The following is a 71,950-nucleotide window of genomic DNA, read 5'->3' as shown; positions in this document are numbered from 1 at the left end:
ACAAAGTTAATACTGTTACCAGAAATGAGCTTAACTTAACTCAAAACATATGTTTGCCTGTACAACGGCATTTTAGAAAACTTTGCTTATATTTCGCCATCCTCAACTTTTCTATGGTTTGTTTGTTTGAAAATAACGTTTGAAATTCAATTACATTTACTGCAATTCTGAGAAGGGCCCCTGCTTCCTTTTTAAAACAACTCACGGAGAAAACAAAATGGGGACTGTCAAGAAAAAAACAAAGCTGCCGCTGGTGCAAGAGACTGTCTCTAGAGGCTGGCTTTCCCCTTCTTCGGTTAAGCAGATTTACCTGTTTAAGAATATTATCTTGTGCATACCTCACTTCCAATTAGTCTTGTACTGAAGGGTCCTCTCAGCAGTCAGTAACAACTGCAGCTGAATCACACGGTAACAAAACAAGAAGACAACCTGGCTGAAGAGTCCCTTCTCCCAGCCCCAAAATAACTGATATTTGTAAAAATATAGACAAAGATCTAACCTCCACCTAGACACAGCGACCTAAGATATCACACTGCTACGACCATACAGTCCTCTTTTAGAGTATTTTTATATGATTGCCCTTCTAGATACAGGGAATCTTCAGTGTAATTAGTTGTTAAAAGGCACAATAAAATATTTTTATTAATAGGTCAGATAGCAAAAAATGGACAACGTGAACCACGTTCCCTGACGCAAAGTCCTCTTTCCTGAGGGCAGAGGATTGCTAGATCTCCAGAGCCTAGAACTGCACCTTCGTCTCCTTTACTGTAGGAACATCACCTACAGAGTACATAAGCCTTTTAACTTTCCCTTCCACACAGAAGCAGCCTTCCCCTCAAGACCTGCTTTAAAGCTTCAGTACTACTTGGGGCACAAATAACAGTAACAGAACAACTACCACCTGAAATTTGAGGTTCTCATACAGTTTTCCAGAAATACAGGTAAATTGCGGCCCGAGAGAGCAGAAAAATCTTTAGCTCGTTGTATGATGGGCAGCCATTTGATCAGTGCAAGCAACTATCCTTAAATGTCCATTTATCTCCCTGCTTGCTTTGCCACTACAAAGTCTTCCACAGTTGCAAAGAGCTCAGGCTCTCCCCAGGCAATTATATCCCATCCTGGTGTACTGGACTAGGCTAATGGCAGGTAGGATAAAAACCTCTCACAAAATGTCCAGCCCTGTCTATTGAGTATTGAGACAGCATCACTTTTAGGGACACCCCAACACGAACATGATACAGGAGTTCTTCGTAAGGCATGGCAGGTAGATGTCAGGAGTTTCCACTATACGAGAAATTCACTTCTAATCAACATGAGAAAGAAAACGAAGAAATGAAATCTTATAAATAAAGTATATTAAAAAAGGAAATAACTAAAACAATAGGCATAAAATGCAAACATTGAGTTCCAGTGTAGACTTTAAAAAATATGTAGGATTAATATAAATTTTTATGAAAATGAAAAGAAATAATGTGTATAAGAAAAAAATTCTGCTGTTGAATTTCATCAACTTTTTCTTCTTCTGAAAAAGTTGAATTTTGCCGTCACAGACGGAAGCAAACAGGCAAATAGTTCAGGTTACATTTGGTTAGGGGGTTTTTGTTCAAAACTCATACCAGAAGAAAGACTGAATGAGAGAAGTTAACTTTCCTTTGCAATTTTATGTTCATAAACTTTTACACGGGTTCACTTGAGAACAGATGAAAGAAGTTGCAAAACACCACAAGACTGACATGAATCAATGTAATTCTGCATCAGCCAGTAGTATGTAAAAGAGAAGTCTGAGGTTTGTGAAACCTCAAGACACTGAAAAAAGTAAGTTTCGTTAAGCATTTCCATTTTTGCTACTTTCTCTATTGCTTGAAATAGTACTTTTTACAATTTAGAACTAATTAAAATACATGACTACAAATAAATAGCGCTAACCAGAGATCTTAATCAAGCAAGAGACAGATGTTTACATGTAATCCTTGCATATTTTTATGAAGGCAGCACTGCTGGGTAAACGTAGATGGCTGTACTTCTCTAACCAAAACCCAGTCTGGAAAAGCTGCCAAATGACAAAACCAAGAACTATATACTGACTTACCAGAGTGGCACTTTACAAGTGTTCAGAAGATTTACCTGAAATCTGATCTTTCACATTTAAAACAATACTGTCTTTGTGAAAAATACACCAATGCAAAATGCTGTCAAAAAAAGAAAAAAATATTTTTAGATTTCATTTCTCATTTTTCTACAAGAGAATTAAGAAAAAATGGCAGTTACCTATGGAAAAAAATATTCTGTCATACTCCCATTTTTAATAGGAGCTTTTCAACATTAAAAATGCTTCATTAGGTCTATGGAGGAATATGCAGTGACACAAGGTCTGTCAGGAAAGATGTTGTCTTTTATGAAAGCAAACTCACAGATCTGGAAAAAGAGTAGCTTTTAAGCACACAAATGTTCTACAAGTCTGAAGTGGATGCAGCAATCCTAAGGCTGCACAGAGCTTGCAAGCAATTGCTATGGGCTTAATGTGAGTACATTCATCAGAAAGCTGTAGTGAAGAGAGATGTATCACAGGGGGAAGTGTTAAGGTCTTAAATCCTGTCATAAAGAGAGGGAACTGACGTCAAATATGGACTTGAATGAATAAAACAGATTGACTGTTAAAGAAACTCAAAATAGATGACTACTCTTTTCTGAAACCACGGTAAGCCTGGGTGACTCCTTGTTTCCTTTAATTTGCATACAGACGAAATTAGGATTTGAGCTAACCAGACCCAACGTGTTTTCCTTTGGGGACAGAGGAGAGGAGAGGAAGGGAAAGAAGAGGGGAAGGTGGAGTGTTTTGGGCGTTGTGTTTTGCTTTGCTTTGCTTTGCTTTGCTTTGCTTTGCTTTGCTTTGTTTTGTTTTGTTTTGTTTTGTTTTTAAAGGGAGAACTGGATTGTTTCCACATCTTTGGGAGCCCACCAGCATTCCCAACAGAACTGCGCAACATGAATCTCAAGTGCTGAAACACGGGAGCATATGCTGTCAACCCCCGGGGCAGAAAAGAGGACAGCTTAGGCAATGTACTTCAGGCCTCCTCTGCTGAGCCTTTCACGGGGGCTAAAGGATTGATCCCAAGTCCTTCCACCTTGTTAGTTATTCCAGGGAGATATTTTTTGCTAACATATTCTCTTGGTTTTACAAACATGAAAAATATAAACTTCTAATAGCCCAATCAATTTGGCTATAATCAGGACCTCCAGGCCTGATTATTATTTTCCTAAATACATGACTTACCCTCATGACTTGCACACATAGCCTTACACACGCAAGCAGCTCAGTTGAAAGGAATGATACATCCCCAGTGGGGAAAAAACAAATTTGCGAGAATCGGTCTGGAAGAGATATCTTGCCAGTTCTGTGAACTTTGTTTGAGAGTTCTTTACAGAGAACTAAATTATTGATTTTATCACTTGGAATAGTTATAAATGTCTATAAAATATCTAGTTTATGATTTGAAACAATTATAGAATAACTATTTTATAAAATATGATCTATAAATAGGTTATAAAGTTATAAAATATGTTGGTCTGGATCTTCTCTTTATACTGACATCTCTGTTTAAGAATTATCAATACCTAATTAGCATTGGGACTACAGACAAAGCCACCACCCAGAACAGTTAAACACAAGCTTTTGCTTTTCAAGTTGACAAGTGCGTATTCTGGCTTCATTTGCAGCAAATGGAATAACAGAATTGAGGTTTTACATACGCATGCCATTTGGAGACTTAGTAGTCACCGATGAGTCCATCCAGACCAGCCACTGGTCAAAGCACTCTGTAAGACTCTGGATGATCCGGGAGTTACCACCACTGTGCGGGTGGTGTCGTGGCACCGGCTGACACCACGTCTCAGACTGGGCATAAAAATGCAGCCTGGCAGTCGAAGGCCACCAAGCATCCGAAGGTAGAATGCATCAGGCATCGCTCTGGCTAAAATTTCGATTTCTTCACTCCCTTCTCTGGCCTACAGTATGTGGGACTGCTTAGTCTGCCAGTGAGGCCACCAAAGTTCAGTAGAGAATTAAGAGCTCTCCACAGATAACTCTGCTTCCTCAAGATTTGCCCAGAAAACTTGAGGAGTGCCAAAGTAATCAAAATGACCATTTATATGCTTAGCTAGGCACGTGCCTGATTTTACTGAGTTTATTTAATTTTCTAAATCACTTTGGGGCATAAGCTGGTATAAATGCAAGAAATTCATATAATGAAACTAGGATTTTATGCCTAGGAAAAATGCCAAGATTCATAACCATTCCCCCAGCTAAATTCTGCTTTGCCTGATTTTCTGAATTAAGTGGTGGTAATTATGTGCCTAATATGCATTCCTAGTTAACATGCTTGTCTCTATAAATTCAGTAATTGGTTATTCAAACAATGCAACAGGCATGTAACACATAATTGGCATGCACAATTACCTCATTTGCATCAGCAGTCACTGTAATTTCATGTCACACTGATTATGCATGAAATCATGAGTGTATTTTGGAAGACATTTGAAACCCAAACGCAAAACAGAGACACAACATAAGTTTCTAAAACAATAATCTTTTCCTCTCCCTTTAAAAATATTTTACTTCCACAGCGCTCTTCTTAATTTTTTTTGCATTTACTTGTGTTTATTTATTTATTTTTATTTTCCTCAGGTCACTGTCCCATAATCAGGTCTGTGGGAGATTGTGAACAACTAGTCCCAGGAGAGGGACAGGGCTCCCGTGTCCGCCTGTATCAGCTACACGGTGCTTATGTTGTTCCATGTATGTTTGATGAGGCCTAACATTTTCAATAAGCAAAAGCTGAAACATTTTTCATCCAGGCACGGCTACCTTCTGAAAAGGAAAGTTTTCTCTACACATAGATAATATTATTGATATATTTATTGACAATTATTGACAACCAATTATTGACCAATTATTGACGACCTTATTGCTGTTCTTTGATTAAAAAAAACATTTGAATATGTCATTGCAATTGTGATTTAATTTTTCATTTAATGAAATTGGAACTTTGGAGAAATTATCATTTTCACTTCTGAAAGCTTTACAGTTGGTGATTTAAATACTTTAATAATTTGAATACATATAGGTTGAAATAATGGTTTTCATATGAATTCTGTTTGCTAATTGAATAAATATATTAAATTAAAAAAAAAAAAAAGACTAACCCCCTTATTGATGTAACGAGTTAAAGGAAGCTGTGCTCCATTTTTCACGGTGGAACGTAATTTATGGGGAAAGCAGAGCATTACGGTAATTTAACAAGGTGAAACACAGGTAACTGTAACCTTGCTGGTGTCTCTAGGATGGGAGAGCTGGAGCTGATTCAGCTTTTTCAATGCCTGTGCCTGGCTATATCACACTTCTCAGCTCAGCTCTGTGTGAACTTAAATGATCAGTTTCAAAATTTAGCCAGTTTTCAACTTTTCAGTTACTCAGGCATTCAAAGCCATTTTATTTCCCTGTATTCCCTGGAGTATCCCTACTTGACATCCATGAAGCTGCTACTCATTAGTCCAACATCTTAACTAGTGACAGCAGAGTATTAACTTAAGGAGATGCTATTTTTTCTGAAGAAGTCCGTTGGGGACTTTATCCCCATGTAGTTTGTCCCTGTTCTCACACTCAAATGGCTGTGTCCTCCTGTGGAAGAGGCCAGTCGAAGCCCTCCCAGAGCTGCTCCTGGCCCCACACTGGATGAGTGCCTGGAAGAGCACTGGGCAGAGGCTGGTGCCAGCGGATGGTGATGCCTCCATGGGACCTCCCTGAGAGGCTGGGACTGGCACAGTCAGTAAGTCAGGACACTTGCCAGCTAGCGGTAACCATCTGGTTAAACCTAAGAAAAAATGTATTTAGATTTAGTCTCAATCTGTGATGCTTAAGGTATGGAGTCAACTGTCTCAAAGCAGCCCTGCACAGGCAGAAACTGCCCCTGCTCTGCAAGTTCTCTCATTTTCTGCGTGCATATAATTTATATGAAGTAAAACAACTCCAACTTGGGAGTGAGCAGGGAAAGCAGGCTAACTGCTACGTTAGTCTTCCAGGATAGTAGAGGATATTGATTATGCAATATTTTGAGGGGTGCACTGAAGTCACTTTTAAAATCTGATTTCATTGGATCCAAAAATATGAACGATGCGTCTGACATTTTACCCAGGGTAAAATAATAATGAGTGTATATAATAATAATAATGTATGAGTCTATATATGTTCATATGTATGTATAGCAACAATTTGTTATGGAATATGAATATGCATGTATTTATGTGTCTATTTCTATAGAACCCATTCATACAGATGTGTTCGTGTGTGTGCACACACACACGCTCAAGAGCATAAAAACACCGGGTGAGCATTAAAGCTCTTTGCTTAGAGTGATATATAATGCCCCTTGCTTGTGACAGAGCTGCAGGGCATGGTGTGGAAGCTGCCCACTACTGGGTAGAAGCTTTGGCATATTTTATTTCCCATAGGCATTAATTTTTGGAGAGCGATTTTTTCTGTCAGCAGCTGACTTCCGTTCTGCCCTGTGCTGAAGGTTCTCAGCACCAAACAGGTGATTGCCCACAAAAATGGAGCTTCCTATTGCCATGCGCTGGAGGTCAGTATGGATTACAATGCTGAAAGCGTAAACTATGGTGTCTTCCAGTTTATCATGATAGCAGGTTCTAGCCATAGGTTTCAAGAAGCTGGCTAAACATCTCAGCGTGATCTCTCCTATCACCTCAAACAGAAAAGCCAGTTAACAATAAAATGTGTATTTACCAACATGGGAGTCACATCTTAATTGTATGATCTTCAGGGCTACGCATGGCTGGAGGAATTAGGTGCAGCTGCACATTCATACTGAAGGATTGTTGTCCCAGCCTAGAGACACCTCCAGGGCTGTAAATTCCTGCATTCCATCCCATTAAATGGTCTTTAATGCTTGATTTTCTCCTGCATTACGTTCCGAAGTGAGTAATAGAGCACTGTGATCTGGGACTGCAAATAAATGGAGGGAAAACACGAAAATTTATCCACTCTGCAGATAAAAAAGATGGAAAGAATTATATCAATAGCATTACAGAGTTACTTTACAAATGTGAATAATATAGAAAGGTAAGACTTAAAAGGAGAAGCAGTGAGAAAACTTCCAAATATAAAGGCATGTTCTTCTTGCTGCTGTAGCTGCTATTGTGGAGCAACTTTGAATTATTTTTAATTAATTTTATCTAGTTTTACTAACCGTATTTATGAGCAAAAACATTTCAACTGAAAAATTCAGGACTGTATATCTGTCCCTTTAGTGCCTGGGAAATTCAAGTTCCTACTCTTTGATCTCAGGTTCAAAAGCCAGAGTTCTTCCTTTAATATGCTTTATACATTTAAAGAATGTTTATTGCTTATCCCAGTTGATTCTCACTTGGCTCCATTTGGGCAGCCAGGTACTCTGACAGTACAATCTGACGCAGAGTCCAGAATATATTATTCTAGTATGCGGTGCAGTCGGTTTTAGGGCTGCTGATCACGTGCATGCTCTGTCTCCTTATGCAGGATTCAGATGAAGCACTGGTCACAATGCTGACCCAAAACCAGAAGAAGCTGCTGATGCAGAAGGTGGCAACACATGGAGTGGTTTCACTGTGCAGGAGGAAAAGACCGGCAGTGCTCTCTGGCTGCTGCTGACACCCTGGCGGTTTCTTTTCTGGTGCACCATGTCAAGAACATCAGGTGGAAAAAACAGAAGAAAGCTTAAATTCTTGCACCCTGTCCTTATTTTCATGCATTTAGGTCATCTGGCACCCATTTTTGCTCATGCTTATTACTGCAGAGAGGCAGGTACCTGTGGAAGAGCAAATCTAAAAAAACAAGAAAGAGGCTGGACAGGAACACAGACGAAAGCCAGACAATATCACTGACTTGTCCTTCATCTCGTGCTGACTGCAAGACACAAATAACTTTATTTTGTGCGTTTGCAATGGAAAAACTTCCTTGTCCCTGACACAATGTAGAAAGATGTGTGTGCAGTTTGTGATGCCTTAAAACATCCCATTTTTCACACACTGGGGGACACAATTTCTTGGGGTAAGTTGTAAAAAGTATTCAATTTATGTGTTTCTTTTGTGAGAATTAGCAAATCTTACTCTTGATATTTCAGTTCGTTTAGATCAAACCTGGCTGGTTGGTGAACCAAATTTTCAGGAGTTCTCATTTATTAAAACCCCTTTGAGACCCATCAGAATCCAAATGTGCTTCCACTTATCTTGCCAAACGCTGGAGGCTTGCCCGGCTATTGCTTGTCATTGGAAGACACAATTTCTCTTGTTCCCTGCAGCGACAGCTCTGACACCCGCCTGCTCCTGTAGAAGAGCCTCTGCTCCTCCTTGGACAGCCTCAAGCAATGCTTCAGAGAGCCGGGCACTTGCTAAGGCGCCTCGTCTTCTCGTTTTAAGAATCACAGCGGGCTTGCGTGAAAAGTCTTTGCTGTTAGTCAGATTGAAATCACCCTTCATTTAATGCAGGTGAAGTTAAAGTGGAAATATACCTATTCTGGTGGGTACATTCGAAATAGCTGATGCTTATAAAAGAATTGGGAGAAGTGAAGAAAACAAACAATATGATCTTCCTAGAGCAAGCACAAAATTTAAAGCCTTCCTTTATGTCTCTTTTCAGATGACGTGCTGTAGGTGCCTTACTGGGCTGCGAGATCAGGTATCTCTGCTCCCTGCTTGCTGCTCATTGCAGATAACAATCCTCAGAGTGAACTCTTTCCTGATAAACACATTAACTTTTACAGCTAATCTACAGCTCTTCTCGAGGTCCTCCGAAGTTTGATTCAATTCCTCTTCCCAAAGCTTATACTCTAGTAAAACCCACTAGTGTTCAAAGTCCTGGAAAACTGAGGACTGTTGCTATCTGGAGCAAACACTACTAGTGCAGCCCAGGTGCTTTTTGCACAAAAGGATCTGTTCGTGTTTCCTCAAATCAGTGAGGGTTACAAATCCACCACCGCGACCGAGGTGTATTTTTCTTTGGGTAGCAACATCAACATATGGAGATTCTGTTCCCTACGTGTTTCCCCTTCACGGTCCCCTGGTCTCGTAGTCTGATTCCTGCACTGCTCTGTAACTGACCTAAGCTCTTGTTGATTTTAATCTTAATTTAAATTAACTCAATACCTGACTTCAAGGCCAAGGGAAATCTGTTCAAAGTATCTTTGATGCTATCAGGTTTTGTGCAAGATTTAAACTCGAGAGCACTAGAATATATTCAAACAATAACTGCAGTCTGGAATATTTTTAGGACAGTGTCAACAACAATGGTGGAATGCGGGAGTTTTCAAGAGTAGCGAGTACAGCTGGTTCAGGAGAGATAGAATCTGTTATGAAAACTAGAATGAACTGTTCAGTACATCACAAGTCCACTGAGTTCAGTTCCAAGTACCGGCTTTGCAGATCTTTCTGTGATTGAATTTAGACATGTTAACATGAAAAATGCTGATTCTCAGTCAAACTCTATGTGGAAGAAGAAATGTAGTGATTTGAGAAAGCAAATAAAAATTCTACAAAAGAAAGTACCAACAGCGATCAGTTCCACTTCTGAATATAAAATCCTATGTTCCTGGAAGTCCTTGCTCAATAGTTTCAGAAGAATGACATAGCATGCTGTAATTTTTGGACAGTTCGTTCTTCTGAAGAGTTAATCTTATCTAAAAAAGGACAATGATGGCTGAAATGAGTGTAGTACCTGCATCTTTCAAAACAAATACCTGAGGCAAGGATTAAAACGCTTTCCAAAGATAAGAATCTGCAGTCATCTCAGTATATCCTGAGATTACTGACAACTCAGTCTATCATTATTTCCCACTGAACAGTTCTTTTATGTTTTTTTTAAATAAGTTTGGTTCTAGATACCACAAAAGTTTGCCGTTAACAGTTGAGCCCAGACAATAACTGTGGAAAGCATTTAGCCCTTTTCAACACACCCTCCACTGGCAAGCTGCTGAAACACCAACAGTATTTCATATCAGCAATGGGTGAAATCCGGTGGGGTCTGTTTTTTTCAAGCTAAGTCAGTGCATGTTGTAACTGGAGTCCAATCTCTTGAAATGAACTGCTAGGTGGAAGGTTATAAAAACAGCTTTTGCTGTTGCTGCGGCTTGCACCATTGCAGCCAAAGAAGATGCATTGGGAAACATCTATCACTTGACTTTTTCTAATGAAAAGACCAAACAACTGTAAACAACAGAACAGGCCTATTTCATTAATCTAATTTGACTCAGAGTGTCAAATTTGTCACTCAGCAGCAGAAAAATCCAACAACTACATTTTATCATAACGCCCGAAAACTACTGCATTCATAAGAAGTTAAAAGTAGAATGGAAAAAAGTAATTCTTAATGTTCTTATCTTAGTTTCAGTATCTTCTGTACAGCTGCATGTGCAGATGCTTCTCCGGAAGAGCGCTTAAACTTCATCCTTATCTCCTGCCCATCAATGTCTGCAGCAGTGGAGGGAGGAGGCGGAGGGAAGCCGGCTGGAAATTCCAGGGTGCTTTTCATGGAGTTTCCCAGCCATTTGGGACTCACTAGTATGCACAGGAGCCTGCAATGCCTTATGAGAACACCAACATGAAATCAGCGCCTGCCTGATGCCCACCTCATGACTGTCTTCTTCACGCCCTAGTGACCATCTGCATATTGCAGGTAAAACCCTCTCGGCTGTCAGTCCACTTGCCCACTTTCCTAGCAGACTCCAGCCTCACACAGTACCCTTGGGGATGATTATCTATTGTCTACAAGCACAGAAGCAAATCAAGACAAAATCTTATTCTTTCCCTCCCGTACCCTTGCTAACATCTTAACTTCCATTAAAGTTAATTTTCGCATGAGCTGGCTAAATGAGAACCAGACACCATTATGGGCTCCATACATGACAGTGATAGTTATGAATTTCTGCAATAAATGGGTCAATGGGTCAGTTTCTTCATGTGTGGGACATCAAAGTTTATTTTCAGAAACAATGCTATTTCTCTCATGATTTCAAAGGCAGACCAGGATCTCAGTAGTGCAGCCCCAGCCTGTGAGTAACTCCCAGGACAGGCTATGAACCAGTCTTGAAATGATTGTTTGAGCCCCAGATCTTCTCTGTTCGTCCTATGCTTTCTTAAGAGGTGTTTCACCACTTTGCATTGCAAGTTTTGTTGGATGTTTTCCAAAATACTTTCAAACTCTGGAAGATGAAATAGTGCCCTGATATATTCCTGGTGCGGTCTCCTGCCTACTGCACGCAGCAGGTGAGGACTCGGGGAGAAATGAGACAGACGGCATGAGATAGCTGTTTCGTGGGAGAAGGAAAGATTACTGGTTTGGTATTGGCTCCATTACTTGGTCCTTCTCTTTAGCAGTGGAAACATTGGTATCTAGTTTGAGGATGCTTATTTTCTGTCAGGTTTTTTTTTCTGTTTGTTTTTTGTTTTTTTTTTTTTTAATGTGGGGAAGGTACAGAGAGAGAAAAATATACTCACCTTAGTAAAACAATTTTTCTTCCGGATTACAACACATTATTTAGGTTTCTTTTCCTCTCCCATGTAATCTGCCATAACTTCCTACCTATTATTGCTGATATATTTTTTAATTACTCAGAACTTTGTCCTGCACACATATGTTGATCACCAGTTCAGGCTGCATTCCTCTCAGCTTCTTTACCTTTTCAGGAAACAGAAATAAAGCCCCTTGCATGCAATGCAAGTTTGTTGCAGGAGCTCTGCCTTTTACCAGGAAAGATCAAGGGAAGCTGTGCTAGGTATTTTGGAAAGGAATGTGCCAGAGGATTGGAATTTTCAAAAATAGGTCAAAATATTCAATTATGTGAGATGGAAGAATCAGACTTTTTCAAAGAGGAGTAGCTGAGAGTCACAGAAGTTATTTTTAGCCTAAAATCTTTCCTAGCATTACAGGACTGTAATGCTGTAATTACACAATTGTATTGTCTTATTAATTATTATTATTAATGAACATTAATGGAATTTTATGGATCTTAATTTTACATAATCTTAAGGATTATGCAGTCAAAAGATCATCCCAAATGCACATGTACATAACTATTCCTCTGTTTTCTATAGATTGTTTTATAGACCATATCATAAAATTTGCTTTACCATTTTTTTATGAGGGAGTGTAGTGATAGGATGAGGGGTAACAGTTTTAAACTGAAAGAGGAGAAATTTAGATTAAATAGTACTCTGAGGGTGGTGAGGCACCGGAACAGGTTGCCCAGAGAAGCTGTGGATGCCCCATCCCTGGAAGTGTTCAAGGCCAGGCTGGATGGGGCTTTGGGCAGCCTGGTCTACTGGGAGGTGTCCCTGCCCATGGCAGGGGGGTTGGAACTAGATGACCTTTAAGGTCCCTTCCAACCCAAATCATTCTGTGATTCTATGACTCAGTTTAGACGTGGGACTAAGGCAATATTTTGACTTGTATTTGAAGGATCACATACATGATGTTAACATAAATAGATGGGAAAAGAGAAAGAGAATAGAACTGTAACTTACTGTCAGGTGTCCATTTGATGCAAAATACTCCAACAATTGAGGATGTCCCAAAAAGAGAAATGGGTTCAGTTGCATTCTTGAATTTATAATTCTATTATTCTCTTCCACAGAAAACAAAAGCATAATACTATGAACAAAAACGTAGTACTTACTGCAAATGTTTTTAAGGATACACATGGCAAGGATGAAACGTAACAAAGGGATATGGTGAAAAATTAAACATGCACTTTTGACTGGAATAATGAGAAGACTTTTTCTAAATGAGATAGGTAATGCCTTCTAATAGGCAAACGTCTGTATACTACCCATTAAAAGTGTTTTCTTCTGCTTATAATGTTTCAGTACTTTATAACTTGAACTGTTCATTCTTAATTTTTATGTAATGTTAGCTGCTTGCTTGTGTATGATTTTTTTTAGAAGGTGGTCAACTTCAACCAAAATACTTATGTTTTATTTTATTTTTTTTACTTTGGAGGTTCAGACTTGACACTGAAATATTTCTTTACAGAGAGGGTGGTCAAACACTGCAACAGGCTTTCTAGAGAGGTGGTCAATGCATCAAGTCTGTCAATGTTTAAGAGGGATTTGGACAATTACCTCAATAATATGCTTTACCTTTTGGTCAGCCCTGACGTGGTCAGTGAATTGGACTAGATGATCACTGTAGGTCCCTTCCAACTGAAATCTTCTCTTCCCTCTCCTCTCCTCTCCTCTCCTCTCCTCTCCTCTCCTCTCCTCTCCTCTCCTCTCCTCTCCTCTCCTCTCCTCTCCTCTCCTCTCCTCTCCTCTCCTCTCCTCTCCTCTCCTCTCCTCTCCTTTTTTTAATGAAGTTTTTTAATTGCTGACATCGAAATATTTCTGCTGATACATTATTTTGCAATGGCCAAGCATGTTTATTCTTTTAGATAGGGACCTGAATTTTACATGGAAGCTGTTAATGTCTGTAACAGACCTTATCAAAGTTAAGAACTTCTGACGTGTAGACAAATGCCCTGCACAGCATGTGACAATTCTTATCAGGACACCCTCTTCTTTATGTCTGTAGCACCCAGATTCATTCAGCATATGCTTTCCATATTCTTCAGCACATCAAGCAGGGTCCTACACATAAAAGACTTCTTCATGATCCAGGTGTGATCCATTCAAGAAGCAGCTTCTTTCTGCGGTCTGGACTCATCTCTCTGTGTTTAAGTTGTATGCAGACAAAAGGATTTGAATAAAGCGTTTAGCTTATACATGACTCTTTATTCTGACTTTGGGATACTTCACCTGGCAGCTCAAATAATGACCTTCTGAAATAAATTTGTGTGAGACAGCTTTGCCTACTGGTGCAGTACATATGGAGTCTGGCTTAATGTTTTGGCACGGGTGGCAAATAAATGTGGCAATAAACCCTTGGCACAGGTTTTGTCACTGGTGGCAGTTGAGTAGCAGGCAGGTATACGACAGGGCTGAATGAGAATGGCACTGGTACAAATGACGGCAGATCAGGCTTTTACATGCTGCTCTCTGCAGTTTTGAGTGCAGTTCACAGTTTTGAATGCTTGCTTATTGTGGCTATTACTAGCTAACAGGCAATGCCTGAGAATGAATGAAAGCTCAAAGTTTCCAGTAAGTTCAGAAAATAAGTATTGTTGGGCAGATTGTAATGATATCATGCAAACAAGTGCAAAGCAGCAGGAAACTTTCAGTCCTCTTTAGTGATAAAACTCTGTAGCGCAATCATGTATGGAATCTGTAATTAAGCTTACTTGCATTTTAAAGCTAGAAAGGTAATGTTCTTGTGCACATATACAAGTTAATCATTGCTTCATCTGGAACAACCTCTGCTTTCTTACTTCAGGGCAAATTCCTGCAAGAGCCTGCCAATTTAAAATAGATTTTAATTTGGCTCTCCACACACATTGCTTGGATGAAACTTTGCAGATCCATCCAGAGAAAGAAATATATGAATGTTTGTTGAGTTTTAGACATCAAATATAGCCAGTCCAGGATTTATGTGATAAAATTGGCCGGTTTTTTGTACATTAAGAAATCAGATCTTTTCATCATAATCTGATATGAAAATCTATGACTAGGTCCCATTTTGTGCAATTTGTTCCTCTTTCTTATCCATAATGATTAAAATTTCAGGTTCCTGAGCATGCCTTTTCTGCTCGTGTCAAATTCTATTTCTTGTGAGCAGATAAGTGATATTTCTCTCTCTTTCCTCTTTCCCCCGCTGTCTACTGTCTCTTATTTCATGCTTACTGGTGTTGGCTGTGTAAGCACCCCTAGACCTACCAAAAATGCGTTATCAGTTGCCAAGCTGTAACTTGCTCACTATAGAGCACACTCCACTGTTTGAAGATACATTATCAGAAATAGTGTTATTTTATGTTTGTTCTAATCTTGCTGCCTCATAACTTCATTTATGAAGTCAGGAAGTCCCATGTTGTGAGAAAAGGCAAAGAGTCACTCCTAAGTTACTGTCTCGTCATTCATGAACTTCTGGACCTTTATCAATTCTCCACTCGCTCTTCTTTTCTACAAGTTGCAAAGCACCATTCTCTCAATTTTTTCTTCTTACAAATATTGCTCCCTGTCTCTGTTTGGCTTTGCAGCCCTTCTCTCTCCTTTCTAACCCTAGCACATCCTTAGAAGATGGGAGATAGGGAGGTATCAGAACTCCAATACTTCAGATGTGTAAATGCAAAGTGGTGTGACATTTCCTGTGTTTTCACAGAACATCACAGAACAGTTGACGTTGGAAGGCAGCTCTCAAAACCATTTAGTCCAACCCCCCTGCTCACGCCTGCCCAGGACTGCGTATTGTTGGGTTTTGAATGTCTCCACAGATGGAGACTCCATAACCTCCATAGGCAACCTATGCCAGTGCCACCCTCACGGTAAAAGTGCTTTCCTGTGTTCAGACTGAGTTTCATTTTTTTAAATTTCTGACCATTGCCTCTTGTCCTGTCACTGGGCATCACTGAGAAGTGTCTGGCTCCATCATCTCCCTTCAGCTATTTATACACACAGATGAGATCCTCCTAAGCCCTGTCCAGGCTGTCAGCCTCTCCTTGTATGAAAGATGCTCTGGTCTCTTAATTATTTTTATGGCCCTTCACTGGACTCATTCCATAATTTTCTTGTACTAGGGAGACCAGCACTGGACCCAGCGCTCCAGATGTGTCTCACCAGATCTGAGTAGAGAGGAAGACTCACCTCCCTTGACTTGCTGTCAATACTTTGCCTAATGCAGCACAGGAGGCTGTTGACCTTCTTTGCTGCTACAGTGCATTGCAGGCTCATGTTCATTTTGTTGTACATTGGGACACCAAGGTCCTTTTCTGCAGAGCTGCTTTCCAGCTGGTCAGCCCTCAGCATGTACTGGAGCCCAGTGTTATTCCTCACCCATTACAGGACTTTGCATTTCCTCTTGCTGTGTTTCATGAGGTTCTTCTCTGCCCGACTCTCCAGCCTGTTGAGGTCTCTCTGAATAGCTGCCCAACCGTTTGGTGTATCAGCCACTCGTCCTAGTGTTTTAACATCTACGAATTTGCTGAGAGTGCACTTCATCCCAGTGTCCAGGTCATTAATGAAGATGTTAATCTGTATTGGCCATAGTATTGACCCCTGAGGTACATCAGTAGTTGCTGGCCTCCAACTGGACTTTGTTCCATGAATCGCAACACTCTGGGACTCGTAGTTCAGCCAGTTTTCAGTCCACCTAAACTCCTATCTAACCTGCACTTTGTCAACTTGTCTATGAGGATACTGTGGGAGACAATGTCAAAGGCCTTACTAAAGTCAAAGTAAACAGTATCACGGAATCACGGAATCACATAATCACAGAATGGTAGGGTTGGAAGCGACCTCTGGACATCATCTAGTCCAACCCCCCTGAGCAGGGTCACCTAGAGCAGGTTGCACAGGAAACAAGTTAAAAAAAAAACCAAAAAAAACACGGCAGTATCCACTGCTTTCCCCCCATCCACCAAGACAGTGTCCTTGTAGAATGCTATCAGGTTGGCTGACCACGATTTCATGTATTTGGAAATGGTTTCCAGGTTTAGTTGCTCCATCACTTTCCCAGGAACTGAGGTGAGGCTGATCAGCCTGTAGTTCCCCAATGCTCCTTTCCCTTTTTGAAGATAGGAGTGATGATTGTTTTCTTCGACTTCTCAAGAATCTCTCCCTTCGGCCAGCTCGGTCAGCACTCATGCACGGATGTATCCTGTGAGGCTCAATGCGTTTACATACCTCCAGTTTGTTAAAGTGCTCATTAACATGGTCCTTCTCTGCTAAGGGTAAGTTTTCTTTGCTCCAGACTTTCCTTCTGGTCTCAGGGGCCTGGGGTTTCTGAAGGCTGGTCTTGCGAGTAAGGACTGGAGAAAAGAAGGCATTGAGTACCTCAGCATTTTCTGTGTCATTTGTCACCAAGTACCCTGCCTCATTCTGCAGCAGGCCCATGTTTCCCTTAGTCTTCCTTTTACTGTTTATGCAATTGTAGATCCTTTCTTGTTTCTCTTCAGATCCCTTAATAGACTCAACTCCAGGTTGGCCTTCACTTTTCTAACCCTGTCCCTGCAAGATCGAAAAGCAGCTTCATGCTGCTAGGTCATCTGCTCCTGCTTCCACCTCTTGCATGCTTCCTTTTCATGTTTGATTTCAGATAGGAGCTCCTTGCTCACCCATGCAGACCTCCTGACATCTTTTCTTGTTTTTTCCCTCCATTGCTTTCCTGCCATTCGTAAAGAAGGCTGGGACAGGTCAAGCCATGGTGATACGAGGAAAGACCAAGTGACACTTTTTGAAGTGATTGCACAAGAGCATGAATTTTACGAATGTCAGGGACCCTTGAGGATTAATCCTCTAAGTTTTGTCTGTGGATAGCAGTCCAAAAAGTACGGTAGATATCTTTACACTTTGCAGCATATTACAAAAGGGAATCAGGTTGTCCTGTCAGAACAATGGGCTGCACTGACTCAAGTTGACTAAGCCGATTTGTCATGGAATGATGGGACTCACTATTTTCTATAAATGGGTCATCGTTCCCTTTATCCCACCCACTCAAAGCACACTGAAATCACTTCCCGTTAATGCAAAAAATTACAAGGGATCATCGCCGCAGAAATGAGACAATCTCTGCTATTTTGCAGGGCTTTTTGTGGAGTCCGTTACCAAGACCATCAGTAAGTGAATAACATTAAATGGAAGTTATTCGTGGGCTGTTGTTTGTTGAGGTTCCAGATAAAGGAAGAAATAAACTAAGAAAATTTGCTTTGCTGAACTGTGTAGTGATCAAAGACTCATTTTACACCGCTGATGAAATAATAGGAAGGGAAATAAAAAGAGAGGAAGGAAGCTGATGAAAGTCAGTAAGGCTGCTGAAGGTTGCAGCTGGCAAGTGAAGCCACCTCTGAGGGCTGCTGTCATGGGTGGAGGAGGTGGCAGAGGGCCAAGGGCTGTTTGTGTGGTTTGATCCAAAGTGCAAAATGAAGTCAGAAGGGCTTCTTTTGATTTATTTGCTTCACGTGCATTGCCCTCATTCTCTGGGTATCCTGTTAACAATTGTCTCTACTGGCAGTCAAAATCACATGCCCCAGCTGCTAATTTTCAACTCACCCTTACTCTTTGCTTTCCCTGTTCCTGAGTGAATTTGCAATATTAGGATGGATCTTGTTTTCTTAGGCCAAACATGCCAACGCTGCACTGCGAGTGAACCCTGAAAAGGGGGCACACTGTGACAATGCTCTGTCCTTGTCCTCATGGGATCAATGACCCAGAGGATCTGGACAAGTTAATCAATCACACTCAGGCAGGCAGGTAGGAAAAGACCTGTGGCTCACAGGTGGCTTTTCAGTTCATGGACTGGGATCTTCCATATTTGAAAAAATCAAATCAAGTAACCAGAAGGCAGCAGGCAGAGCCTGAGCCAGGTGGTTAGGCTAGTGTGTGCCTCCACTGGGGGGAGGTGGGAAGTGCCCAAGCCCTAAATCCCTCAAATGCCAAATCTGATGTTTCTCTCAGCAGCAGCAAAAATAGCTTGACAGGATATCAGGTTTGTGCAAGCAGTTTGTTTGTCTCAGTTGCTGTTTTTTATTCCCCAGGACTTCAGCCCTAGGTTTGGTTTCAAAAGTAGTGAAAAGAGTAATTTTTTTTGTCTTCAAAAGGCCCTCAGTATCGTAAAAGGAAGTAGAGGCTGGTGGGAGGGACAATTACTTGAGGTACCAAAATACCTGGTAGGAGGAAACGGTCAGTGAAAATGCGCTGCTGTCACTTGAGAATTAGACCTTGGTTTTGATGTAGTGTCACAAAATCAGAATAATTATAAGCCAGAAGGTATTTTAGATAGCTTTTCTTTGCATGTTGTCTCCCCACATCCCTTTCCCCCAAAGAATGAACTACCTTAGGAGGTCTGTAGTCCAGTGTGTTTTACGTGTATGATAAGCAGACAGGGACAAATTCATTTCCATCACACTCTAGTGAAAACAAGACATATGTTCTGGAAGAGAAATGTGTTTTTAACTCAAATGGGGACATGTGGGAGTTTCCCTGTCCTGGGGAACAAGAGAATTTTGGCTCTCTGCCTTCATTTGTTTGTCACATTGGCTTCTGCAATGCTGACTGTGGAAACCGTGAGCGATTTCAGCTTTCCATTAACTATCACTTACGACCTATTTTAGTATTTCAGTTCTGTGCTTCTTGTTATTTTAATTCCAGGAATTAATGCCTCCCTGGAGGAACTTGATCAAAGCAGGGACTAGACGGTTAACAGAGTAGGGTTGTGATTAATGGAGCAGGATCAATTTGGGAGGGCTGTAACCAGTGGTGTCCCCCAGGGGTCAATACTTGGACCAGTATTGTTTAACATATTCATCAACGACCTGGACGAGGGGACAGAGTGTATCCTCAGCAAGTTCGCTGATGATACCAAACTGGGTGGGGTGGCTGACGCCCCAGAGGGCCGTGCTGCCATCCAGTGTGACCTAGACAGGCTGGAGAGCTGGGCAGAGAAGAACCTAATGAGGTTCAACAAGGACAAGTGTAGGGTCCTGCACCTGGGAAGGAAGAATGTCAGGCACCAGTATATGTTAGGGGTGGACCTGCTGGGAAGCAGCTCTGAAGAAAAGGATCTGAGGGTCCTGGTAGACAGTAAATTATCCATGAGCCAGCAGTGTGCCCTTGTCGCCAAGAAGGCCAATGGCATCCTGGGCTGCATAGGGAAGACTGTGGCCAGTAGGTCGAGGGAGGTCATTCTCCCCCTCTACTCTGCACTGGTGAGGCCACAACTGGAGTACTGTGTCCAGTTTTGGGCTCCCCAGTTCAAGAGGGACAGGGAACTACTGGAGAGAGTCCAGCATAGGGCAACAAAGATGATTGTGGGACTGGAGCACCTCCCTTATGAGGAAAGGCTGAGAGAGCTGGGACTCTCTAGCCTGGAGAAGAAAAGGCTGAGGGGAGACCTTATTAACATTTACAAGTATCTAAAAGGTGGGTTTAAGGAGGATGGAGCCAGACACTTTTCAGTGGTTCCCAGTAACAGGACGAGGGGTAATGGGCACAAGCTGGAACATAGAAAGTTCTGATCAAATATGAGAAAAAACTTCTTTATGGTGAGGGTGACAGAGCACTGGAACAGGCTGCCCAGGGAGGTTGTGGAGTGCCCTTCTCTGGAGACTTTCAAGACCCGTCTGGATGCAGTCCTGAGTGATGTGCTCTGGGCAATCCTGCTTTAGCAGGGGAGTTGGACTAGATGATCTCTAGAGGTCCCTTCCAACTCTGAAAAGTTCCGTGATTCCGTGATTCCATGAGTACTGTATGTGTGTCGGGCTGTGGGGCTGGCGTTTCCAAGAGTAACTGGGATTTGAATAGGTCTTCCTGGGACATACGATGAATAAGCCAGTGAAAGCAGACAACTCAAGAAAAGTGATCAAAATTGGTACCACATCACCTGGCTGGAGACTTTGACGATGTGACAAAGCTGATAAGGGTCTCATCTGACCAACTGTACTATCGAGGAATGAAAATAAGCCTTAAACAGAAATCACAGAGGAGCTGCTGGATGTATTCCTAACTCCACAATCCAACTCCCTATCTAGTACCGCATGCAGCAAGCAAACTTCCACTCTCCGTGCTTGAGAAACTTGAGGCAAGAAGGCATCTAGGGGACAGGGTCTCCAGAAGGCCGTATGGTGTGTGTGCCCAGGCCACTGCATGCAGTGTGACTGATTCCTTCATCTTCCCAAGCATGTCCTTGCATGAGAAGAAAGTTCCTGTACTTTTTCTGATGCAAGCAGAGAAAAAGCTTGAGACCAGCTAGGAAACACAGATAGGAATTGGGGCCTACTGTTTATATTTTTACCTGTTGATTTCATGGAGTAGTTTATTTTGTGTGATGCTAAATGAGGGGAAAGACTGGATTTGAAGTACGTTGATGTACTTGCCTGTTTCACATGTCCCTAGAAAAGTAAAGAGTAAACCTTTATCAGGACATAAAGGGAGCAGCCAGCAAGCCCAGGGAAGAGAGCTCTTTGCCACTCTGGGCTGTCTTCCTGAGCTCTTGCTGGAGAAGGGCGGCAGGCTGGGGCGACACTGACTTTTCAGTTCGGATAAGGACTGTCCTTGTGAGGTGAGTCTCACAATCATCATCATGTTTTTGTTCACGCAGTGGAGCACTGGGTTCCCTAGGCTCCCCAGAAGCTGGGCTCCAGGAGGGCATCTAGCAGACTCTGACAGCTAGCAGGCATTCAGCCCATGGGCCTGGACTGGTGCTAGTCTAGGGAATGCTCCCCCTGTCCCCATGCACACTGTGTGGCTGTTGGGTCCTCAGCACTAACTGCTTCATCCCACTGCTTCACGGCTCCTGTTTGCTGCACTACTATGTGGACGTAGCTGAAGCCCAATTTACTGCAGATCTATAGATAATATATTTCTTTGGACATGACAATTATGATTATTACAAGATTCCAAGTTCTCTTATTTCTAAAATATGTTTAATGTCAGGCAAAACACTATTCTATTTCCCACCTCCTATGTATAATTTTAGGTATATTGATATGTAAGGTATAGGTACAGCATGTGTGTATATATATATATATACACAAAAGAAATGATAGGTATATGGATATATTTGGAAGCAATAGCAGCATAGATGTGTCCAGGTAATACAGCAGAAAATTCATCCTTGTGCTACCTTTTGGGTAATAGCCTCTCTACCCATGGTGGCTCAGCGCTCTCTGTCACAAAAGGGTCCACAACTTTTGCTTCTGAAGCGGCTCAAGCCAGCTGAGGTGCATCAGGCATGTGGAGCGGCCATATAAACACCTGCTAGCAGTAACAGCTCCTGGTTTGCGAGTGGGGTGCCAGGCAGACCTCAGGTCACTGGGCACTTTGAGATCGGTGCCTTCATCCATGATATGCACAGCTTCCTGGTCCTCGTTTTGGATCAGGGCTATGGTCACCTCTGATACAGATGTGAAAAGATAAGGCAAAGCGCTGACAAAAGAGAGACTCATAATCTGAGAAATTAACTACTATTTTTTTTAACATTGTATGGAGAAGGTGTGCATTCTGGAGTCCTGCACTTCTGATTTGTTTATAGCTAGAGATATGTCAATTTTTTATTTCCTGTAGTCATTTCCTCCAGTTCCCATCAGCCTCCGGTATAAAGTGATCAAACAGTAAAATCCAGAGATTACGATTACTCATCTCTTCACAGTCTGTTGTATCATTCCAACCATGAGACTCATCTTTCAAGCATGTTCAATGATCTTCACACTGGGCAACCTGGTGGCTTCTCAGTCACAATCTCCTGGTAAGTTCAAATCCACAAATATTTATTTAAGAAATTGACACATTAATTAGTAATATTTCTGTGCATACTTTATCTCATGTGTTACAATATTCAGCACATTTTTGGTGAAAAGAATCAAACAAACAGAAATTGATATCCAGCAGAGATGAAAGGGGATTTAAAAAAAATAAAATTTTGGGGGAGATAATAACGGAGTTCTAAGACAGTTTTCTAATTAAAAATCAAGGTAGAACTTGGTAAGCTTGTGTCCACTGTTAAAAAGAGAAATACTTCAAGCAGGACTACTTACTAAGGCATAGGTTCTACCAGAGTGTGCTGCATCTGAAAAAGACTAGCCTTCATATTGAACAAAGATCGATAGAACAGATTCCAGATAAGACCAGCACTTAGTACTCTGGAAGAATGAACACGATGGGAAAATATCCAGCAATATCTTGTGCGTGAGAAAGCATCAAGGTAAAAATACTATTAAAGAGCAAAATTAATAAAGCCATTAAACACTGGTTATTTGGCTACTAAATACAAGAACATCTCTGTTTCATATTTTTGTCTGCAGTGACATTTCTTACAGCTTGCCAAAGATAATTGGATTATTACAGAAATCAAACACAAAGCCCAACGCATACACAACTAATCTAATCTTCACTTGTTAATTTATCACAAGTTCCCTGTTGTTAATTTTATGAGGGGAAAGAAATGCTTTAAAGTTATGCCCTCATCTTATCAACCTATAAATCAGCTCTCTGTTCTGTCACGTGTATGGCAAGTACCGTTTTCAGGCAATGTAGCACCAGCTGATTCTCCAGCGCTAATTGCTCCTGTGAGTCATTTGCCCTCCTGTTAGGGAACATGACTCTTCCCTGTCCTGAGATTGCAACCACCTATAGCCATGCCATACTGATGGGATGACTTTGTAGAACAAAAGTTGAAAATTACAGTTGTTGTGCTTCTTTGATGCGCAGAGTGGTGATGCCTAGCAATGGTTGGTGATCTTCTGAAAAAAAAACCCAAACACACAGTTTAACGGGTTATAAGAATTATGCTATAAGGATTATGGTTTGCCTCAAAATATCTATAAAAAATTCTCTTGCTGTCCTATTCCCTTTCTTGAAAGGAAGTCTATTCAGTGTCTGTTCTGTGTGTTCAATTCAGCAGTCTTGTGCTCAAGGAGTTGCACTTTCGCCTACATTTGCTCCTATTAATGAAATGAAACTATTCTCATAGATGAGTACTATTAAGGGTAACTAAAGAGTGTGGGCTCACATCTGGGTCTTGCTCTCCAGTAGTTTCTATATTATTTTCTATAGTATTTTCTATTGCAGTGTGCTGCAATATGTGGAAGTTCAACATGTGGTTACTTATCAGGTTTCACCAGTGTAAGGAAATCAAAAGTGGTTTTTCTTCTTTGTTATGCTTCAATGAGGTTGCAGCTGTTCCAGTACATGCATGTTCCATTCTGTTATCTTTGCAGTTTGTCATTCTGCTTCTCCTTTTTCTTTTTATTTTTTTCTTTATCTGTTCCATGACATTCAGACTTTTTACAATGTTCCCCTTCAATAGTATTTTTTCTCAGTAATAAACTTTGAAAACTGTTTTGGAGGTGGAACGTACTTGCTCATATTCTTGCTCATGGTTGTGTCTGCATAATTTATCATGCAAGGAAATTTCTCTTTTTTTCCCCCTGTAAAAGTAATTTCTCCACACAGCATAGTGGTATTTTCCACGCTTCTCTGACCTGAGAAGAGCTAGGTGCCCAGCAATGCCTGTGAGGTTAAAGTCTCGTGGGGAGCCCTACCAGTGCCCCTCTGGTTTTACCAAAGATGTAGGCTTGGATAATTCGCTCTGAAGTTCATGCTCCAGAGCACCAGTATGTGTCCTACAGCACTGCAACATACTGTACACCTAGCTAGACTAGCAGACCATCCTCAGGCAGAAAGTTGCCGCCATCCCTCTTTAGCCTGGGGACTGCCTCTTCATAATATTTTTGACCTTGTCATCTACCCATTATCATAATACAAAGAATTATGATAAATTTATTACCTTGGTCTGTTGTGTGCCTCTAGGATCATGAAGAGAAGAATGCTTTAAATTATTACAGTTACTGTGGAAAAGCTGGCACATTAGCTGAGAAACATCCATGGTGTTACAGGAGAGTTCATAAAAGTTCCATCATAAAGAAAGGGAGAGAAATGGAGAAATCCCTTTATTGTCTTTCTCTCTTTCCACCTATCTCTTTCCATTAGCAAAAGACAGGAATTATTCTGCCTTCAGAAGTATACGTCCTTAAAAAAAAAAAAAAAAAAAGGAAAAGGAAAAGGAAAAGGAAACTAAACGTCTTTTCAGTTTAAGGCAAAGGAAAGATTATCATAAGGAAATGCCATATTTCAGATAACCTGTACATATCCTCAGAGGATTTGATGTCAGTGTAATCAAAAAGTATTAAAATCTCACTTAAGCTATGCATCTTCTCATGTTCAAATGTGAATTTCATAACATGTATATGCTATAATTTGAAAAGATGCATGCAAATGTTTACTGAACACTTACATGAAATGCATCACATACCACATTCAAAAAGGCTACAAAACTCATGAAATTAGAAAGCATGGTAGAAAATTGCCCTGACTAGAGTTCTAGAAATACAGTCGTTAATAATAAAAGATTGGTAAAGACTTTTTTGCCCTACGTAGCTAGTTAATTATGTTAAGACCGATTTCTTATGAAGCTTTTAAAAACTAGACCAAAGGAAAGAATATGTTTATATCACCAGATAGTTTATTACAATTTCTGTTCCATTTCTATTAAATGGTTCTATTTGTTCTTTAAGTATTTAATAACGTATTACCTTCCATTTTAGTACATAAATAACTGCAGTTGCTGGAGTTTATATTTAAATGTTAAAATCCCAGAGTTCCAATTCATAATGTGTAGGGTTTTTTTGCAGAAAAAGGATCTGATCCTAGAAAGATTTATATGTGTTGTTAAGTTAATGCTCTCTGAGTAATCCTGCTGAAGTCAAGTGGACTACTCAGAGTGTGCAAAGTCCATCCATAAATCACTGCAGGACTGGAGCCAAACTGATATTCGTCTCTGTCATCCAAAAAAACTATGCATTGCCAAACCCAAGAGTTAGTGTGCATCTCTGAATTGCAGCCTCTAACTAGTAGTATAGAGCTATCACGATATACCTGAAAAATAGAGAATAATGAGTGTTGTCCAAGGATCAGAATGAATTGGCGGCTTTTCTTGCCTTCCAAACAGGCCAGTGAGATCATGGTCTCGGGTTTTACTTAGTGTCCACTCCTTAGTGTGTGGGAATCCCGTGTGGTCTGTCTGTTATCTTTATTATCCATCTCTAGAACCAACCACATCTCAACTAAACCACTGCAAGTTTGAAGACATCAAACAGCCCATTAAAGGAACTGTATGGGATTTAGGGTTTTGATGCTGGTGTCCTTTTTGCACATTGGAACTGGGGGAAAACATGGCAGCCTGAAAAAGGATTTCAAGAGCTGATCTCTACAGAGAGGGAAGGACGGGTTGTTACTTTACCAAAATCTTTACTGTTTCGGTCTCTTATTCTCTGCTGGCAATGTCAGGGTCGTGAGATACAGAGTCATCGGTTCAAGGAGGTTCCCAAGCACACATCACCTATTTGAAAGGCAAATTCAATCAAATTATTGGCACCAGCGCTTTTCTCAGTTGTATACAAAAAATTTGCATGAGCAAATTCCGTGTGCTCTCTCACACAATTTATGAATGACTGCTATCTGTGTTAATTCCACTGATTTCCCTATAAACATATTTTTAAAACAAAAAAAAGTTATTTATGCTGCCCAGCTGTACAGTACTGAGCAATCTGAGACCAGTCTTACAGATAAACCCAACGCGCACCATTTGCTTAACACTAGAAATCAATGCAAGCAGATCTTTCACGTCCTGGGCCAACTGCTGCAACCTCACAAGTGGAGAGTTGGGATCCTCACAAGTGGAGTGGATGAACGCTGGGTGTTGAGCCCAGCCTCCAAATAATGGAAAAATCACTGCTGTGTTTTTCAGTGGGTCTGCCCAGCTGCCCAAGTCCAAGTGAGGGTTTTGAGCTGGCATCCTTCCTCTGGTAAGGGTCCTGGCACAACCCGGTTTAGTTGACTATGCCTGAGATAGGACTCCCAGGTGCCCACTCTTTGTTATGTCCTATTGTCGAGACTGCGTGCTGCTCTGCCTAGCACATAGCTTATTTGAAATCTTTTCGTCAAGTGCACGAAGATGTGTTGCACAGCTCTCTGCAGAGATGTTAAGCCACCTTCTGAGGATAAACTGAAGAATTTCATTCATGTTTGACTTAAAAATTGATTCAAAAACATGCCCTACAAACAGCATTTTGCCAACTGTCACTGTGCCAAACTATTGTCCACAGAGAAACAGCATTGTAAATTAATTTTGAAATTGATAATCCTTGAAAATATGTGATTAAGAAAACAAGTACTCTTCCTGGTTTTATTTTCGTTATTGAAGCACAGACATTAGCAGTTCTTTCTCAAAGCAAAAATATCTGCAGACTAATTATGAAAAAGTGGAAAATACATATTTTGTTCCTTCTAAAGGGAATTGAAAGGATTCATTCTATACTCATAAAAATGATCTCAGGACAGTACAGTAGTACAGTATGCTTTTACTTTCTTTTTTATAAATTTAATTTTATTTAAAGATGTAGAACATGTAATTATACACTCAAATAGGCATTAAATATACATTTAACTACCTTTATAGAAAATTGAAATGCTAATGGTCATATAGATTTCAGTTACACAAACAATATCACTATATACTGCACAGCACAAACATGCTAGATTTTAGTCCATAAAAATTAAAACGTGTTAGTGCAATCGCAGACCAAGGATCCACTGTTAGGCACTTTGCCATCATATTTCTTAGTGGCTTTAGTTAAAGACAAGATCATCTCTTAGACCCGCCAAGAGGTCTTACAAAGCGCTTGAGGAGTTAGGAAAGAAGAGCTAGGTAGTCTCTCGTAGCAGAGGTAGAAACAGCTGGATAAAATCCTTTTTATGATAGCTTTTGAGGTTTTGAAGTTGCGTTTTTGCTTCAGCATGTAATAATACTGACTTCTCTATTCTTCAGAAAAACACATGAGATTTTCAGTTTGAGAAAACAATACAGAACAAGCCTGAAGGCATTAGTCAGGAGATGGAGGAGTTAGTTTCAAGTCCTTCTCTTGAGTAAGAGCAGAATCTTTTTTACCAGAGCTCCATGAATCACGTGGCAGTGACCTGCAGCTACATCTACCCAGTGTCTCTTGGATTTCTGTCATAACTGTCTCTTGAATGATGTTGACAAAACAAGATGTTACAACACAATTACATCTATGCAAAAATGTTTTGACTAACTCTGATTACAGAAGTAATGAAATGCCTACAAGCAGAGATATAGCCATAAAAATAGACAAAATGGTTACTTCAACCCACATGCCTTTCTCACATTCTTAGTGTTGATTATGGAGCAAAAGACAGCAAACATGAGAATAGTTAGGCCTGATGCCCATGAACATTCAGGATCAATGTATGTGACAAAAAACTCATAAGAAATGTTTTAAAATGTTTCCATTCCATTCTAAACACCTTCAAGAGTCCAGAGTGGCATGAAACGTAGACAGCAATCAAAGCTACTCTATTCTCCTGCCAGGCAAGAATATTCCAGCAACAGGTTTTAGTGGTGGACAGTTCATGTCTGGAGACAGCAATCTGCAAATTTTACCCTTAAGTGGTTTCATGCTGATAGTCAAGATACATTTTCTTGCTTTTCGTTCATTCAAGTAAATATTCTTAGAGAATGCAAAATAAATTATTTGTCCTTCTCCTTGATATAGCATGGATTTCTAATCTCTTCTGCCTTCTTAACTTCTCCATTTTTCAATGTCAGATTTATCTTCAGTGTCTGATTGTGGAATCCTGGTGGACACGGAACTAAAATACCTGTGTCCCTTGCAAGAGTTATAACAAGGAGGAGGTCAGGAGAGGCAATAAAATCTGCCTTCAGTCAGAGGAGATTAAATGATCTTTCTTCTCTGTAAGGTGGAATCATCCAGGATCGCATAGATCAAATATGCAGTACACACACACTTGTGCTGACCTGCTCTGGGTTCCTATGGATCTTCACCTGGTCTTGACCGGTGGTGCCAGTTCCTTGTTTCTTACAGTAAACATTTGACAGTTTACAGACAGGCTCCACGTGGCATTATTTCCCAAACAGTTTTCCTTAGTAGGAAAACCTTAGCAGGTATTATGGGGGAAAGCTGGCCTCAAGGTATAGGCCCTATGCATTGCATACATGTAAACCAGTCTCTACCTTTTGGCCCAGGGACCATAGGGTGCTCTCTGGTGTTGCTGTGCATGCATTCATTTTGCTATTTTGAAATTCTAATTTTATCCTCTCTAGGTTATTTTACTCTGTTTTCTTGCATTTTAGATGTTCTTATGTCTTCTTATTTTATGGTCGAGTCTATTGCATATATATCTTTGAAACACTGATTGCCTACCAATGTCAAGGGATGCTTTTCATACTCACTGCTGAAATTATATTCTTTGTCAATGTCTTGGGTAGGTTGGAAAGATGCCATCAGCACCACAATAATCAATTTCAATAATGAGAAGATGCAGATCACATGGGCAGCAAGAGAACTATTTCCCAGCAAGAATGTGTCATTTTCTTATACGTGCGTATTAACAATGCCTATTCTTCTCTTATGAAAGGATTTACTTTGGGACGCTGAAATATCTAAGTCTATTTGAGTCTTCTGTGAAGTGTACCTGAAAATCCTTTTAACATTTGTTAATAATCCAGCATGAAACCTGTTTATATTCACAGCCTGCTACAGAAGTGTACAAATCAGAAAGCCTGCGGAACAGTCAGTCACGACAAACATTGTATGAAAGATTTGTCCCTCTTCTGTTGTTGTGCTAAATGCTAATGCTAATTACACCATCAAATGAGTTTTTTCCACATATGTGTATATTTTCCTTATTGACTGACGTCATTAATGACTAACAGAAATCTAATGTTTTGGTTAAAGACAGTCATAGTACTTGATCTTCCCTTTTCTCTCTGACTGGTACACGTAAAAGAACTTTTAGCTGTACAATCTTAGGAAGAGGTTCATGAAAACATCCGTTTGAGCAAGTCTTTCTCTCATTAGAAAACAACAACAACAACAGCATGAAGGAAACTTGATAATTTCAGACTGTGTCAAAACCCAGTGCTGGAAAGTCAGTGAGGTTTGGGTAACAAATTCCTTCACACCACTATGAAATTTGCTGCTTCAAGAAATTCCATACACAGACTTCCCTTGGTAGGAGCATTTAAAAAATTAAAAAAAAAAAAAAAAAAGAAAGAACAGTAACAAAAAGAAAAGGAATGAAGTTGTGTTAACTGGTAAGAGTGTTGCATTCACCAATATTATTTCATTTACAGATTTGCTGAAGGCAAGAACAAAGTTTGGAAGCCATGTCCCACCTATTTATTGGATCAAGATTATAATTCTGGATGTCTTTTTAAGACAGAAGGACCCACCCTTGCCATCTCTATCAGGAACAGTAATGGAAGTGAAGAGCTTTTTTCTAAAACACTAAAATCTGATTTTTATAGTAAGTATGTAAAATCATAACTACTTTGGTAATCCTAAAGTCTTCACTGATTCATTCTTAGTTTGAGAAGAAATCAGTTATATTAGTGTATAAAGTGTTATTAGTATGTGTGCCAAAACCAAACTATAGTTATTTCATGTTGATTTTCATCTCTTGCTCTCATCAATTGTTACACTGGCCCGTGTGCAACTGCAGCTAAGTGAGATTACACGGGGCAGCCAGATTTGTCCCAAAACACAGTTTCAAAATCAGAATGAAAATGCTAAACTATATGGGTGTGTTTAGTCTAGTGCACGCCTGCTCAGTATTCTTATCAGGAAAATCAATAAAAGTTCACAGTTTCTCATCTTAGCATTGGCTGTGTGATCTTTCTTGTATTTTTAACCTTCCATTTTTTTGCCATCTTCCGTGGGATGTGAGGCAGCAAACTACTTCTTATCAAAGGGGCTGTCTAAAACCATCATCAGATGGCAATAGAAACTATTTGAGTGGCTCTGGTACAGTCTCATAGACTAGAAGAGACATCCTCCCACTAGTAGAGAGACAATGTTCCTGTTTTCATTAAGTCCCTCCTGCCCCCAAATACATATTTCACATCTAGTGTGAAATCGGGTTATGAAAATCTGGAATTGCACATAGTTACAGCATTTAAAGTGGAGGGATTTTTTTCTGATAAAAATCACATAGAAAGTATATAATGCAGAATTATCTGAAAAAAATATATCTATTCCAAATACATTATTAGCATTTATTAATAATGTTTTAGCAAAAGGAATCAAATAAAAACCTGCCAAGACATCTAACTTTAAGAATACTTTTCTGTTTCATAATTTTACCAATATCTGGTAAATTATGGAAAGCTGCAGCCTGATCTTTGAATTTTGGCTATTAAACACCCACTTATACTAAAATGAATTTCAAAAGGGTTAAGTAAAAAACCACAAATATCAAGAATCGAACTCAGGTCTTTACGTTAGGAAGGTAGAATTTTGATAATACGAAAAGACAACTAGAAGGGTTAAGGAAGCAGGTAACACTCTTCTCAGCCCTTTATTTCAGAATAACCAGCTACACAGATCAAACCTTTGCATGCTCTTCGGACCATCTGAAAACAGTGAGGGGTAGATTCAGTTGTGCACAGGTAGACACCCAGTGCTTTTTTCAGATGCCCCACCATATCCCACATAGCCTCCAGCAGCTGCACAAGTGTGTCTTGTACATTTTATGGTACTGAATTTGTCAGTCCTTTTCCAGTGAAGAAGACTCTTTTGGTTGCAGAGAGTATGAGGAGACTAGAGTCCTTCCTTAAGTGCTTGCAATAGGTTCCTGACATGAGATAGTATCTACCTTTGAATGTGGCACTTCGAATGGTGAGCAGTGTCATCGTGTCAATCTCGATTTTGACGTTTAATAGGGAGGTCAGCTACAAAAGTGCATCCTCCAAGAAAAAAGTTCACTTTCTTCACTTACTACTCAGAGAAACATTGAGACAAGGAAGGAACAACAGTAATTTTAACAGCAAAGTGCTTCCTTTTAAGAGACCATAGCATAATTTGTTTTTCTTCTTAGTAAAGCCCAATCGACCAGAAAACGTGACCTTCTTCTGGAAAGCGGACACCGTTACTGTAAGCTGTAACAAACCAGAGAGAGCTGTGAAGTGTTTAACTCTTGAGCTTCAATACAAAAGCAAGTTTGACAAAGACTGGCAAGTGAGTTGGACATGACATTTTTAACCCACATTGGAAGAAGCTGGAAGTAGCATTCCCATATGATGTAAAACAGGGTTTTTGTCAAGTTGTTCCCCCATCCTATATTTTCAAATATCTCTGGAAGCAGAAAACAGATTTTTAGGATCATGGATCCCTGTCATACCAGAAATCATTTACTTTTTGAGTTATATCTAATTGCCATGCAAAGAGCTGAGGACAATCTAAGGGATAGGTCATACATTCAGAATAGAGGAGTTTTGGAAGACAAAAGCAGAAAGCAGAGTAGTTAAGAGAGAAAAAAGGAGAAAAAAAACCATGAAATAGAATGAAAGAAAAGAGATGATGTGGGATTTTTATTTATTTTAAAGTTATCTGTTAAGTATTTCTGAATATTATTTCATTGACTTAAACCTGTCTGGTCTCAAATATAACTTGTAATTATTTTGTGGCTTGAGGTGTCTTTTCATATTGTAGATATGCAACTGCAGCATAGTGCATCTTGTAACGATTGTTATGAACTTCACTCGATTTCAATGAGGAATGGCTATGAATAGTAAAGAGTTAGTCAAGGAACAGAATTCCTTTAAACTCAGAGAAGTTAAAATTCAGTTCTGACGTTTTGTGTTGGCCTATCCCTTAACCTAATTGTGACCATGACTGAGTGTGGCACTCTGAAGTGCTGTCTTGAAAACCAGAATTAACGATGATATGCCTTCCTTCTCAGTCCAGAACTTCTAAGTGTTGCAGTGTTGGAGAGCAAGGCTTTGATCCAAGGAAATGCTATTCTTTCCGGGTCAGACTGAAGAGGCTAGTACCCTACTGCAACGTAGTTAATTACAGCAGTGACTGGGCAGCAGAAACATTTTGGATGAATGGCACATTATTAGGTAACAACTGTGCTACATTCATATATTGTCTAAGTACAAAATGGGGAAGGGTTGACTGCAAAAGAGGCTGGGAACAAATTAATGTTGCGCTGTTGTGGTCCACCCGTTATCAAAGTTCATGTGGATGTCTAATTGTCCATGTATAACTCCTGTTCACTTTGTTCCTGATGGCCCATAACACTATCAATTTATGCCATAGTCAGCAAAGAGTGTCCTTATTGTTCGTATTACATTGTCCACCAATGACAGTGATGTGATGCATGGGGGGGGAGGGGTGTGGAAGGGTCTCTGTGTGTGTGTGTGTGTGTGTGCGCGCGCACATATGATACGTGGACATCAAACCTGGATGCTAAGAAAATCCTTGATGGCCTGTTTTTGAAGGCAGTTTGTTTTGAAAGTACAGTAAATTGAATTATAGGACCAGAGGTTATAGCAGTCTGATGCTTATATGTGCTGGATTGATCAAAACAGGGAGGATGGGGGAAGAGAGATGAAAAGGAAGCGAAGTCTGTATCAGCGCTACTTTCCCACCAGACACATTAACTGAGTGTCATTCACTTCCATTAGATCTTTGATGGAAACAGCATTTCTACTGGTTATCAAAACCAAAAAACATATTTGCTGTAGTAAAGACTGTACACCATCCCAAAACTTTCGTATCACCTCAGCTAAGCACAAAATGCCACCCACTAGGCTTTATCAGAACTATGAGACACCCAAAAGTCCAGTGTGCCCATATCTGAGTTCTCTAAAATGCAATGGGCTATTAGCACACCTGAAGAAAATCTAGGTACATAAAGCTGGGATGAAACCCTGGAGAGTAGGTACATGTAGCATGTGCACTAGTAGTAGCCACAGCGCTGACATCCAGAGAAGCCTCCTCCAGCATGCAAATTATGAGCCTGCAAGCATGTCCTCAGGTGCGGCTGGCAAATGCCCCAAAGAAAACACAGAGCACAATGTCGCCCTGTGCACCGCTGAGAGCTGAGCAGATAACAGCCCCACCTGTTATCAACAGCCTTGACAGGTAACTGCAAGGAAGGAAAGCGCAGAGGAGACAGATTAATGGTTCGGTTGCTCTCGGTGCCCCTGGATCAGAAGTGACATTGGCACAGCCCCTTCACTGGGGCAAGCACTTCACTTCAGGGCTTCAGTGAGTTATTATTGACTCCAAATTTAACACCAGAGGCAACCATGAACAAAGCTGTGCTCAAGAAATTTCATAGGATCACAACTTTTCTTGTGGCATGCCGGCAAGCTGGACAAAGCAGGCAGGTGGAACAGGCTGGACAGTTGCTCCTGTATAAATAATAATTTCTTTTTTCTAGTATTTATGTGGAGAGCAGAAGGTCAGTAGGAGTAGGAAGAGTTTTCAGGTGGCATTACAAAAGCTTCAGGAAGAACACTGAGAATGCGGAAAAGCGCACAAATGCATTAGTTTGATATACCTGTGTGTTAGATGATGTCCTGCCACTAGTTACTTTCTGGGTATCAGCACTTGTGGTTTGCTGGCTTTTTGTTTGCTGGGACGGGGGAGATATTCTTTCTTTCTTTGTTCTATCTTGGGAAAGAAGACATTTAGGCTACATGTAAAGTTGCACTTGCAGCTTTGGTGATTGTAAGTAGCTGTATGTAATTTAGATCTTAGCACAAAGTTGCTTTATCACTGTCAATGCAATGGGATGAAGTTAAGAAGAAATATTCAATTCATTCATAATGCCTCTGCTCTACCTGTAAGTCCACTCCTTTGTCCTGTACCAGGTCAATTTAGATAAATAAAAGAACAATTTTCTTTTGTTGCAAGGATGGGGAAGAATGGCTTTTTGTTTCAGTTTCAGTCGAACAACTGAACTTGTCTTATTTGTTCTTAAAAGGTTTTATATTTTTTTTAAGAAAAGTCAGTGTTCTAATGTAATTAGGAATATTTACAGTTAAAGCAAAAAATAATTTTTTCACATACTTTTTTTGTGATTATTCCTAGATTCATGCGATGACGATATAAAATCTCACTCGAAGACAGTAACAGTTTTAAGTTGTTTGCTGGCAGTACTTCTAGTGATGCTTATTCTTTTGATTCTTCTGTGTAAATGGCAGAGGTAAATCTAGTTTTATTGGTTACTACTAAATAATCATGTCATGAAAATAGAGCTATCATTCAGGATGAAGTTTCCTAGCACTCAAAATTCTTAGCTGATAAATGAAGTAATAATGAAGATGCAGAAGTCAGTAGCTTAATTACTGTTTGAGCAATAATGCATCCTGGCCTTCCAAACACCAAAGCCTTTAATTTTCAAAAACAGAACAATTCTGGTAAAAGACAAAGTTTCAGAAAATTTTTCAGAAAACTAGTTAAATCCTGAGAAGCCAATTATTTTGGTTATTTCATCTGAACTGACAATCTTTCGTGCAACTTTCATCAGACTCAATGACTGTTTGCGGTAGGCTGAACCAAGCTTGAGTGCATTCAACTTTAATAAGACTATATAAATATTTGGATTCGCAGTTGAATGACTCTGTTCATGTTTAGAATCTACAATTTAAAAAATAACCCAAACCACCAAACAACAAAGAAAACCTGCAAAGACATCAAATTTTGGCTTTTTCGTTGGGGGAAAAAGAAAAAAAAAGCAAAAAATGCAGTATTTTCAGAGCTGAAAATGTATGCGATTATGATAACCCTTTTAGATCATAAGCAGAGTTTTTTATCCTATATTTCTATGTTTCAAGTTTACATTTGTGTTCACTAAATCAGCCAATACAGCTGGCTGCTGCACCATCTTCCCTGCCCAGGGGAATGCGGCCAGGGAATGTAAAACTCTGACTAATGCATAGAGCAAAATGGCACTTGCTGACTAGCTGCAAGTTTGTATAGAGTCCAGATTCTACCAGGATGGGGCTGGTTGAAAATCCAGCAGAAATATCACTCTTAGCCTGCAGAAATATCACTCTTAGCCTGATGGCATTATCATACTGTTATAGCTGCTTTTTGACTTTAGAACACGTTTAAAAGAAATTAAGCCTAGAGTACTGCTATGTAAAAATATATTTGTAGCTACAGAACTATGCTGAAGTAGATTTTTGTATGAATGACTGCACTATAAGAAAACATCCCTTTGTATTTTTCTTTCCTCTTTGCAGGCTTCGGAAGTCAGTCATGCCTGCTATACCGGATCCAAAATACGTATTTGCTGATCTCTTCAATGATCATAATGGAAACTTTCAGGTAAACATTCCCTTCCTAGCAAGGCTGTAAACTCTACAATGTTAAGAATAATTTGAAAGTAGCTACTGATACTTGCTCTACACAGACATTACCATAAGCACTCTCTGATCCAAGAGAAAAGCCCCTCCCCTCGTGCAACATCACCAAGAGGATCCACAGAGCAAACACCAGAGCTCATACGATCAGTGTAGTGCTGTTTTGGCACTGTGAAGAGACACTTAGATAGAAAGAGACAGAGAAATTGCTGGAGAAGAATTTAAGGGTGTCCAGAGGTACAATATCCAGTGAGACGCCATCCTGGTGTTTGCATCCATTCCTGCACATGATAGCTCAGGGAGCTTGCTTCAACCTGGTCTTGCCCTTGATATTTGTGACATGCTGTGAGGCTTAGTGCTGAGCCAGCGATGGCACTCATGCCTTTGGAGGCATCAGTCACAGTAGGAAGCATCCTTGCTTGGACACAGAGGTGTATGGCTGCTAAACCTTTAGACACGAAACGGCTGTCAAATGGATAGACCACAGTTTTTCCTTTTGTTTTCTTGCTGCTTCCTGAGTCCATGACATCATACATGCCATGTATTTTCCTGTATTAATTGGGCTGTCTTTTATCTTAATTACTACTAAGTTTCCTCTGAGTGGAGACAGGTCATGGTCATGTATTTACATTTTCAAACCCAATGGCAACGTCAAAGAGTAGTAATAATGTCCCAGAGACAAACTGAAAACATTCTATATATAAAATAGCTTTAAACTGAAACTGAAGAAGAAAGACATAAATGCAAATTAATACTGAAGTTTTAATACAGAAATGCTATGTTTTGTAAATCTCCATGTAAACTCAGTCTCAATTTAGATTAAGTCAGGGCTTGGGTCAAAGAATGCATGAGTCTGTCAAGGAGTGAACACCAACTATTTTATACATCCCAGGTTTTCTAAAGGCCCTGGTTAAATACGAAGATTTATTTAATGTGCTCTCGATAATCAGTAGGAATTTGTATGCATTTGTGGAATCCTGTCTGTTTTCCTGCCATCCTGCCTTTCTTCCATCGTGCGATCTTATGTACTGCTTGACTATATTGCTTCCATTTCATCTTCTCCATTGTGGTTTATCCTGGAAACATGCCATTACTAAAGCAAAATCAGTGTCTTTACAGCCAGGTTTCTTTTGATTGATATCTCAGGCCCTGTCAACATTTTCATTTTCCTAGGAATGGATAGACAAAACTGATCATGCAATGGTACAAACCAAGCTAGAATATGAAGAGCCAGAGTGCATCATAGAGGCAGAAAGCCAGCAAGAAGATGAGAAGAATTGTGACAAACAGGAGCCTCAAGAAAAAATCTTTAGTTTCTCAAGAGCAGCTGAAAATAATGACCCCAAAGCAGCTCAGATTGCCTGCCTGATGCCAACATCCAACACTATAGCTTCCTTTGCTGGCTTCCAGATCTTAATGAACGATGACATGTATGTGATGTTATAAAATCTGTATAATTACATTAAAGATCCTGATTATTTTAGGGGAGTGGCTGAATAGAAAAGTTTGTCATGAGTAGACTCATATCAAGACAGACACTAGGCTGGGTTATCCGGTTTCTGATCTGTTCTTTCCCAGCACTTAAGACCACTTGGGCAGGCTCAGTGTTTGAAATAACCGCCTGATAATAAATAGAGTTCAGATTTGTTGTTCTAATTCGGGTTTGTCTCTAAGACTAAACTGAGTCCCATTTTCCTGTTATGGACAGGAGAGAACAAGAGCTCCTCCATAATACATGTTCGCAGAGCCCAGATTCAGTCCTCGCGCTTAGGGAGTATGTAGAGCAGTGAAAACCACACTGTTATTCCTCCCAAAATGAAGAGAGAAGATAAAGGGATTTTTCTGCTAGTGGTCTTTTTCTCACAAAGACCAGACCATATACTGCTCATTTTCACAGTGATAGGATACTGCTTTGCAAGCCCTCCTTAGAGTAGAAAACTTGCTTTTGTAAGTTGCTTCTCCCAGTGTAAAACTTCGTGCTGCATGGCATACATCAAAGGTTTTATAAAGAGAAAGAATAAGCCCCAGGTCTAAGAACAGAAGAGTGAGGATGTACAGTAATGAGTCACATTTTATCCTGTGAGTAGTGCTGTGTAGGCAGCTTCCTCCAGAAGAGCAGGGCTTCATGGGCCTCCTCTGAGGTCAGGTCCTCGGTATCTCATAGTCTTTTTATGACTAAGCATCTTCTTCTAGAAAGCTGAGGTCCATTTTGAACACTATTTATATTTAACTGAGTTGCATTTATTTCAAATTGTTTTTTAATGCAATCAGCAGTTGAGCCAAATTAGGACTTCTTATTCATATTGCATAGACCAGCCTCTTGCTGTACAAGGAAAAATCCAGAAATTTTCTGGCTAATAACTGGGAAACTAACTGCAAGGATAGTTCAGGCACATTCTCCAAGTTTTTCTTGACATTACCTCAGATTTGATTATTCATTAATAAGATTAACATGCTAACAAAGGACTTCCCATAATCTTAAAGACATTTCTGCCTCTTCCTATCTAAAACAGGTGTGTGCAAATTTTTTGGGGCCTTTTGTACACCCCATATTTCTGGAAATGCAAAGTATGCAACAGCACCGTAAGAATGCAGTAGATTTTAAACTAATGCAAGCTGTGTATAATTTGATGAGCAGAATCCAGCTCTGCTATTCTCAGCTGATAAAAATGTAATTATTACATGAGAACCAAAGAAGTTACAGTGGCTTACAACAGATAAGAAGCTGTTCCAGCAATGATTCAAACAATAAAATGGGAGGAAAGCCCAGAATGTATTGCTTTGTTATTTCATGTTTGAACCACGCATTCATATGGTTGTCTACAGAGCTAGCTAGATACCTTAATTAAACCACCTTCTATTGAGCAAACAATTTGCTGCCTGAATTCAAAATCTTTTAGTATATTTTCTGAAGTTTTACTGTGGGGAAAAAAAAAAAAAAGTTGCTGCTGTTTAAGCAGTGTTCCTGAACTGGAATGTTATAGTAATTTAAGTTTTTAGTGCAAGCTATAGTATCTTGCATTATATTTTATAGACATAAAGGTTCTTTTTGTGTATGTATACAACCATATTCACATTGTATATAACAAAATAGAAATAAAACAAATAAAACACCCGCATATCTCAAATATTTATTTTAAAAACATCCCCTTATGAAGAAAATAAAACATAGGGAATTACTGACATTCAAAACAAAGCATTTTTTTCCCCAAAAAAAATTCCATTCCTGGAGAACTCTAGAAAAAGATCTACCGAGTTATGAAGAACAGGATTTAAGCAACCAGAAAGGTCGTCCCCCAAATGCTGCTGATGATTCTATCAAACACGGCACAACAAGACATATCAAATCAGCAACATTAATTGGTGGTGGGTGTTGGGGGAGCTGGGTGAACCCAGGCATGTCCCTGAGCTCTGCTCTCCTGGTGCCTGCCATAGCCTATCCCTGATGAGACGTAGACCCTGGTAGCTCTCAGCCACAGCAGGCACTGCTTCCCCAGGAAGGATGCCTGGTGCCCATGGCACCCTCTGCCCCAGCTCCTGGCATGAAGAGCTGGGAGCCAGCCCTCCTGGCCACACTGTGGCTTCAGGCTGAACTGCTGCTCAGTGAAAGATCAATGAGATGATCAGTTAGAGTATGAGAAGCTGGACCCAGCTAAAACATGTCTGAAGGATGTAACAAAATGTCTTTATGAAAATATGATTGTATGCTTTCTACAACAAATTTAAGAGGGTTTGGATGGATCTGCTACTTCAGAGAGGAATATTAGCAAGCCAGATAAGTTTGAGAACAGAGTTCCCTTTCAGTTATGCTGTACAACCAGTCACCCCATCTTCATATCAGGACTGGTTTCTCCTTTATGACATATTGACTGAAATAATATCTTTAGCTTACGCAGGTTCTAGACTTGCAAGGGCATGACTTTGGTCCCAAGCCATTCAGGAGAAACAGCTGCCTTCAATACAACGCTTAATCTTCTAAGACTGTTACAAAATGCTGCATATTACCTTGCTGTTCAAATAAGAGGGACTTTCTTTACATTGTAAAAATGAAGCCTTCTCACCCATCTTTGCCTGTTGGCCTAATGCTCATTTTGCAAGAAAGTGCTGGGCAGCTCTGTAGCAAAATTCAAGAGCCGTCGCTCCACATGGTTTACTGAAAAGAATAGCAGGCTGGCTTGCTGCTTTCAACTACTGTCACAGTGACAAGTTGGAAAGAGAGTAACGTGAGGCTTCCCTAATCTCCCACCTGACATTTTCCATCATTCTGTCACAACTTTTTCTTCTGTCCCCTCCACTCTCCTCTCCTCTCCTCTCCTCTCCTCTCCTCTCCTCTCCTCTCCTCTCCTCTCCTCTCCTCTCCTTCCTTTCCTGTTTCCCAGATGGTCACACAGCTGTGCAGCCCATCTCTCAGAGCAGGCTTGCGGTGATTCATGCAAGCCTAGCTACAAATGAGCAAATGAAATGGCCAGACAGGAAAAGGCCTGTTCAACTCCCCACAGTGAGAAGAAGGATACACGGCAACTTTCACATCTTCCTTCTTATTTATTCAAAAGTTGTCATGTTCTTCAAAGGCATGAGTCCCTCAGATGCTACATCATGTTCCTAATTATATCCCACAGAAAGGGAGAAACTGTGTGTCATATGGTAGTCCAGACTAATTGAACTGTATTTTCTGAACAGCAGAAGAAACAGACTGTATATTTATTCCTCATGCAATTTATGTGCTAGCTATACCAGCTGAGCCAATTTACATTGATAGATTGAACATCTATGCTGTTTGCTTTGCTTTTGATGTCTGATTTTCAGTGAGAGGAAAACTAGGAGGAAATCACATGGTTGTTTTTAAACAAGTAACAGGACCTATTGAAGCCAGTCTTGCAACTTCTGCTTTCTCTTTTTTTGTTGTTTCTTTTTGATTTTTGTAATACATTAGTGTTTTTCAAATTATTTGGTAATATGTTTTGCGCAATTGTCAAATGCATAATTTTGAGCAGAAAGTGGTTGCTTCTTTTGCAATGAACCTAGAATTTTCTTACAGTGTACTCATAAAAACTTTCAAAACCATCCTTGGCTTTTTTTTGGTGGCTTGCATTTTTGCAGTCACTAAACTGAGCCATGCAAACATAGTTTATTTTGCTTTGCCCTTTTCCTGAAAACGATGTGACCTGCAAAGATGAAAACGGAGGGTCACATTCACTGAACGCTTGAAAGACTGCTCTAGATACAATCATTTGTTTTGGAAAAGCCACACAGGTCTAACTTGTCAAAATACCAAGGGCAAACAGTCAGCATTTTCCGTGGGAAAAGAAAACATGGCCCTAATTGACCTTTTGTCACTGAGTATCTAAGTAGACATCTATCACCGACTAATCTAGTGGCTGAAAGAGCGGTATTATGCAATAAGAGAAGAAACGCAATAATAACTCATCCTTTACTGGAGGTTTCACGTAACCCTTATGATTTGTGAGCTGGATTAGTGTCATCTGCAGGGGTTGCTCCTGCTCAGTTTCTTGCTGGCAACTGCCAGCACAAGGTTTGGTGAAAGGGAACTAGCAGGTGTACGCTAACCCTGAGCAATAACTGGTCCCTGCGTGCATCCACACTTGCCGTGTGGCCAGCTTGGAGAGGAGCCTGCAGCTTGCAACACGAGAAGCTGCAGCTGTTTGGGGTTTCTCTCTCCTCCTCACCTGGATGTGGAGTAGGCAGAGACAGAGCTCGGCTTCCTTCCATGCCCCGCAGTCCCGCAGGAAATGCTCTATCACAGGCTGCAGATGACAGACCCTGTGACTCTTTCCTGGGGAAATAACACCGTTTCTTTCTCCAATTGAAATCCCTGGGATTAGTGATGAGATTCATGTCTGCCCACTCTGTGGCTGGAGCTTCTGGTTTCCTACACTTAGAGGATAAGTGTGAGAAAGTAATAATATGCACCGTATTTTAAAAAATCTCCCAGCATATATGTAAGCAGACTGAAAATGTTATCAGAAGAGGGACCAAAGGAATATCTTTACCTTTCTGAATTATATAATATTATAATTATACAGAATCAAGGAGGAACAAATATTCTCTCATGGCTTAATTTTGCTTTCTTCCTCTCTGTTTTCCTTGTATCAATATGCCCAAGGACCACCATTTTTTGATAAATGTTTTCCTGCTCTATATTGCTCTGCAAAAGACTTCTGTTAAAAAGTAGCCTCTATCACTGCGTTCCTGGAAGGTTATTAAAGGGAAGAATATAACCGGTTTCAGCTTTTTAATAAGTAAACGAGAGGGGTTGATAAAATGTAGGCAATATGTCTTGTAAGGTTGAGAGACAGAACAAGCTCTCTATCCTAACATTAGGTCTCTGCACTGCTAGGTAATTATATAAATAAGAGGAAAAATTTCAGCACAATCCACTTAAAAGATGAGATATCCCTAATACACTTGCGGAAGCCCGGATATCCATAGAAGGCATATGAGTCCCTTAGAAAATGTCCTGAGTATACCTCTTAACTGGGGAAGAGCTGAAAGTCACCAACAGAAAGATGGAGAGGGGCATGTATTACCTACACTGCTGTGTCTCGGCACAAACAGCTCTGCTTTGTCCGGTGACTCTTTAGTGTGATGAAGTCCATGGAAAAAGGATCAGCCCCCTGCTTTGGTGGGTACCTGCATCTCTGGGCTGCAGAGCCATACATCCTCTTACCCCTCTGAGCCAGCCAGACTGGAAGGGTCTTATTTTTGTGAAAGAGCTGAGCTTTGAAAGAAGGGTAAGAACAGCATACACAAACGCACCGTGTTTTTTAATGAGTATAGGAGGTCCTTCTTACTAAAAAGCAGAGCAATAAGAGCCTGACTTCATAGAATCATCGAATGGTTCGTGTTGGAAGGGACCTTAAAGATCATCTAGTTCCAACTCCCCTGCCATGGGCAGGGGCACCTCCCACTAAACCAGGCTGCTCAAAGCCACATCCAACTTCTACATGTCCTGTGAATCCTCTAACTGCTGAGCTATAAGGTTAAGCAGGGAGAGGGTGAGAGGAGGGTCACTTCCTGCCTGTAAGATGAAGGGAAAATTTCAATTTTGCATGCACAAGGAGGCCTAAACTTCAAAGCTATTTTGGTCAACAATAAAAGTAAATAATGCTTTTCACCTGAGGTTCATAAAGGGTAGATTTTCAAATATTAATTGTACCACCACTTAAATGCATTCATAGAGGCAGCGTAACACCACAGCCACTTACCAGGTCACACAAGCATTGCTCAGCATCTCATGGATATCCAAGCAAAACAGACAGCAGGACCAGGACAGCAGAGGCAGGTACACTGGTCTGCAAGGCTAACAACCACAGTTCCAGTGCATTAAATTGCTAAGACCAGGTGAAACTAATAGATACAGACAAAAGTCTGCCTCTACTTTACAGTAAATCTTGCCATGAACAATGGTGTTACCACTAGGCAGTCAAGAACTTAATCTTCATTTCCATCCAAAAGATTCTTCATCCAGAAGCTGTGAAGCTGAAGCAGGCTTACTGTGGACCTATTAATACCTGCTCCACCTCTGAGTATCTTACCTTTCTGTATTGAATTTGCCCAGGGCTTTTTACATAATGAAAAAGGAGAGAATGCCCCAAACAGCCTGGCTTCAGTTTTGCATATGAGTCACTAGAAAGGCACAATAGAGCAAAGACACTGGAAACAGATGTTTTTCTTTCCTATCATATTTTGCAGATGTCCATAAAAAAACCTAAAGCTGAGTTGGGGGGCTCCTTGTGCAATTTTCCCCCCATTCATTCCAAAATATTTGAACTTCAGTACAAAGAATAGCAGTAAACAAAGGGTCTAGCAGATGGTTGAGAGCTGAGTTATCGCTCACGGTATCTCAATGCGTGCAAATGTCTCATGTGTCTTGCATGCTATTTTGCAGAAGATGCTAGATCACAATCAACAACACAAAGGATTCAAACACTTAGGTATTGGAGAAGATCTCCACATCAGAAAAATCTCAGTGCGTTACCACCACCCAGACTAAAACAGGTAGCAAAGCTAATATGGTGTAGATTAAAAACAAGAGGTAAAAGACGCAATCAGAAGAGAGTCTGTACTTCCTCTTAATTTTGATTAAACCCACAACTGTGAAGTTATTCCAAATCTTGGGTTGAAATCGGTCAAATCAGAATTGTTTTCAAAGTCTACATCCTGGCTGAGGTGCTGCTTCTGCTGCCATGGGACTCAGGGGGATGACCGCCCTCAGCAGTGAACTGAAGGGCATGGGGAGAAAGTGGGAGCATCTAGGTGCCATAGGTTTAAAAGACAAAGCTCAGGCAACTGACTAATGTGTTTCAACAGTACTATTTTACCTCAAATGCTTTATATCAGACTTTTACAGAACCATTTGGTTTGATGTGAAAGTGTCTTTAAAGAAACCAACAAAAAAATTTTGCAACGTACCCATAAAGCTACCTCAGTATTAACGGGCTCTGTTGTATGTCAAGGACAGATTTGGCAGAATTTCCCCATATTCTGCTGCGGACTTGGCAGAATGTGATATCTGTTGAATGCTGAAAGAAAATCCAGTTGGTGTTTGTTCTGTTGCAAGATATTTTGATGTGGCTCTTTGAAGCTGCGAAACCAAAGGAGTTGAAAGACAGAGAACTTACACAACCTTTTGTTCCAGTGCTGCTTATGCAGCAACACAGAAATTCATAGAAAAAATAAATTACTCTCTTAAGAAAAAGAAGAGAATCTGACTGGAAGGACACTTTTGAAAGTGATGACTAGAAGTCTTGCTTATATAAACTGCTATGTGATTTTGTACTGCAAGTACATTTGCTGTACTACAGAGTCAGAAAATTTATAGCCAGTACAATATAGACATCCTCCATTAGCTGTTAAAATTTAAATTTTATTCCAAACTTACAGGTATTTTTTAGGAAAGACACTTAGACAGTCATTCCTAGAGAATAATAAAACCTGAAAAAAAAGAGGAAATTTGGAGGATCTGTTCCTCTTCTTTCTTTCTCCTTCTGCAAAAAGGCAGAGAATCTTGTTTTCAAACTTATGGCCTTGATCATCTAAGAAGAGAAATCACAGATCCACACAGATTTACAGAAGGGCTGAGGCTGGAAAACGTGTCTGGAGGTCATGTAGTCCAACCCCCTGCTCAGAGCAGGGTCAGCCACAGCAGGTTGCCCAGGACCATGTCCAGTTGGATTTTGAGTATCTACAAGGATGGAAACTCCACAACCTCCTTGGGCAACCTTTTCCTGTGTTTGACCATTCTCACAGTAAAAAGTGCTTTCTTATGTTCAGATTGAATTTAATCTCTTTTGATTTGTGCCCACTGCCTCATGTCACTGGGCACCACTGAGCAGACCCTGGCTCCATCTTCTTTCCTGTCCCCATCATGTATTTATACATATGGAAAAGATCCCCCCTGATCCTTCTCCTCTCCAGGCTGAACAGTTCCAGCTCTCCCAGCCTTTCCTTGCACGAAAGATGCTCCATTCCCTTAATCATCTTTGTGGCCCTGCTCTAGACTCACTGCAATATGGCCCTGTGTCTCTTGTACCCAGAACCGGTCCCAGCACTCAAGATCTGCCTCACCAGTGCTGAGCAGAGGGGAAGGATCTGGCAAAGGGCTACCTAATGCAGCCCAGGATGCCATTGGCCTTCTTCGCTACAAGGGTGCATTGCTGGCTTATGGTCGGCTTCTTGTCTACCAGCTTTGCCTTCCCTGCCAAGCTGCTTTCCAGATGGTCAGCCCTATGCTGGTGGCTGGGGTTGTTCCTCCCTAGGTGCAGGACTTTGCAATTCTCTTTGCTGAACTTCATGAATTTCCTGCCACCCTGTTTCTCCAGCCCTTTAAGATCATTGCCTAAAGATAAGCAAATTATTTTGCACTGGTCACACGCCTGTGTAAATGCAAAATGCGTGGTTGCTCCACTCTTTTGACCTGCACTGGTATAGGAAAGTGGAGGGTGGCAATTGATAACATCAATTTCTATAACAATAGTGTAATATATTATTGTTTAGCATGTTTAGTAAGGTAGTATTTAAAAGAGAACTGAGTCTGGAACTCTGTTGTACTAGAAACCACACAAAGAGTGCACAGAATTATAGGCAGCATCTACAGGATGCAAAAAGCTGAACTGAAAAAGAAGCAGGAAGGTAGGTGGGCAAGGAAGGGATAGCACTACATGCTGTGGTAAACTTAGCTCTCAAACAGTAGAAAACAAATCTTTTTGATGTCTTGATGTGATTTTACTCTCAGGGCTCTAAAAGAAGCAAGAATTGAAGATGGAATACAAATGCTCTGACGCCATTCATGCATTCTGTCAGCATTTATGTAGATGTCTGCAGCTCAGTCTTTGAAGACAAGGAAGAAACTTTGCAAACAAAGTCAGCCTGAAGGGCAAAATGATTTAGCAAACCTAATAAAAATATGTCCTCTCAGATACAGATAAGCTATTGGACCACACACCAATGTAGAAAGCATCTTGGTAGTATCAGATGTATTTCTGTCCTTGTAGTACTCTGACAGTACAGTCAGCTGCCTCCAGGTATTTTGGAAAAATATCATTATCACACTGTCCTGTGTTATTTTGCAAAAAGTTCAGTTTATTGCTTCAATACATTAACTTTTTAAGTGCAAGAAGCCTTAAGGGGTCTTACAGACTATGTAATATGAGCATGCACATCGTACCAAGGAGGGCTATAAAAAGTACTAGACAGCTGAAGACAAAGAATAACCTTGATGCTCAGAAGAACTGACACTGCAAGTTACAAAGTTTGATGAAGATTAAAAGAAGTAGTTTGATTTCTGTAGGTTTCCAGTGAACACTACAAATTGCTAAAAACATCAGTTCAGTAACCAACATGCACATCACATATTCTCAAAACAGAATATTGTTTTTTCTCTGGTTACATGATGAGAATAGCTTGAAGTAGTCTTCTTTTCTTCCACCGAACCCAACCTGAAAAATCACTCAGGATACTTTCCCTCACAGCATCCTCCAAGCAGGTAGTTCTCCCTGGTGCAACAATCCCATCAAGTACCATGAAATCTTCAGGGATAAAATCTTCCATGCTGCTTATGTTTACAGTCCAGCCGGACATGTACACAAGAGTACTACCATTTAATTTCTGCCTGGTTTAATACTATATACAAGCTATGTAATCACGTGAAAGAAGGTTTCAAGTACAAAAAGCATCACAATGTTTTCTCTAGACAAATACTGAAAAAATAAGGCCAAAATAATATTTCAGGTGTTTACAAATAAGATAAAATTAGCTCTCTGTTTTCTCTAGTGTTACTTCTAACTTTCTCAAAAAGTGAGAACTATGTTTGCTTTCTATTCTTCCCCTATATTGTATTCTAGGAGAATAATTCTTGCTTGCCAGTAACAGCCCATGAGCTACAGTAGGATGGCTCTTTGAGGCCCCTTGATGTCTAGAAACAATGTCCTAGACAAACACTGTGACATCCTTAGCAGTGTCTCCAAAAGCAAATTGGTACGAAAGCATGGTATTTAGCTGGCTGAGCTGACCAAGTGTTAGCTGTCTCACATCCACTCAAGGAAATCATCTAGTGTCTCCCTATGGAAAGCAGCAGGTATCTCTAGAGAGCAGTTCACCCCATCCAAGATATCTAAGTCAGTTTGGATAACTTCTGGGGGGTTTCTGTTTCTCTCCGTTGACTAGAGAGCAGCTAAGACAGTCAGCTCAGACTAGGCCACTAACTTTTACATGGGTGAGTTTGAAAGAGATAAATCCTGACTGAATGTTCAAGAATGCAGCTATCACTTTGGTTATTGTGTTTTGCTTTTTATACAGGAGGGACTGGAATTCTACACAATTGTGTTAAATAAATATTGAAAACTAAGAGGTTGGGGCTTTTAAGAAATATGTATAATGAATGTAAATAGCCGTTGCATAAATCTTTGAAAAAAGAGATTCCTGTATACAACAGCTACTCATTAAATAGCCTTTCAAAACATGCCTACACTCAGGCAAAACAGCAAAGAAAGCATATGGAAATGTCAAATTTCCCCAGGTCTGTCATCAGGTTTGTCCATTAGAAACAAAACTTCTTCCCAGCAGTCACATGAAGGAAGTTCCTAAGTAATCATTCACACATAGTGTATGTTTTGCCTCCATCCCATCTTCAAAGCATCCCCTGGTGGTCCATTTATAGGTATGAGATAGTCTTTTTCTCCGCCCCCCACATGAAAGTCAGTCCTGACTCTCAACCAATAGCTTCCATGTGAACATGGGATCTGCCCAGGGGGGTACTAGCAGAAATCTAAAACAAGCTTTGATGTTCCAATAAGATAATATGAGACCACACGGACAATTGCCCCTATGAAATATTAAACGCAGATTCTTTTGATCTCAAGAAATAAGATACTATTATAATTTAATACAATTCTCTGAAAGATGAAAATAAATAATAGTAAATGAAAACATACCAAATATGAATATTTTTAATGTGGGTAGAGACATTCCACATTATTTTTACTTGTATTCTTTTCAGGCAGGACTTTTCTGGTCTGCGTTATTCAAAATATTTTTATCTGAATAACTTATTCTTTCAAAGCTTTTATAACCATTCAGAAATTTTTAAAAGCTGAATATCTACTTTTATGAGTCTGTCTCCATATTTGGTCATCTAAAACTAGGTCCATGACATCAGAGCCAGAATATCTTTCAAGCTTATTAAAAAGGTTGCTGGCCAAAAATAAGATCAGTAAGTCTATAAAATGTTCAGTTTACCTTGTGTGACGGATCTCGCTCTTACCGAATCATATCCTGGTTATATGTGACATATGCATAGGTTGAGTATATGACTTCACTTACTTTATCACGTTGCTGTGACAGAAGAACCAACATAGTTTGTTATGACGAGGGCATGGAGCATTTTGCCAAACCCAGTTTTAAACACAGGAATGGAGAACATGCCACCAATGGACAGGTCTTCACTGGGCTGAAGCAAACATCTGCCACTGATGTTATTTCATGGTTTGCGGTAACTATACAAACTATGATTGAAAATTCTTCTTTAGTTTCTAATGGAGCTCTGGTAATGTTTAGAGTGGGTATATAGTGCAGGAGGTATGCAACAGATATAATGTTAGCTAAAATTCGCATCACTAAACAGTTTAAAACTCACTAGCTATTTATAGCTTGACAAACCGCAACTATAGGGCTGAAAACCCCTATGCCATAGGACTGCTGAAGGGAGGTTTTGTTTCTGTTATGCTTTTTGTTTTTAAGGTTTTTGAGTAACAGAGGTTACTTTGCTGTTCAGCATAAATGGTGTAGCTACTTTTTACAATGATACTACATTAAACATTTTTAAAATCACATTACAAACAAAAGAGGAAAACAGAAAATTGTGCCTTGGAAATGTTCTGGCTCCTCCAAAATTTGGGATAAAGGTCATATTCATGTAAGGATGGTGCCTTGTATTGTGTAAATTTGTACAAATCTGGCCAAGTTACAAACTTCTGATAAATCATATACCTCCTGCCTCTCTGAAACCTCACACACACTTTGTAAAGTCTTACCAGTCTCCTAACTAAATGGGATGCTGCTTGACCCTGTAGCTGCCAGTCTTTGGGCAGCTCCATCCCAAACGCAGCAAAGCATGCTCTACCAGCGTTGGTCATGGATGTCACATGCACCCACTCTGAGCCCACACCACGTTCTTCCATCCCTGTGGTGTGCCATGGGAGACCTGCACTTGGAAGTGCAGTAAGAAATGAGGGGGAGGGGGTGGGAATGAAGGCGTGAGGGGTAGAGGTTTGAAGGAGATGTGGTGAAAAAGGTGTCAAGAGCTGAACAGAGCTGAGAGATGGAAAATACATGCCTGAGAGATGGAAAATCATTAAGGAGGAGCATTATGAGCAGACAATGAGAGTGAGCAAGAAGTGGCGAGGCAAGAAAAATATGAAGAAAGGAGCTAGGGAGGAACAGGAACACAGAATATATTGTATCCATTAAGACGTATTTCCTTTAGGATCTCAGTAGAGGATAGCTATATACAGCTATATCCAATGAAGGAATGATGAAGCTACTACATAGCTGTCCTGTGATCAAGAACATACAGTACATGTGTCTAGGAAAAGGGTAAAATGAGAGCACCACAGCTTTCCTACTGCTCTTCCAATACATCCACACCCCTTACCAATTCCACCTGTGTAAAAACCACCAGCTTTTGAATTTCAAAATTTCTGCTTTGTTAGAAGGCTCCAAAGTCACTGGCCAAATGTGTTCCTCCACCCCCCTCTAGTGGGAGGTCCACACAGCAAGCGTTTCCTCCCTTTTCCAGTTTCCACCATACTTTGAAGAATAAAGGGCTGCTCTGCGCACCCGACAACCCCGGTTCTGCTTCAGTGAGTTTGCTTGTGTGGGAACACATGTATGCATGGGTGTTGTTCAGTTTTTTTCCCCACGTCCTCTGTGTTCAAATTAATTAGTTCTAAGCCACAAGCCTACATTGAAAGAATCTTTAAACTGCAAAATTGCCCGGTAGTCCAACATTAGAAAATGGCCAAATAAAGTTAGGTTTAATTCATCACTATATGAATATGTGTTACGCCTGAGGACTGAAATGAAAGATCATAAGAATCCCACTTCATTAAAAATATAGGATGAACAGTGGTTAGGAGTGAATCCGTTTGTGTCATGAGTGAAGATCACTTGATGCTTTGGAGATGGGCACTGCATAAGACAGATGAACAAAAAGGATTGTGATAGAAGTCACTGAGTGCTCCTGGAAAACCAGACTCCATCCTGTCTTTATCAGAGATTTTCTATGAAAATCATATAAACACTCTCTTCTCAGATTTGGACATACAACTTGTGATCCTGCAATCTTTTTTGAAGAATTGCTGAGCTTTTGCAGCAGTCACTAAGATAAATAGGAGCACTACTCTGAGCATACATACTGCTATATACTATGAGAAATCAGACCTCAGGCATCTCACATTACCACCCCAAATTAGCTGGTACTTTCGACAATTCCCTATCTGTAAAATGGGGAGAATGATACCACAGGGACATTATGAAGATAAATTCATTAATTTCTGTTAATAAGTAGGATACTATGAAAAAAAAGCACCAGGGAAAAGCTCATTAGGAAATGAATAATTATGTATTCAGTGCAAGGTTTGGATGGTGTGCAGCAAATTAGGCATGGGGACATATATTAAATGATGAGAAGAAAAAGAAATACGGCATGGCTCCTCATTTCGTGAGCACAGTCTGCCTTGTGCACTGAATGAGGCAGGGGTCCTGCGGGTGGACATGACTCTGTAATTAAAGACTGCATCATAATGCATGCACACAGGCCACTGTAATTCTCTTATTTGTCTCTTTGCGTTGTGACTTTGTAATTGTAACATTTTTTTACCAAGTATATTGTGGGATGATAAACATATATTTAGAATGTGAAATAAATTGTGTAACGTTATGGGTGGGAAACTGCTAGATCCCAGCTTAAAATATGCTGGGGTTTCCCTAATTTCTTTATCCAGTATAACCTGGTAAGTTTGTGGGAGAACCAGAAGGACTACCACTTTGGACACCACTGAAAATGCTATGGCCTTGCACAAACTTTAATCCTTTTCTTGCATCAGTATTATTTGCTTTGTGAGTGAAATTAAGCGCAGGTCAGCCTGTATGTAACTGTGGAGTCCAAGAAATCTTTATATTCCTCAGAAGCTGAGCAAGGTAAGCAGAGCTGGCATGCAGAAAGTGTTGCTGCGGGCATTGACCATACTCTACGGAAAACAAAAGTAAAGAGTTCTTTGAGACTGGAGTTCGTACGAGCCTTATTTTCATAAGCATGTGAACATGGTTACTCAGACATTAGAGGAGAATGAAGTTCTCTTAAGAATAAGTTCTCTTCAGAAGTTCTGAAGAGGTGATTTCCAGAGTATTATAGCCTGAGACTATATGAATTAATTTTCTTCTTTTCTCAAGGAAAATAATTATTATTTCTTAGGTATAATAATATCCTCTTTAGGACTTCAAGCCATTTTCACAGACTAGAAGGGGGAAAGTTAGTTCTGTTTTCTTTTCGAACCTTTGAAAAAAACTTTTTACATCAATTCTCATGCTGAACTGTCTCTGTCAGACTTCCTGAAATTTCTGACTGAAGGGGTGTGAAAGCCTGGGCAGCAGTCAGTGAGAAAAAGTTTAGCAAAATTCAAAGTGGCTGACAGAACAAACTTCCAGGAAAAGGTAGTAGACATCCGTAATTGTGTTATTGCCAGTGCCACCTGCGATATGACTGTTGTGAAACATCACAGAAGCTTTGAGACATGTTGTATAAGGAACATCAGGTGGATCTGAGGTCCTCCCAGTAAATGGGGCTATTCTGCCAGAATCTCAGTAATTGAATGCTTTGCCAAGCTACCTTATAATTACACTTCTCTGCTAGGTTAACTGTTTTTCAAAACCTCCCCGGAAGTTGTCAAAAAAGTTGGTTCAAAACTCACTATAATCAGTAAAAAGTTAAAAATGGCTGCATTGCAGATAGTATCAGTTGGCATGGATCTGCTCAACCACAGGAACACAAGGAGCTCTTCAGGCCATGCCAGCATCAAGCTGGCAATGTCTGTGTGGCATCTCACTATTTACTTTCACAGTAGTTGGAAGAGACAAGAGTAAGGTCAGAAGGTCATTTTACCTTCTTCTGAATAAGAGCTAGATTAGGTTGCCAGACAAATCACAACATTTCTCAGCTGAATAAAAATTTCGGTAGAAGAGAGTGTCATTGTGCAAGTGGCTTCGTGGTAGATTTTCAGCCCCAAAGATTTGATTCTTCTTCTTTTTTTTTTTTTGTCATTTCTGAGGTGCTGTCAATCTGCATAATCTCTCTCCAAAATACAGTGGGGACAAATTTGCCCATGTGAGTAAGTATCTAAACATGAGGTAGCCACCTCCTGGGTGTAACAAAAAACCTTTAGAGAGTGAAGCTTGTTAAACACTTCTGAAAGTCCTCCTTGAGGTCTACTCACACCTTTAGGTGCCTGAAGCAATGGGGAAATTCAGCTGTTAAAATGTTCCTCATATGTATGTTCTTCTGGAATTGTTTATACCTGAATTTCTCACAGTGTTGAAAATGCAACTGATTTCTCTGCTAACCTAATATAGTCCTTTCTAGAAAAATTATTTGGCATGAGTTCTGTTTTTTCTTGGGAGGAAATGAATATATTTTTTGTCTACAAATAATGTGTGTATGAACATACATTTGAATATGTATGTGTGTGTATACACATTACATATAAAAAGCTTAATTTCATCAAGTAACTTATTGGTTAGTCATCAAGCTTAATAAAGATCATGCAGTCCATGCTGAAGAACAGCCTTTATTACTTTGTTTATTAGTAGCCAAGTTAAGTAATTCTGGCAGTTTGGATGGCATTAGACTTCATCAAAATAAATTCAAGACTATATAAGCCTGACAAAGGCCAGTGTTGGCTGAAATGTGGAAAGGTAGCAACATGAAATGACAGACATGCTGATTTTCCAACATAAAATTAACATTTTTTTATTGAGCTTCCTGATTAAGCAAGTTAGCACCAAAGCAAATTGCCAAGTAGTATGCAGGAGAGCACTTTGTTTTGGTTTAAAGTTTATTTTTGTTATTGTTTTATATTTGGTAAAATAGGGACTTCTGCTTTATATGAGGTTTCACCCTGTAAACAAGTCCATTTAACAATTCTCAGCTGAGTGGTGTATTTCCCTTGAATGATCTCCATCTCTAATGTGACATGGTGTAAGTGATTATTTTCCTTTTTGTCAGGAGGCTGTACAGTGATGGTCATAGGTGCTTAGTCATAAAATGCTAATTCAGCAAACAGCATATAAGACAAAACTTTTGCTGTGTCTACGAGGCCACATAATTAACTGAGCTGCTGCATTAAATGTAACCAAATCACAGGAACAGGCTAAACCCGATGGTTGTGATGGATGATGTGACAAAAGAATCTAACTAAATAAGGGGTCTGTTCAGGAAAAAAATTAGGCTCCAGTGCTACTAATGTTTATTAGGCTCAGATTGGCGTCTCTGATCTCAGTAAAAAACATCGTTGTGGAGGAGGGAAGGAGGATGAAATTGGGTTCTATTACCGTAGGGGTGAAGGAAACTAAGTTAGCAATCCTAATGGATATAGTTGTCAGCATGGGAACCCCATTTTGATGGGGGAAGAGTGAGAAGATGTGCAAGACCCTGCCATACGTACAAACTCTGCCTCTGAGAGGTAAAGACCAGTGACAGCTTTCCATTGCTGCCCACGAAGAACCGCTCAGAGATGCTCTAAAATGTCTCCTAAGGCCCCCTGGGCACATGTTGCATCAGAAGGGGGATGGTGGGTTTTGAGAAAATGATGAGCGAGCAAATGGGACCCACGATGCATGTGTGAAGCAAGTGTGGCCTTGTAGCCTCCCCTGCCTTTGCTCACACAGCACTAGGTGTGTTAGACCAGCATTCAGAAAGGACCACTGGAGGTGAGGTGTGCCCTCAGGGAGAGATATAGTGGTACCTGCTGCAGAGGAGAAATGGGACATTTAAGTCCGAGCTGTCAACCAGGAGCTTAGCATTTCCACATCAATCCCTCTAACTGTTCAAAGTGGCCCTTCTGAATCTCTGGTTCAATGTTACCATTTTCTATTAAATTGACACCACCTGAAGCTTGGTCAGTTACTCGCATGGTTCTAGAGTGGGTTTCTCAGTGCTCTGGACATTATGTTGTTTCTTTGAGATAATTTTTTTATTTCCTACAAGAACTGTCTCATTATTTTTTTACAACTTTGAACACTGCTAGTCATCAGACATTGCATTTATGCTTAAATAAACGCAGCAGAGGTGGTTTTAATGTCTTCTGTATATTTCTGAAGGGGGAAGAGAGATGTAAATAATTCCTTGATAGGGTGCTAGTGCTGTTAAAATTTCAGCAGTTGTATTCTAATATTGAAATGTTAATAGTGAATGTATTTTTCTCAAAAGTATACAATTAACAAAAAAGAATGCTGTATTACAGGCATTGGTTCTTAAACTGAAACAGAGGATATACAAATTCAGAAAATATCTATTTTCTCAAAATTAATATTAGCCCAACTCTAACCCTCTTTTCTCCTCCATATCATTTGCTCTTTCAGGTTTCTTTTCTAGGTTTGGGGAATAAAAGTTGTCTGTTGTGCTGGCTTGGAGATATTTAACAACATGGGACATTTAGAAAAGGTTTTGCACTGAAAGGGTGGCTGGTCACTGGAACAGGCTCTGCAGGGAAGTGGTCATGGCACCAAGTCAGAGTTCAAGGAACGTCTGGACGACACTCTTAGTCATATGGTTTAGTTTTAGGCAGTCCTGCGAGGAGCAGGGAGTTGGACTTGATGATCCCTATGGGTCCCTTCCAACTTGAGATATTCTATGATCCTATGATTCTATGAGCATGCATGAATTCCACAAGGATACAACAAATACATACTCTCTTTCCAGCACAAAGAAAGAGGGAAAGTGTTTGATATCCTCTTAGAGGCCAGCCGGTCAGAAAATGGTGAATTCCTATTTGGGGCTGAGTGAGCAACTACACCGTGAAATTGAGGACACTCATCCCTATTGCACAGTCACAAGTTTGTTAAGCAACACAGTCAGGAATGGTGCAGGTATCTCTTAGAAAGAGCTCAATGACCTTTTTCATTCAGGCAACTCAAGAAACAGCAACAAGTAATCATACAAACACACCAGACAGACAACTAGACAACTACCTAAAGGCTGAAGTTATTATAACTTTACAGAAGAAAACATTGGTGACAAGTTTTCTGAAGTTCGAATCATCTCCATTGTCTAGGGAAACTTTATATCATTTAATATTACTATTAGTATTCAAAGTATCTGAGTTGGGATTTAGATTTACCAAATCTGTAGCATGTCATCCTAAAACAAACATTCCATCTTTCTAAATATTTGTGCCTCTTTTGACTCTTCTTTACAGTTTGCCTTGATGTAATTCTTCCTTTCATATCAGGATGTCCCATATCATGTTTTGATGACTAACAGGAGAGAGAAGGATGAAAATTTCCTTACACATTTGAGCAGCATCTTTACCAGAAGTTATTCACAGGAATGGTAGGTGATTTTTTTTGTTCGTTTGTTTTCTTTTCTGTTCTGCACAAAGTGAATTTCCTCACATGAGAGCTTAGGAGACCTGTAAGGATAGTGCTTTCCACTACAATGGCAATTTCTCTCCAGCACACTCATACTTCTGAGCGTAACCACCAGAAACAGAAAAAAAGAGCTTCTTTCTCGACAGCTATTCCAGAAAATTGCATAGTTGATAGGAAATGCTTCTGTTGGTGTATTATTTCATACTATTTTCTCTGTGTAAAACAAGTCTTACTCCAAAGAAATTTAATATATTGCCTGTAATGGCAACTGCTCTTTTCCCTTGAAAAGATCTTTCTTCCTTCCCATTACTTAAGGCCTTTTGTTATTTTACACCTGCACCAGGTATCGGGAGAACTAGTTTGTCAAAGTGTCTCATTTCCGATGTTATTATTGCATCATGGTTAGTCTTTATTTATATATATATATATATATATATAAAATATATATATCTACTGAGCACAAAATGGTTGTGGTCCTCATGAAAGATTTTATTTTTCATAATATGGCAAATAAGAGTTAACCAGTGTCTCTTCAGAAGGCTGCAACAGGTAGATGTGGAACTTTATATGCTGCCATGTTTTCCTGTAAGGCTTATATTTAGGCTTCTTATTACATTTTGAACTCAATTGAAGTTGTGGGTTTTCTTACTTTTTTTTTTTCCATTCTAGTTAGATTTCCTTAAAAATGCAGCCATTTAAATTTTCTGGATTTTCATTGTTTATTTTATATTGAGAAGCACAGCTAAATTTACGTGTTTAGAGTACTATTGCTTTTAAAGAAGAGGTGACCATGTACAGAGAATTACATGACCTGTGCATATTGAACTACCTTCACATTCCCTCCTGGATCCATGTTCTATTGCTTTCATATGGAGATCAATAAAACAGGATTCCATGGGTATTGCAACCAGTGGTGAAATTAAACCTGAGAAGGTTTCCATTCCTTATGACGAAAACACACGGACTTCTATAAAAAGTAGAAAAATGCAACTCTTCATTTTATCTCAAAAATCTTTAAAAAAGTATTTATTCTTTTATTTCAAATGATTTTTCTTCACAAACAGAATATCCCTGAAATATACAGTTTCAGTTTTTCCAAAATTGTTCATTTATTTGGAGCTTCAGACTCTGACAGATACACTTCTTGCTTGGAAGGGAAAGAATCTGTTCCTTAAACCACCAACTTCCTCAGAAGTTTGTAAAATTTTGTTACCACATTTCTCTTCAGTCTCTATTTTGTATTTGTAAGTGAAGCAGGTATAAAACATGAAGACAACCTCTTCCCCTGGCCTCCAGCTTTGAAAATTTGAGATCCACAGCAGAATTGCTCAAATAATATGCCATCCCTTTTGAACTATACGCTAGCGTCTTACTATCACTAATTAAAATGATTGCCAAACCAGACATTTTCTCTGAAGCCCTCTTGTTACACATCTATCTGTCCTTTCCTTTGTCACATTCTTTGTTTGAACTGTATCTTAAAGTTTTTTGCATTTTACTAATTTGCAGGAGGTCCAATTTCTTCTCACTTCCAGTAATTTTTTATAATTGTTGGACTCTCTAAACTTACTCTAATTTCAGGATTCTGGAAGATATTGTTTCTTCTTAGTTCTTGTTTCCTTTTTTAAAGGTAGGAAACTTCCGTAATAAAGATTTGTCTCATTACCACTTTCCAGAAGCCCACAACATTTTTTAATCTTTAGCATTTTCTCTTAGAAATTTCTGAGAGGGACCTGTATAATTTTCGTACTTTTATGTGGTCACAGGTTATAGTCTCCATCTGTACTGTTTGCTTTTTGATTACTAGCATATTAACACCAAGTTAAGTGATGATGGCTGCTGATCGTTGAGAAGAATTTGCAAGAAGGATACCCATATATTCCATATTGTGGCAGTGAACAGTATACGTGAGTTCTAATTTCAAAGTTCCTCATTTTCCAAATAATGTTCAGATCTCATGTTTCTAACACTTTACTAGATCTTTGTGTCACTTCCTTTGTCCAGTTCTCAATTCCCTTGACCTACAAGGGGCAGTTTATGGCATTTCAGCAGTGTCCTGCTCCCTGAATTTATTAAGATACCTTAAAAACAATAAAAAGAAAAGAATTGATTCTGCCTATGGCTCATAGGAAAACTATTAGTTTTCATTCCTCTTTAGATGACCTTTAATCTGCCTCTTCATTCTTCAGACTATGTCCTAAAACAGAAGTGACTTTTAGCTAATAAAGTGGCTTTCATTTTCTCATTTAGCTCTTGTAGAGAACAATGTGTTTTGTGTGTATGTTGTCCCTATTTATTTTTTTTCCCCAGCTTGCAAATGGGTTTCTTTTACAGTATATTACCTGGTATATCTACCTGTATTGCTTGTAAAACCTTCTTTTTCTTGACAGGGCCATTTGGACCTTTAACTTTTATAGATACAATTTTTATTGACCCACAAATCCGCCATTTATCAGCCCATATTCTCTTAACCTTTTTTGTTTCTACAGTGTAATTCCAACCCTGTCAGACTAAGACCTGCCGATACAATGTTAAGCTGTAATACTTAGTCTATAGCTTAAAAGTGACTCATTTTTTACAATGAAGAGATAATAAATGTCCTGGTTATTTCTCAGTCTCCCAGTATATATAGGTTACTTTTTCAATCTTCTTTCATCATTTTATACACCCTACCCTTAAAATTAACTTTCTTAACCATAGTCCCAAACAGCTAAATATGTCTCCTCACATTACTCCTCAGCCCTTGCTGCTTCCTCAGTTCAAATGCCCATCCATGTGTATCCCTAAATAATCCTTTCCACAACCCAATTTTCCTTTGCACCTAAACATGGGAACTCACCTTCACCCTGTGACAGTGAGGAACACCCATCCCCTCTTCAACTTCAGGGTGATGTCCTACCTGGAGGGTTTCAGTCTGCCACCAGGGTGAAGATACAGCACCATATTTTTTAATGAGATAGCGGTGTTTGGGCAGAACTGGGAGGGCGATTACTCCATGTTTCAGGTCATCTTCCTCATTTCACACACAGAATCACAGAATAGTAGGGTTGGAAGGGACCTATTTCCTGTGTTAATCTATACCCACCTCGCTTTCCTTTCTTCTAGGGTTTAGAATTATGCTTTTTGATACCCGCTTTCTTCATATTTCTGTTACCAACAGTAGTACTATTACTGTTTTACAGTTCAGTTACACCTAAATTCCCTCAAACAACCACAGCTTCATGATTTTTATTTACCACTTCTCCTTTCCTAGCTCTGTGATGCCTTCTTTGTTTTATATTAAAAAAAAAAAAAATAAATCCACTTCTCTAAAAGGGTGAAGCTTTTGACTTTCTTAAAAATTTGGCTCATAGTTTTCCAGACCATTTCTACTAACTTCAGTTTCTGTAGGACTGCATTCCTTTCCTTTCTCTCCTTTTTGATGTGCTTCTGTTCTTGATATGTAAAATCCATTGCTATGTAAACTGCATTGAAATTAAAGTGTCCTCTGTCTTTCACTTAAAATTTTAAGATGTACTAGTAGTCTCATTCAGTTCCTTTACTCTCCTCATTGTAGGCTATGGTCATGAAGCACCTGTGCCTCATGACCTGCCAGACTAAGACTTTCCAGGAATTTTCAGAATGTGCTATTTTGAGCAAACTTACTATCGTGGTCTTGGGTTTGTTTGGAAACAACTATGGAAGGAGGCAGTTTGGAGACCCTGTGAGCATCGGCCTTGCTGTTGCCTTTATTTTCAGATGCAGAAGAGAGCAGATCGTTACTTAAAACAGTGAACAGAATCTCTCTCTCCTCTGTGCCTAGTGGGAAACAGCTAATTTTTAGGTCATTTCTTCCTTTATGTTCCAAATCCTCTTGGTTTTATTTTCCAGATCCATTCCCAACTATAGATTTTCAGGTTTTAGTCAGTATTTGTAGATTGCTGATCCTATTCCCAGTTTCTTCTAATTGATTTTAAACCTATCAAATCCTGATTGCACTGTCAATTTAGGTATCAGGTTACTGAAGGTAAAGCCATAGAGGAAGGGATAGTGCATTTTCTCTGGGATATCCGTTTTAAGGGGTCGCAGGTTCTGCGTTTTTTTTCAGCTTTCAGTCACAATGTATTGGCTTAAGTGGTATGAAGTCAAAGAAGCCCTTTTTTGTGTAATTCTGCCAGTATTTTTCGTTTTGTGTAAATCAGTAAGTAAAGTTTTTAAAAACAGCCTGTCATTCATTACACTCCCCATGATTTTGTTTACCACTGAGCAACAAATCAGAGAGAGAAGGGGTGAAAGGAGAGCACAAGAGAGAGAACACAGCTTGTTTTATAAATTGCAAGGCGTGCAAATAAATATCTTGATACCTGAATGCAGTCCTAGCTTAACCAACTGCATTCAGTACGGTCAAACAGAAAAAAATGTTTTACAGGAATGTCCTGTAAACAGATGTATTCATTAACTACTCCAAAATTGCTTTGTGGCATATAAGAAATACCTACAACTGTCTCATCCAAATTCCGTATCTTCTATTTAAATTTCAGCCAGTACAGTGTTTTTGGCCTCTTCTAGTCTTTCTGCACAAATGGAAAATATTTGTTTCCTTCAGCCCCCAGCTCAAGGTAGAATTCTGACCAAATGGAGAGCTCTATACCTTTGCCTGTCCTACTAAACTCCTTGTAAAGCTGACGGAGAGAAACAGGAGTTTCTAGGACACAATTCATCACCTCCTAGTAGAGAAACCTCTAGTGAAGCAGGTGAATAACGAAGGAAGAAGCCCATTTCTCTCCATTAAGTGTAAGGAAAGAATAGGATGTCCAGACCAGATGTAAGCTGCAAGAAGAATCTTCTGGCTCCAGAATGTCTCAGCTATACTTATATCCACAATAAATAAAACACATTAATTCCTGGTAGATGTGCATGTTCTTGAAACTAAAAAGGATTACAGTCACATAGTCTGATTTCCTTCATAACCCTGATATTTTAGACAATAATCCTTTGACTGAGCCAAATAACTTGTGACCCAATGAAAAAAGCCCATGTTTTCCTTGCCTGCCTTCCTCTCTCTCTAAGATCAAACTCTTGGACCATCTTCAATTTAAAGTCTATGAACAATGTTAAAAAACTGTTTCCTAGAGTATAGGGCATTTCCAAGACACAATTAGTAGGTTTGCTTTCTGCCCACAGTTTGCCCCCTACCCAAAAATGTGTACTGCTTACTTTATGGTTCTCTCTGTAAAACAACATAGCCCAGTACTCAATGCCCTGAAAATCACTTCATATTTCCAAACTTAGGGGAAAGTAAGATTGTTTGGGGTTTAGAGTTACTCTATTTTTGGTATTTTTTATATATTTCACTATATTGTGGAACTGCTTTTGTTTTGTCTTTTTATTGTAGCGCTAAATTTGGCATTAGGTTTTAATAACTGTGCAGTCCTTTGAGACCATGCTGAAAGGTATTTTATCAATTTAAGTTACTATTCTATTATTGCTTTGCCCCAAGGCTCACCTCATTTTCAGCAAAGCCCACTCATTTTTTGTGGAGTCATCACTTTTTCCCTCTGTTCGCTTACCCTCCTCTTTCCCCAGCCTTTTATTTCTCTTTGAGAAGGGCCAAATGAACAGCTCTTTCTAAAGTGTGGCTCCATCTGGTAGGATTATTCTGCATTGTAACTTGCCTGGTACCACCCTCTTCAGAAGCCAAAGGTATCAGGTATCACATCTGCATGTATCCTGACTCTAGGAAATAGGACTATGCAAGATGCACGGAGGTCCATTGGATCCAAGGTTATATTGGGTTCAAAAGTACCCAAAATACTCATCCAGACTTTGAAGCAGTTCACCTTTGCTTTCATGACTCTCACAATTAGCAAAGTTAGGCTTGGGGAAGGTGGGAGAGTGTTTAATCTAGCAGTGAGGGATGAATTTCTTACATCTCATTTGTGTTAAGGGGTAGAAAGTCTCACTGAAACACAAATCTCAAGCATTTTCATGGGAGAGGAGACTTTTTCAGGTTCTTGCCTTGAAGCTTTTAACTAAACTCTCTTGAACTTCACCACTGTGCCTATAAATCCTGAACTCTGCTGTGGTCACTAAGGACAGAGCTTTTTAGAGTGAAGATGAAACTTTAAGAAACAGGGAAACTTGTTTTGACCCTGATAGCATGGAGTATATATCTCCCCATGGTATCATTCTGGATAAAAGCTAAAGTCTTATACTATCACTTTGTCTTCAAATAACGTTTAGTGAGGGCAACTACAAGACAATGACAAAAATCAGAGGTGGGGGTACAGAGGGTAAGAAATCCTTCCAACGAAGGATATGAGCTTTTAAAGATCACAGAAAAGAGGAACCACAGAAATGGAAGTTGGGAAACAGAAAGTTCCAGTCTGTTACAGAAAGCAAATAATGTGCTTGGGCCCATCAGTCACCATCCTCATTATGAATACGAAATTCCTTTTAAACCTGTGTCAGTAACATTGGGCTCATTTAAGTGGGAAGAGAATCTATCAGATAAGAAAAAGCCACAAATCTATAACTTCTAAACTAAAATTCTCTGATATCACCAAAGAGTCACAGAATGGCTGAGGTTGGAAGGCACCTCTGGAGGTCATCTGGTCCAACCCAGAGCCACCTACAGCCAGTTGTCCAGGACTGTGTCCAGATGGCTTTTGAATATCTCCAAAGATGGAGATTCCACAGCCTCTCTGGAGAACCTGTGCCAGTGCTTGACCACTCTCATGGTGAAAAAGTCTTTCCTGATGTTCAGAGGGAACCCCTGTGTTTCAGTTTGTCCCTGTTGTCTCTGGTCCCATCACTGAAAAGAGCCTGGCTCCCTCTTTTTAAACATTCCCTTCAGCTATTCACATGCATGGATAAGATCCCCCTGTCAGCCTTGTCTTCTCCGGGCTGAACAGTTCCAGCTCTCCCAGCTTTGGTCTGAACAGTAACGAGGTCTGATAAGATGTTATAAACCAAACTTTATTGAGGTAGTGAGAAAGACGAGCAATGATGAACCCACACAGAGACTCAGAGGTAGCAAACACAGGAGCATAAGCAATGCCATGGCTCCAGCCATGGGACACTTAATGTCCAGGTCATCTGACAGGAGCAGGCAATTGTGCAAATGCCTTTTGAATGTAGATAAGAGTCACGCCACCCCTTGGCTCCACCAATGATAGTGTGATTTGAGAGAATCACACCTCATATGGCAGTAGCATGCCCTACATGCCATTTTGGATGAAGTGTGTGGCACCTTGCCTACATGTCGATGCTGGTCAAGGTGCAGTGTGTCAAGGGGCAGTGTGTCATACCATTAGTCTTCTTTGCAGCAAGGGAACATTGCTGGCTTGTGTTCAACTTGGTGTCCACCAGGACCCCCTGGTGCTTTTCCACCAAGCTGCTTTCCAGCTGGGCAGCCCCCAGCATACATTGGTGCATGGGGTTGTTCAGACTGATGTGGTCCCTCTGGATGGCAGCATGACCCTCTGGCATATCAGCCACTCCTCCCAGTTTTGTGTCATCAGCAAACTTGCTGAGGGTATCCAGATCATTAATGAAAACATTAAACGTGACTGAACCCAGTATTGACCCCTGGGTTACATTGCTAGTTACTGGCCTCCAACTAGACTTTGTGTCACTGATCACCACCCTCTGGGCTTGGCCATTCAGACAGTTTTCAATCTACATCACTGCTTAACCAGACTACACTTCATCACCTTCTCTATAAGCATGCTACGGCAGACACTGTTGAAAGCCCTACTGCAGTCAAGGAAAAGAATATCCACTGCTCTCTCTACCAAGGGGAGAGAAAGGACTTTCGGAAAGTCTTTTTCTAAGTGTCTGATGGAAGCCAGTCCATCAAATAAGCTGTCTTATAGTGTGGAATAAAAAAAAGGCATTCATAAATTGTCTGTTACTACTGCCAAGAGAATTGTCCTGCTGGCACTTCTTTACAGAGAGAGGGAGAAAGGTAGACTCTTCCAAGGTAGACTATTTATAGATCGCAAGTGGGACACTTAGATTGGATTAGTTACCTTTTACAACTGCTTTTCTTTCTACAACAACTACAAAGACAACCTGGAGTACAGTAATATTTTTGGACCTCAGCTAATTTCCTAAAGCCAGATTGGCTGAAATCAGGCTAAAATTAAAAGTGCATTTTTCACCACTGCGTACCTTAACATTTCGCTGCCTCAGTGTGTTTGAGTAGAACTGTTTAACATAATTGCTAGCCATTTGGGTACGATGCTGAGTACTGAGATGGTAATATTTGCAGATGATGCAATTACTTAAATGACCAGGACTGAATTATCTGTCACTAGCCTTTCCTGAAACAAAATATGAACTATACAGATTGCTGATCTGACTTGGCATTTCCTCTACAGCATTCTCCCCGCCTGATGCCTATACTGAGCTTTTATCACTGTGGACTAAAATCTGTAAAAAACACCAGTAACAGCAGAAGAAAATTCTCCAGTGGATTTCATGCATTGCTCTCTCTTACAGAATTGAAGTCCTGCTGAAGAGGAGACAGAAATCTGCGGTAATTTTGGGCATTTAGGGTTGGAAAAAAGAAGAATATAGTTGTATTATGAACCTGAATTCTGGTCAAGAAGGGTTTTTGTTTTTGTTTTTTTTTTTCCCAAAAGGAAACTTTTGAAAAGTTTCCTGATCTTTGCTGGAACATTGTTCTATAGCAAAATCCCTTATCTGCTTTCTTTCATCCAAGAAAGGTTTATTTCCAGTATTCACACATTTTGCTCTGGATTCCCAGCTCAGATTGAGAAAGGAAAAGAGGCTCAACCACTACATTTAGTCCAGGAATTAAGACGGTAATATCTCTCTTACAGTATCTCAACACCTGTGCAACCAGTGCTGGCCAGAAAGCAGAAGTGAAAAAGCACGCAGACACTTATCAGTCTTGAAAATGGTTCTTTTCTTTTTTTTTCTTTTTTTTTTTCCTAAAACTTTAATAACACATGAGCTTATGAAGGAGCTCTTATTTTATCCACATCAGTTTTCAACTCTCAAAAAAAAATTATCTGAATTAGCTGGCAAGTCAAGAGCTATGCAAACACTGGCCATTTTTACTTTGCTGCAAGTCTAAAACACACTGGGATGAGAACTAAAAGAATACCTCTTACTTATTCTCTGCAGCTTAAAGACAGCTCTATCTTTGGCATGGAACAAGCATGGAGTAACTTTAATAACAACACAAGACCTAGTGCTGTAACCCAGGTTCATAAGTTTCTTTTCGTTGCCTTCAACAAAACCACCACTTAAATCAAACTCTCCTTAAGAAATGCTGATCTGCAGAATATTACCAGATGGGTCTCCTGCCTTCTGAAGAAAGGGGGAAATGAGAGAGCCTCATGTTTAACGGCATATGAAAGAAGAAATACAATGTGTAAACTTTCCACTGACGGATATAATAGTGTTCTCACTTTTAAAGAAAAACAGTACTTCCTAGCAGGAGGCCTGCAAGAAATTTAACAATTACTCAAGATTTAGTTGTACAGCATGGCATTTTCGAACATGTGCAGAGTCTGTTATTTTTTGTAATTAAATTAATTTAAATAATAAATAATGTAATTAAAATACATTTGGACTGTACAATCCCTAGGGCTGGAACTGTGTGCAGAGAAGTGATGCATATTCAATGTGAAGTTTAATGAGTAAGAAAATGCAGAATCCTGGAAATCTGGTAATGTGCAATATAGTTTTGGCACCCTCCCCCTTCTCCCCCGTTCCTTTTCAGAGTAAAAAAGAGCCCAAATTACCGAATCAGGCTTTAAATCATTCACAAGTCTCTTTTCCTAAAAAGGAAACATTGCTAGTGTTTAGGGCTTTTTTAGCACAACATGTGGTTACCCAAATGTTTCCCTACAATAGTCCTAGTGAAAAGTGATAGGAAATTGACTCTGTAACCCTGTAATAACAATGTTTACTTTACCTTCATCAGAATTTTACAGACTATAGGAAATCATTACTTGTCTCTTCGTTACAAGGCTGACCCTGATTAAAAACTCCTGCTGAGATTTTCAGAAGAGACTAATGCTGTTAGAGCTTTACTTTTAGGGATCATCATTGTTCTTGATTTTCTGAGGGTGGATGCTGAGCATTTTCTGAGTATTAGCCTCCGTTAAGATCTGCAACAAATCAGGGTCCCCTGTCACTCTTCTTAAGTCACTGAAGACTTTCAATTTTGGCGTGGCCTGTCACATAAACACAGTTTTATCTCTGTGATCCAGGCTGCTGATCTCACGCAGAAGGACTTGGCCCTTCAGGTGTGGTTTTTCCCCACGACCGGATCAGGCACAGCGTACGACCCAGCTAGCTCTGCCTTTGGGCAAGGGGCAGAGCTTGTCTTGGAGGCACAGCAGCGGCTGGGGCCAGGGCATGCGAAGACCTCCAGTGCCTAAGCAGGGGTGCCGCAAGGTATATTCCTCCCAGGTGCCAGGGCTTGTTCCTTTGCGAGGGGATAATGTGTGAGCCTGACATGTGATATCTCGCTTTCTCTGTTGGCCAGGTTGGGACGGCAAAGCTCACGTGAGCCTACGCAGTCAGTCTGAGCCAGGGCTGCTGCCAACTCTGTAATGGGACAGTACCCACCATTAAATGGCAGCTTAAGGGGGTTCTAATATTCTGCACACTTTGGTGGGCTGCAAAAAAGCTTACACTCACGCTGCTGACTTTCCTGATTTCATAGCCATCCAATTTTTAACATTTTCATTGGGGTTTTTTTTTGTGTATGCGTGTGTGTGGTTTTTCCCCCCCTTAAGACCCCAGTTCCTGCAGCCAGGTAATCACAGGACAAGCTGAGTTTCCCCTAAAAATTGTCTGCCAGGGTGACTGACGAAAATTTAAAACACAGAATTGTAAAGATTCAAAAAACAGGTGAAAAATAATAATAAAAAACCCTTACATTTTTATTGTTGTCTTAAGCACTGATGATTGTAAGGCCTGTCTAATGGTTTCAGGAGGCCTGAGTCAGGGGTTTGAAATCATTAGCAATATTGATGCCTCTGAGAAGTAAATGCTTAATGCTGTCTTTCTTGTGGCTGGCCAAAATTACTGTTCAGCCTGCTACTTTGCTTATAGACAAAAGAGCCTTTATTTCAAGTGGTAAAGGTCAGGGGGTTTGGTGCTGAAGACCCAGGAAAATATTCTGACAGATGAATATGGTGTATGCATGTGTACGTGGCCACTTTTTGTTATATGTAGCTATTATCAGTATTTACATACCAGAATAATTCAAGGTTTGAAATAAGTGATTACAGAGCAATCAAGGGATAGCCCCTTGAGTTTTTTAAAAACTCTATCTAGAGGAATAGGCTGTTCGCACATGGCCTTTTCCATCCCTGCCATGCTAAATATTACAAACTATAAACTTTTGAGGTTCTTAATAAATGAAAGTAGTGATGGGTTTAAAGTTTTTGTGATTGTTCACAATAACATGGATTCTGTGTCTGTTTCCAGTTTTGGGCATGACAGACAAAAGTATTTTGATGGCCAGTGAAGTCATTCTGGAGGTATGGAGGTAAATTTACCCTGGAGGTAAATACCTCCATCTCTGGAGGTATTTAAAAGACGGGCTAGTGATGTTTTTTGTCAGAGTTAGGTTGATGGTTGGACTAGATGATCTGAAAGGTCCCTTCCAACCTAGGCAATTCTACGATTCTAGTACTGACTGAGCTCACCGGAAACTTTGGGTACCTGCACTGAACCTGGACGTGTAATGCTTTTCTATACTATATGCACAAGAGTGGGACCCCTTCCCTGAATATTTCACTCATATTGTATTAATTCCAAAGTTCTCAGTGTATTTTTGATGAAAACTAATATAAGGTACAGCTGTAGATGACAGAAGGATATTTTCACCATTTAGTGAAATTTAGCCACTTCTATGACATAGCACTGTTTCTCTGTTGGGGACATAGAAGGATTTCCAAGTGATCGGAAGGTGGCAGCAGATCCCTGTTTCAGTTCTCCTGAGGTGATTTCAACCTCTGTAGCAACTCAGAGAGAGAGAAGAAAGGAAGGAAGGAAGGAAATAAGTTTAAAACTAACTTACTGAGGAAAAAAAAGGTATCTCAATTTTAATGCCACAGGTAGCTATGGGAGTACTGTCTCCCACCTCTGCTAGTCACGTTGCAGATCCCCCACCAAATGCCTTGAAGATTCAGTAGAGAAGAGAAAGGATTCCCACGAGGCTAGGAGTGCAGTGTGAATGGCAGCCTGGGAAGCGGCCAGGAGATGGTTAGCATCAGTGAATGCAAATAGCAAAAGTGGCCTCAGCTCTCACACCAAACACGTCAGCATTGTAGTCTTTACTCACCCTGAACAAATGCAAGTATACAAGCCTGATGCAGCTGTCGTTGAGACCCTTCCAAGAGTGGATCCCTCCATGCCTCCCCATCCCATCTGGAAGTACCGACTGGGCTGATGTAAAGGGAGGGCCTCTTTTATTCAAAGGTAAAAGTTGCTCCTTCTTTCTGTGAACTGTGTTGGAGAAGTCTCCAGGGCGACCGCGGTGGATCCTCCTCAGATGGAGACCCTTCCCTCCGCTCAGGGCTCCCCAGGCAGTGCCCAGGCCATAGCAGAGCCAGTGCTGGAGACAGCCCTGCTGGGAGCAGGTGCCCATGGCAGCCCATCATGCTTGCTTTGGGTGCCCGCCTGCTGCAGAGATGCCTGCAAGCCTTCCCATATCCCCTAAGAAGTCAGAGACTCATATGATTTAAACTTCCATATTTCTGTGAATCCCGATGGCTGCCCCTGCAGAGGCACCCCCAAACAATCCTGGCTAATAACAGGGACAAAGAGAGAGGAGTCATTGCTTTGCCCATCCATGTACTGCCTCCTCTTGTCTTTGCTGCATTGCCCCTTTCCAGTAAACATTTTTTCCCTTTTGATCTGTGGATGCTACTTACAGGTTACAACTGCTCCAGTCTATAAGCCACTGACACAGAAGGTTCACTGTTAGAAAAGGAAAATAATTTGAGAGGGAAAGGGGGAACTGCTTAATAACAGCACTAAAAAGGTCATAATTAATGATTTGGCTGTAAAGGTGAGAGGCTGAAGCCCAACATTTACTAAATAGTTTATTGTTAAAAAGGGAAACTTCATCTGTGGTAATATTTTTAAGCAGGTGAGGCGGAGCTTACCAATGAAAGGGAAGCTTTCTTTTTCTAGGTTGAGCTTAGGTGTCAAAACACATTTTAAATGAATTTACTTCCACTGGTGCAAGGCAGCCAGTTTTGTTTGTTCGGGGACTGTCTCTGATTGTTTTACTTAGTTTCTCTGGAAATAAACCAAAGAACCAGGTCTGATTCATGGATCCTTAAATCCAAAGGGGAGCGGCGTGAGCATCTCATCTGACCCAGGGCACAACATAAGCCACACCCTTTTTCTGCATCAAATCCAGTGATGTGGGTAGTTAAGTTGGAATACATATATTAGGAAAATAACCAGGTTTGACTTAAGGTCTGCATGTGAGGTAGTGAAGTAGTTCTGATAATTATTTACCAGCATAGTTAAAAGTTGTACCTTATTTCCAGTTTGGCTGTTCCTAGCTGCTACAGGAAAAGCAGCAGCTACAGAGTCACAAGGACAGGTAATAAATGGGCAGTGACTTGATCAAAAAAGCATGGGATATATAGAGTAGGAAGGGGAAAATCTTGCCCATCCATCTATCAGGATGTTGCCCATTACAGTGCACTGTGCACTCCACAGTTTTCTTCTGCGTCTGTTGTTTGCCTCCTACAGAAATGCATCCACTGCCAGGAAATCCTTGAGTCCTCAGTTTGTCAATATTCAAAACTCTGTTACAGATATGAATATATTTCACTGGACTAAAAGAACTAAATCATAATGGACAAGGGCAAAGCACATGAGCAAGCTGACAGTTGCCTTTTCCTTAACCAGCTTCTCACGTTAAGGACCCTCCACCTTCCTTCATCTCCTCTGATTTTCAGTGGATACCATTGAGCTCAGCACCAGTGCTGCCACTTAAGTTATGCCACATGACTCTTCGTTCGCATAACTCAAATCAGCCACTAGCCTTTAGCTTTAAAGCCTTTGTCTTTAAAGTCTTTTCATTCCATTTAATTATAATGTTAATTTATATAGATGCTTATTTTAATTTACTGTGAATATAATTAAAAATAGAATATACCTTGTAGCAATTATAATAAAAATTGTTTTGCCTCCTTCCTAGGAGAGGGAGAGAGTTCAGAAAGACTTTTTCTAGCAGATCCCTTTAAAACATCATCTCAGTTGAAATGAAGGAAAACACATGAAAAGCCGGACCACTGCCATGAAAAAAGAGGAAAATAATGAGACAAGCAACTCTTAGCAAAGGTTTCAAAGGGTAATGCTGTTTGGTGGGGCTACACCAGATTAGTATTACAGAACCTTTCAGAATAACTCACAGGAAGAAGCTCATTTTTTAGGAAGGGGTTGTCACTAGCAGACACAGTGCCAGTATTGTAAAAAAGGTGGTTTTGGAAAGGAGGTTGGAATCTAATCACTCAGATCCTTGAGGTAGGAAGAATAAAGGGAAGAGATTTGGAATAGCCTTGTGCCAAACTAGTCACCAGATGGCTCAGAGCCAAGACTCAGCCTGAAAGGACATTTCTCTGGCTTGGGGAACACTGGCCAGGCAGCAATTGGCCTGTTCCTATATCATCTTGTAGGAGGGAGAAGGCACAGATCTGGGTTTGGTCCAGTCAACCGGAGCAGCACTGTAGCAATATGTCTATATCTGTTTGGCCCCGTAGCACCTGGCTGGGAATAAAAATAGCTTTTAGGATATGGAAGTTGGCCATCCATGCTTTAGAGGATGAAAGAAACCCCAACCAGGTGTGAGGGGCCGACTGTGGGACATTGAATGCACCCCTATCAACTCAAACTGAAACTGATGTGAACTAAAGATGCTTTGCCACCTTGGGGATTAAACCTGAGGTAAGAATAGGGGCTACTTCTTTCCTAGTGTCTTTTTTCCAAACTATTTTCTAAGACTAAAGGGTATTGATTTCCCTTGCATTATAATTATGACATGAAAACATTTCCATTTACAAAGCCTTTATTTCTGAACTGCTAACAACCTGAGATGATTGTTACTATTATTTATAGACTTAGTCAGACTTAAATATTTGCTTCCTAAGTTTGACTAAATTCTGCTTGGCTGCTTTTGTAATTTCAGGTTGTACCAAAAAAAAGTCCCACTGTGCTTTTTACAAGTGGCAGAAGCTGTATTATTACACTCAGCACCACAGAGTAACTAATACAAACACAAGGCACAAAATACAAGACAAAGTTAAAATTAGGGATGACAAAAAGGTATTATACTTTACACTGGTGGAAAAAACCTGTAGGTCAGTCTGCTGTCTGTTCATGTCATGTTGTGGTCGCATTGGTTGCATTGACTTCAGTCACATTTTTCCTGATTTAGATTTGTATTAGAGAATAACTGTAGTCAAGACTATCAAACTCGCCGGTGTATCAATGCCAGTGAAGATCACTGCCTCTGGTGTATTTAGAAGGTAAGAAGTAGTACAGAAATTCCAAAATGCATGGAATAACATCTGTACTACTAATCTGAAGCACTGTGGACTAAAGATAGCACCGCGAAACCCAGGCACTGAAAAATACAAGTACTGTGCCTTTAAATATTAGTAAAGTATTCATATCAAATATCCTTTCTGAATAGGATGAGTTAAGGTAATCCTTTTTTAAAGTGCTGATGGCCCATCAAAAGTTCAAAGGTTATTTACCTGGAACTTGGGAAAGCACTAGGAAGTCCTGATTACCTCTTCCAAGCTATGATGCTTGAGCAACAACCCCACGCTGTACCATCAACTGAGAGAAGGCAGAATGATTTCACCAAAGGGCCCTACTGAGGAATCTGTTTCCCTCCTTAGTTCATCCTGA

The 71,950-nt window shown here is 40.1% G+C and overlaps 1 protein-coding gene across 2 annotated transcripts; it reads left to right on the top strand.

Annotated features, from left to right (window-relative positions):
* The first annotated feature begins 16,675 nt into the window (after window positions 1–16,675).
* CRLF2 (cytokine receptor like factor 2) lies at window positions 16,676–38,987 on the top strand. Of its 2 annotated transcripts, none has more exons than XM_054216424.1 (9): window positions 16,676–16,859; window positions 22,274–22,369; window positions 28,988–29,099; window positions 29,855–30,027; window positions 31,597–31,736; window positions 32,461–32,623; window positions 34,605–34,719; window positions 35,762–35,846; window positions 37,055–38,987. In XM_054216424.1, exons 1-9 carry the CDS (start codon window positions 16,799–16,801, stop codon window positions 37,325–37,327), a joined length of 1,218 nt encoding a protein of 405 aa, XP_054072399.1. In that variant the 5' UTR covers window positions 16,676–16,798; the 3' UTR covers window positions 37,328–38,987. The 2 variants fall into 2 exon arrangements, with proteins under 2 accessions (XP_054072399.1, XP_054072407.1); XM_054216432.1 differs by having other exon boundaries at window positions 16,733–16,859; window positions 22,189–22,369.
* Window positions 38,988–71,950: the final 32,963 nt, after the last annotated feature.

This window comes from Rissa tridactyla, chromosome 1 (assembly GCF_028500815.1).
Source record: "Rissa tridactyla isolate bRisTri1 chromosome 1, bRisTri1.patW.cur.20221130, whole genome shotgun sequence".
NCBI lineage: Eukaryota > Metazoa > Chordata > Aves > Charadriiformes > Laridae > Rissa > Rissa tridactyla.
This window is presented reverse-complemented; position numbering and strand designations above follow the sequence as displayed.

Coding starts and splice junctions, on each gene's coding strand:
- CRLF2 (XM_054216424.1), top strand. CDS start 16,799: ATGCGTTTACATACCTCCAGTTTGTTAAAGTGCTCATTAACATGGTCC. Junction 31,737..32,460: donor AGTTTGACAAAGACTGGCAA/GTGAGTTGGACA, acceptor CTTCCTTCTCAG/TCCAGAACTTCTAAGTGTTG. Junction 34,720..35,761: donor CTTCTGTGTAAATGGCAGAG/GTAAATCTAGTT, acceptor TCCTCTTTGCAG/GCTTCGGAAGTCAGTCATGC.